The sequence below is a fragment of the Ruditapes philippinarum genome, unplaced genomic scaffold (genome assembly GCF_026571515.1).
Source record: "Ruditapes philippinarum isolate M1 unplaced genomic scaffold, ASM2657151v2 ctg3226_1_1_1_1, whole genome shotgun sequence".
NCBI lineage: Eukaryota > Metazoa > Mollusca > Bivalvia > Venerida > Veneridae > Ruditapes > Ruditapes philippinarum.
Window position 1 is genome coordinate 3,600 of NW_026864279.1, and position 72,089 is coordinate 75,688.

The 72,089-nt window shown below is 31.9% G+C and overlaps 3 protein-coding genes across 4 annotated transcripts; all 3 read left to right on the top strand.

Annotated features, from left to right (window-relative positions):
- Nucleotides 1-1,723: 1,723 nt before the first annotated feature.
- On the top strand, nucleotides 1,724-4,075 carry LOC132725042 (uncharacterized). The gene is made up of 2 exons (XM_060710027.1): nucleotides 1,724-2,437; nucleotides 2,608-4,075. The coding sequence occupies exons 1-2, from the start codon at nucleotides 2,103-2,105 to the stop codon at nucleotides 3,953-3,955; spliced, it is 1,683 nt and encodes a 560-aa protein (XP_060566010.1). The 5' UTR covers nucleotides 1,724-2,102; the 3' UTR covers nucleotides 3,956-4,075.
- Nucleotides 4,076-20,081: 16,006 nt separating this feature from the next.
- On the top strand, nucleotides 20,082-35,862 carry LOC132725043 (uncharacterized). 2 transcript variants are annotated; one of them, XM_060710029.1, is made up of 2 exons: nucleotides 20,082-20,627; nucleotides 34,191-35,862. In XM_060710029.1, exons 1-2 carry the CDS (start codon nucleotides 20,287-20,289, stop codon nucleotides 35,539-35,541), a joined length of 1,692 nt encoding a protein of 563 aa, XP_060566012.1. In that variant the 5' UTR covers nucleotides 20,082-20,286; the 3' UTR covers nucleotides 35,542-35,862. The 2 variants fall into 2 exon arrangements, with proteins under 2 accessions (XP_060566012.1, XP_060566011.1); XM_060710028.1 differs by lacking the exon at nucleotides 20,082-20,627 and adding an exon at nucleotides 33,470-34,068 and having other exon boundaries at nucleotides 34,191-35,856.
- Nucleotides 35,863-55,032: 19,170 nt separating this feature from the next.
- LOC132725044 (uncharacterized) lies at nucleotides 55,033-58,918 on the top strand. The gene is made up of 2 exons (XM_060710030.1): nucleotides 55,033-55,888; nucleotides 58,734-58,918. Exons 1-2 carry the CDS (start codon nucleotides 55,088-55,090, stop codon nucleotides 58,773-58,775), a joined length of 843 nt encoding a protein of 280 aa, XP_060566013.1. The 5' UTR covers nucleotides 55,033-55,087; the 3' UTR covers nucleotides 58,776-58,918.
- Nucleotides 58,919-72,089: the final 13,171 nt, after the last annotated feature.

The following is a 72,089-nucleotide window of genomic DNA, read 5'->3' on the forward strand; positions in this document are numbered from 1 at the left end:
TAAATTTTAGATTTTTGTCATCACCGGCACTCCTTATGCATTGTGCAAAAGTATTATCTCATAAGGTTGAGACTTTAGAAAATCAAGTGCAAAATCTTGATCACTGAAAAATCTGCGGGCATATCCGTCTTAGAAATCTAACGAAATTCCTCGATCCTGTGTATGAGTTTTCAGCAGTTTTTATCTCTGAAGATAAGTCCATACAGGTAGTTAATTTTTAAACTATTTAAGATGAAGTTATGATTCTTTTGCCGTGCACTCCCACCTTTTGTTATTAAGTTATATTTTAAGTTTCACTGGAATTTCAAAATACAGGTAAACACAGAAAATCATAACCTTTAACTTTTAAGTATGACTTTTGAGGTTATATCTGGTTGTTGAGCATGATACACCTTCTTATTATGGTAATTTAAATGATATGTTGTCTAAGAAGGGTGAACATTTGTGCCAAATAAATTTAAAATCTCTTGATTGATAACAAAGTTATGCAACAGACACGAAAAATTAACTCCATCAAACAATGTTGACAATTTAGGAGCATATTCCATTTTACCCCGTAATATGCTCCATTTTGCCCCTAAAACAGGGCTAAATTGAACATTTCACAAGAGACGGTTTATTTGGTGATAGCTTCTACACCAGAACAGAAGAGGGTTATCTTTAAACATTATATCAAATTGTAGTAATATCGTGATACATTATGATTGTAGATTCATTGATAAACGTATAAGTTAAGTATAAATGGGAATAAATCATGGCATTGAACTAGTTTAGTTTAATTATTTGCGTTGGACAAATTCACGCTTTAGATCGTAATTATTTTACATATATTTAACGATTTAAAAAAATCGTATTGAATGAGATAATGAAAACACAATATCGTGACAGTATGATAATAATAATACGACAGCACTCGTTTACACAGAACGGTTAGGAATATATTTCGAATTTCTGAAATGAAGCGAAGTAACCTTTGTAGCTATTTAAGTAGCAAATAATTAGATTATTTCCCTTACATATTTCATGCGTTTTTGTGTGTTTTGTTTTTTAAACATCTAAATAGGATATTCTATAGTTAAATATATTTTTTTTGTTATACAATGAAAGAAATATTAATCGAGATACATGCTTTAATAGATATAGTATCAGATTAAGATTGTGTTTCTAGGGAAATCTGAAGTACAGTTTTGTTATACGTCAGCTGATCAATTCTTGTTTGTTTGTTTTTTCATTGAACAGAACAGAACAGAATTAGAAACATTGACAGCCTTATACATGTATATAGCTATAACCCTCAATTCAGAACTTTGTTCATTCCTTAAAATCAACAATTGTCTGCTTTGTGACACAAACGTGTATAAATAAATAAATAAACAAACAAATAAATAAATGAAAATATAAATAAATAGATAAATAAATATGATGATCAGTAACCTATAAACGTACTCCGAATCTGTTATAAAACATTGCATTTGGTTGGACAGGGCTGAATTTCAAAATTGCTTGTATCTATATACCTTATAAATCAACATAAAATAATAAAAATAAAAACAATTTTGCATTTATGCCAAAAGCTCCGCTTATAATAAAAGTGTTTTCTTACATGAAGAGATAATTGATATAATCATGGTTATTGATTACTTCATGGAAAAACATTTTTTCTTAAAATTGTTCAGGCTATTTTTTTCTGTTTTTATTGCTTTACAAATAGTAAAATGTTAAACCAGGACGATATAAACACTATGTCTTAACATTTTGTATTTTAATAAGGTTTATTGATTTAAAAGTTAGATTTGGACTTTGGATCAATATTTTAACAGATAAACAGACAAATGTGCATTGAAAAGGGACGATTTTGTTATTGGCAACCGTAGTACACTTAACTTAGCAATAATTGGAGACGATTATCATACATAGAAAGAAAAAATGAAGAGTTAAATATCATAACAGGAGTAAAAAGAGAAATTGGAAAACTTGGGAACTGTATTAAACTTTTGCTATATTGTAAATTAATCTGTTTAGTTGACAGTGAAACGGAATTGGGACATCTTTATCGGTGAATAGATCAGTTCAGATAACATATTGAACAAATTTTCTTTAAAATGGCTACTGGTAGTCAAATAGATACAGATATTCTTTCAGATGAAATGTTTGACGTATTATGTTCAATGTGTAAAAATAAAGGAAAGAATACTGAAGGCGAAAAATTCTGTGTAGACTGTCACGATTACTTTTGTATTACTTGTGTTCAAGTTCACAATGAAGTACCTGTATTAGTTGGTCACAAGGTGTTGGATAAGTCTCAAATAAAGACCAGCAAAGGTCTGCCGAGGGCATCAACAGAGAGATGTGACAGACACAGTCATAAACACATTGATATGTACTGTCAGGACCATGATAATGTTGGCTGTTCTACATGTATGGCAGTTGATCACAGGTAAAATTTACTATATAAACATAGATTATTTTCTCAATTAATATATGGAATGTTTAATAGGTACTTAAAAGACTTTACACAATATTCTATCTTAGATCCTGATTTGATACAGAAAATATAATATCATCTCATAGATTCATATGTTTAAACTGTGTGAACTTATTTTTCAGATTATGTAAGGACACATTCTACATACCAGAATTTATCCAAAGAAATAATTACCAAGATACATTCGGAGAAATACAAACAAAACTCAAGGAAATAGCTAAGAACCTTGCAAAACAAACTGACAGATTTAAACAGAATAAAGAAAGGCTGTTAAGGAGGAAAGCAGAAATACTCGCTGATATCAGAAAATTCCGTCACGAAATCAATGACCATCTTGACAATTTGGAGAAAAGTTCTATTGATGAGATAGAAGATGAAGTCAAATGTCTTGAAGACAAAATTGAAGATGGCCTCAAACAGCTACAAGCAAACAGGTCCATGGTTATCTCAGCTAATGATAAGTTAGCATCTAAAAACGCAAATCCATCTGAAGTGTTTGTTTATGTGAAGATGGGAGAAGATGCTGCAAATGTTGCCAACAACTATATAGAAGATGCAAAATTACTATGCACAGTAGAAGACATCAAGTTTCAACCTGATAGAACATTTCTTACACAGCTAGAAGAAAAGAAGACGCTAGGCATATTGAAAAAGAAACATACAAAAACGTCTGTCAATTTATTTCAGATTAAAGGAAATCAATCATATAATGTAAAAGTTGAGTCTGATATAAACGATTGTTATATCACGAGTGCCTGCTGTATGGAAGATGGTACAATAATTCTAGCTGATCACAATAACAAAAAGCTTAAAAGGTTACACAGTTACAACTATAGTGTCACAGACTACTGTGATCTATCTGGAAAGCCATGGCAAGTGTGTATGATCAATAACACACAAGTAGCAGTAACTGTTCCATCACAAAACGAAGTTCGTCTCATTTCTGTAGAAAGACACATGAAAACAACAAAAAAGATAAACACTAAATTTGAATGTTATAGTCTTGCATATGCAAACAATAACTTTTATATTTCAGACAATCGTACATCAATATATCTGTGTACATTGTCTGGCACGAAACTGAAACAATTCAGTCAGGATCAATCAGGACATAAGCTATTCTCCAACAATCACAGTCTAGCTGTCAGTCAGGATGCTACAAGGATTTATGTTCTTGACTGTAATAGTGGACTGATGGTACTGGACAACAATAGTCAAGTTATTTCATCATTTAATGTTAATCAATTAAATGACCCTAGGTATTGTTATCTCACAGAAGCAGGCAGTGTGCTGGTATCTGGATTTCGCTCCAAAAATGTTTTACAGTTTACATCTGATGGTGTGCTGATAGGGGAGGTTATAAAAGCTGATAGTAGCAAACAGCACATAACATCAGTCTGTTGTAATCATCAAATGACTAAGATGTGCATAATCAGAGTTGATGACAACATTGAAGTTTATGACATCTAATCTGTTAAAAAGAAGAAGAAGAAGAATCTTTAATTTGCAAATTGACTCATAAAGAGTCATATACAATTTTTCATGATAAATACAATTACATGTACATGTATGTTATATGTAAATTCTTAATTAAATAGCAAGATAGCGTAACTGCAAGTATTGCTTTTCTTTCATTATTAATGGTAATCATTCATTAAAGTTTCAATTTACAATTTATTATTTCTAGAGGTGCTGCATTAATAGTTATAATAGTAATAGTAATTATAATAGTAAGACATACTTAATGTATGAATGATACTTGTAATCTGGGAGAGACAGTGTCAGATATCTATGAAGTTCGAGATAAATTTATACTATTAAAAATGATACTTGATTTTGATTTATTACAATATAATATGACATTAAACATTTTAAACTATACTTTTGAACGTATTTTGTTCAAATTTGATACAGGTAGGACCAGTGTATGATTTGAAATTTTCAAATTTATAGCTTTTATATTTGTTTTCATTTTTTTATAATCATCGTGTTACTTTAACAATTAAACGTATAACACACAAAGAAATACAATGTATCAATTATACATTTATGTACATTTACACAACAACTTATATAAGAGGCGTTCAACAAAGACACGAACAGTGCTGTCATATTTTTAATACTGATTGGAAATTCGCGTTCTCTTTGCATGTTGTAAATAAACAGAGTTCAATAAAATCGGATAAAAATCTGGAAACAAAGTGATCCCTCGGAAGCATTAATCACAACATAATTACAAGAGAATTGCAGAGGTGATTGGATTGAGTCTGTACATAATTAAAACTTAATTAAGACTTAATTACAAAATAACATGTATCTCTAAGATCATTCCAGTTAAGCCGGTCAAACGCCGTAGCGACATCACGTTCAACGCATGGGCGAGTTTCACAAAAAAACAACAACAAGAAACCACACATCTAGCATTTCTCGAAATATTCCCTGTGAAAGGAAACGCACTTTTTACAACGGTAGACCCATGGCAGGAAACTGTTAAAGTAAGGATCGCCATCTATCGCCGAAATTACACATTGCACGGTAGCTCGTCCACGTCATTGAAGTGTTCTCCCAGCATAACGTTCTTCAGTGTCGGGAACAGAAAGAAATCGCACGGTGCCAGGTCGGGGCTGTAGGCCGGTTGATCGAGTACTTCGAAGCCGAGTTTCCTGATTGTGTCCCTTGTTTTCGCTACACGATGACAGGGTGCGTTGTGGTGATGGACTATTATGTCGGCGATTTTCGTTCCCCTCTTCTTTCATAAAAATGCGTCTCGGAACCTGAAAGCATAAAGGAATGCAATCATAAGTAAATTGTTGTAATGATTTGTTTTCATAATTACTTACACAAATATTAATTATTATTAAGGAATGTATTGACTTTAGAATGAATACTGTTTTATAGATCGTTAGAATAATACTTCGCCGCCACCGTCTTACCCAGGGGTTCCGCATGATTTTTAAACTCGAGAACGGGACCGCAGATTGCGGCGCATTTTTTCGATCGTGTAACGGTTTTTAAAAACGATTCTGCTACGTCTAAATATCTTTTAGTATTATCCGAGTATATGGCCTAAAAAAATATATTATCAATTGAACCCAATCTATCTCTTTTAAAAATGTTATGGTATTATAATTGTTTTTTTCAATATACCGTAAATTTGACTGATTTTTAAATAAGCAGATTATATTAAATTGAGATTAGATAATTAAAGACCACCCGCTCGCATAATATGAAAAGATATTCAAAGGTCGGACAAACAATATGTAAAGCCGGTACGGATTCGGATTTATGCGCCGCAATATGCGGTCCCTATGCGCGTATCGTCACAGTGCATGTTATTTACAACGTGGGGTAACCAAAGGGGAAATTTAATGTGTATATTACCTGTCTGCCAGGGGTGAGTAACCAGAAGCTTTCGTTAAAATCATGCTAACGAAAGCGTTAGCGATCGCGTAACGAACACGTTGGTTATTTTTACGATTGTTTTTGTTGCATAACCAGAAGGTATCGTTACCATATCGCTAATCAGTCGTTAGTAAAATTCATTAACGGAATCGTTGTGTAATCGTTAAGGGTACACACAACATTTTGGCACCACCTGTTATTAGCTTTTCCTGCATAGATTACATTGCACGTACAAATAATTTAAAAATGTTTGTACAAATGTACAACCATATATCTGTGAACGCACAACTGCTTCAAAGAAACAGTTGACACTCTTTATAAATCTTTTTGTTTGTTTGTATGTTTTTTTTGTATGTATATATGTATATCATACATTCGCCGTAAAACGCATCTAACGGAATCAATCCTAAGTCGTCGGATATACAATACAATACAATACAATACAGTACAGAATAGAACAGAACAGATCAATTTTTTATTTCGATATGTACATAGTACATAATCATACTAAGTGTGATAATACATTGATAGAAATGAATAAACAATACAATTTAAATACAAATTTTCAATGAATTAAAATAAACTTTGAAGACAATGTCGCGTTACATTTTAATGACGTCATTTATAGTACGAGCACGGGTAATTATACTAGAACGTTATTTCAAATAAAAAAAATGATATTATAATGTTGATGATAAACTGTTTTAAACGTAATTAAATATACATGTTTATATCACAGATATATCATCAGAAAATATCTGCAATATACATAAAAATGTTTAATGGAATTTGTATGTTCTTTAATACAGATGTATAGATTAATTAAATTTATCAATACAATACAATACAATACAATACAATAAAATACAATACAATAAAGTTTATTTGCTCTTAACATTATACAACGTTCTAGCAAAATATATAGACAGGAAACAACTGAACATTTTGGATTTGCACAAAATAGAAAAGGAGAGATTAGATATAAGTTCATTGCCTCATCTTTAAGATACAGAATATTTCGGTCTTGACAGGTTTGTTATATGTGTGTGATGAAAAAGAGGAATACACTATTTAAGAGTAAATGTTAAAGTGCAAAGTAAATAAAAAAACAATAACACTTGGATACTTTTCGAGATAAATATACAATGATAGAAAAAAGTGAAATAATCTCTTACCGGTATATGCTAAATATATAATATAAATATATGATTTGATATTTCTTTGTGATGAAATGCACATAAATAAGGATTTATACACAATTTAAGAGAAATTGTTAATTATATTTCCTTTTAAAGGCAAAGTATCATTTTTTTAATAAATGTGAAATATTTTTTTAAGAATAATGTAATAAAAATGTTTCAAACTTTATGATTATTGGCCAATGGCAATAATATCTTCGCTAATATCTTAATCGATGCTTGCGAAGAACACTTTCAAAAATATTGACGCTAAATAGTAACGTAGTTTTTGTTTTTATTTTAATGAATGAACTGCTTTTTCTGTAAAACGTTTTTTACATAACCTTTGTTACACACTGGTGAAAATTTGAAAATTACACTGGGAAACAAAGCAAGTTTCGATTAATTATCTTTACATTTTTAATGAAAATAGAGGTAACCATTAATTTAAATCATATGAAACGTATATAATGGTTTTATTAATATACTCAGATGAATTTCATTATAACCCAAAACGTCAAAATTTATCCATAAACTGTCTTACGCTCTTTCATTGTACATGAATGTGTTTATGCTGAATTCCTTAATTTCACTTTGTACATATAACTAGTATAAGGTATAAGTCTTTTAAGTATTAAAAACCTGAAACTTTTATGTAATATTATATCTATTTGATTCCATACATGAAAGAATGTAATGTGTTGTTAAACATGCAATACAAATAGTGTTAGCTTGTTTCTAGAAATAAGGAAATATGAGGAAATGACACAGATAAGAAAGAATACTAGCACATAAGATATCTATAGGGCGATCTACAAGTCGTGTATTCTCTATGTCAGTTGATGACATAAATCAACCTCCTTAGAAGCATTCATGTAAATATATAAGAGTCCAAAGTATGCCAGTTATCTAAATTTTCTAGCAGCATGGCGGCCATTGTCTGCGGAATGAAAAAACAACATCATTTGTATAAAGATATTTGGAATTATTCTAAAAATCATTTACGAACGAAATGCTCACTCAAGTTTAATGAGTACGGTATGTGCCATTAATTAATTTTATTATTATTGTTAAACTTAGCGTTAAAGGTAAATTCTAATGGATATTTACAGAAATTTCGTTTGGATCTGTGAGTTATTTATTGTTTATGTGAACTAAATTATAAAATTAAAAGGAATTATGACAAAATGAAAACTTATTTTGATCTTCACCCGTTCACTCACTACATACCATTGGATGGGCATAATGTCACTTTAACGTATTATTTTGAAAATGAATGCAGTAGATGCAAAGATAACAACAGGAAATAATTTTTTTAAATGGTCAATATGCAGATATTTGCCGCTGCTGTGTCAGCAAAAAGCAAAGTCACACTGGAAGTTCCAATTTTTTGACCGCATAATAAATTCTATACTTCTTAAAGGACTAGTTCAATTTTGAGCTCAAATGTTCACTTTCAAAATAATGGACTTACATGGAGTGTCATAATTGGTTGGGATATTTGTCACTCCAAGCTCAATTTGATTATGAAAATTGACAAAATGAATGTTCAATGATAAACATTGACAAATGCATACAACATGTTTATGTGATAAAGTAATAGATTTTGTTCACAAATGCGTGTTCAATTTAATATTTTTCATATTGAAATTTCCTTTGCTTGTAAAAGTATGAATGTGCAAAAATATCTGGAAAAGGTGATCCCTCGGAAGCATTAAAATCAGCAAAATAACATGGGAATTGCAGACCCGGTTTGATTGAGTCTTTATATGAGTGATATTGAAAAAGTGCAATATCCCTTACGCCCCCTAGCACCAGCTTAAGCGGTACTCAAAAGTTCAGTTCTAGCACTTTGTATGTACAGTATAATTTGTATTGATTTTGCTAAACAACATTCCAGCGTACTTTTCTGTCATGATATCAGTTGATACATCTTGCTAGAGGTTATCTCTTTTATCAGTCCCCTACCGGTCTCTCTGTCAGTCAGTCCGTCCAAAAGAAAAATACTAAAGACTGGATCTCTTAATAACGAAATATCTGAAATAACTGAAAAAAAAATTAAATTAGAAATATGTGTACATTGCAGCGATTATGCGCGTCTTCTTTTTCTTCCTATGTTGAAAGAATTGTTTGCTATGACAACAAATACGCGTAGACTTAAAATATGGCAAATATAATACAAAAAACTTGATCCCGTGATAAGTTCTAAAAATAACGTATTCTATGCTTAATGAGGGTCCATCCGCCTTTTCAGGCATTGAGAGTACCGACCCTACACTGAAAATTGCAGTATGGATAGATGGCAGTCGTCTGCAGATTATGCACGTCTTCTTTTTCTTCCTATGTTGAAAATTGTGGTTGCTAGAACAACATATATCAAATATAATAATATTTGTGTTTAGTTAAAAAGAACTGCAAATCTATTTATGGAACAACTTGAAATATGGATATTTGGCAGGGTTTATCAGAAATAGTACAAACTTTTGATGGAAATTCTAAATTTGTTAATGACTGGATAAAATCTATAGAAAAATATGCTGTTTTAAAAGGTTTGGATGATAATAAAATAAAATTAGTCGCATTCATACTTTTAATATACAAATACATAAGTGTACACGTCAAGAACCAAATTCGAACTATCTAACTTGACATTGAGAATAGTATATATCATGACAGCTTGCAATAATGACAACTATAATGTAAATACATGCACGCGTTTTAGAGTTACATGCAGAAATCACATTAATCATTTTGACATATTATTACCATCCAGCCCAGCCTGCATGTATTTTGTAGTATAATATATATAAATCAATGTCATGTTTTACAGTTCACATTATAAAATAAACATATGCACTTGTAAGATTTTTTTGTTGTCATTCTTTTTGAATATAACATGTATGAATAATTAACCTGTGCAATCAACTATACGTACGACATTTGGTTCCATGCAACATTTATGTATATGTTTATACAAAGGGCAGGTAATCCGGACTTTGCAACAATTTGCCATCATAAGCGCCTGTACCACGATGTGGGTACTAATCAATGAGTATAATGTTGCTTGCTCAAAGACGGGACTTGAACCCTCACAGCTTTCAATCTTAGATGTTTGATCAAAGTAATTATAACTGTTAACAACACTGCACCTTTACCTAGCTCGAACCGAAATGAATTCATCAGTATAGCGCCAAGCAAACCTGGACATCTGTACAGTCTTATCAGGTTCTGTTCTAATAGCTGACTAACTTTTTAGATATCTAATATTTCCATAATGATATTGGACAGTTAAGAAATTGAAAGTTTGGAAAGTTCATTTCATATATTAGCAGGTTAAGGATAAGGCTTGCAAATCTATACAGTCTTACCACAATCTTATCTGCCATCTCGACTTATATCAATAATAACGCTCTTATACGAAGTTTGACGGAAAGGGCCGAGAAGATGAGATTGAGTAGCACTGTCGCATTCTCCAATCTTTTTTCTCTGACAGCCCATCAGAAAACCTTGTCTATAACAAGAAGATTAGTAATGTTTTCTTCAAAAGTGTTTTCTTACAGACGTCAGAAGACAGTTTGCTAGGATAAACAACAAATTGTCCGAGGATAAATTATTGTTTGTCCTATCGAACAATTCTCTTTACGTCTGTAAGAAGACACTTTGGAAGAAAATACGCGTAGCTGTACCTGACATACACTTAAAAAAAGTTCTAACCGATCACTTTTTAAATTTTAATTATTTTATAACGGGTCAATAGATCCTTATAAACTTTTGCAGAGGTGATTTTTATGTCATTTTCTATCGATTTGTGGAAAGACAAATACTTTAATACGGTTCCATGCACGCACGCGGGAGACAGGGTGCGGTTTACACATTTTGGCACGAAATGTTCATGCAGAGCGTGGTGAGTATTAAATTTTACATTGCATAAATCCTTGTTTACTTTATAAGTGAAAAAACATAAAACATGGCACGAATGTCGATGCAGGATCGTACCGTAGCAGTTGGAATGTTGAATGCTGGAGCCTCTATCAGACAGGTGAGTGGCTGTTCATGAAAATATTTGTTTTAAATATCGATAAAGTATTATTTAAATAGTAAATGTTATAATTTTATTATTCTCAATGTGTTCATTCTCTTCGAAATAAAATAAAAGTCGGATCTATTGGTATTATTCTTTTTCATATATAAGCGAAAACTCAGGGTGATCGGTTAGAACTTTTGTTCAGTGTATTCGACGTTTAAGTGTAAAGAACAGATAATTAACACATTTAATTATAGAAAGATCTAATTGAAATTGAATTTTAATTTATGTTCACGTTGAAAATATCAAACTTTAGAAAATATTTGCATAGCCTTTAAGGTTTGAGCAGTGAAAGGTGTAGGTAAATTGTATTCGCACGGAATTTTCGTGCACTTATTTCAATCGGACAGAAATCACTTCCATTTATGATAGACAATGTATAAATTGCCACCTTCTTTAGAGAGACCAATTATGTCATTTAACATTGAAACCGTCTCTGACAATGTTATGTGGATAACGTTTTGAATGTTTAAGTATTCAAATGCTAAGCGTCATGCAATGTGTAGCTGTATATGGCCAATGATTTTTTGACGGTGGGGGTTGGGACAAAAAATGTCATTTTAATGTTGTTTTTATAAAGTGTCAGACGGTATATAAAAAGATATAGCTTAAGCATCATTCAACGAACAACTGCTAGTTTCGTCAATGCTAAAATCAACACTAACTATATTCCTGGAAATGGCCATCCAATTTATTTGATTAATTTCTCGATGAACTGAATTTACTCATGAGTTGCGCTATCAAGTTCGCTACAACTTTCCGTCGGTTTCTACGGTGTCCTGTTTGAAGCAGCTAAAATATCGCCAGTTACGATTTAAGATTAAAAATCTCTTGTTTTCGCTCGACTATTCGAAATTTAGGAAGGGCTATTGTAATTGTGAATTTTGACAGAACTATGGCCCTTTTAAACTTAGAAAATTCTCCTTTATACCGGGTATTGGTACGCTATTAATCTTTGAGGCATGGAGGACCAAGTGACCTGTTTTCAATACATAGAGGAGCACTTGATCTGTAAACTGTACATGATTGGTTTGTTGAGATTTGCGAAAACCTAGCTAAACGCCGTTTTCCGCTGCGTTACGCATTTAGCTCTATGGAATAACACCTTATTATAAATACATATTACTATGCGTGATATTTCTATTTTTCTATCATCATTTTACCGCTAGAGGTGGAAAAAACTTGATGTGTTTGTAAATTATTAATGTTGCTTTAATATCTATCCTAAATTTCGCAAAAACTAAATTGTTTATGTAATGAAAATGTAAAATATTAAAACATTCGTAGTGGCATCTGCCATTATAATAGTATATATATTCTGCGTAGTCTTGTGTGTTTATCTTATTTTATTTTTTTAATCTTTGCACGGAATTATTCATACAATGGTACTTAATGGTACTTAATATTTTTCTTAAAAAGAAATAATTGTTTTTATTTCACAGCAATCCAAATACCAAAAACATTCAGATCGTTATTACACGCCATTATGAATGAAACAGACAGTCGAACTACTCATCACCCTCTCCGGTCTTCGACGGTCACCGGTCTCCAAAACCTTTTTCTATTGACTCTATTCTCGATACAAACGGTTATTTTTTTTTTAAAAAACAGTTTTGAAAAGAGTAAAATGAAATATCTCTAAATTATTAAATTATTAAAACTTTCCCCTGCAGGAAACCATTTTAACTTGTTCAGGCTCTTGTTTTACTATCAATCACTGAGAATATTCGAGCGCACTGGCTCTAGTTAATAGATAAGTAGCGAGATTTAACATTCATGTTTGTGGTCACATGGTCGAAAATCTCTAACAAATTGACAATGTTTTCAGTATTGTATTGGTACAGCAAATCTTATAAAAAAGGAGTTTTAAACTTCTAAGTAGAAGTTTGTCACTCTCAGATACAAACAATTAGGGGTTTTGAATCCTTAATAGGAGAAATTAGCATAACTACAACTTAAGGAGCATGCTTAATAATCAAAGTTTTATTTTCAAATTATCTTTAAAGATGTAAATTACCATTTTTGAGGTGTTTCTTCGGTATGTACAATTTTTTTTCGACGAAATCCGAGACATCCGTGACAGTTATCAAAAGAACTCCTGATATTCTCCGTGTAACACTTTCTCTCCCAATGAAATGTACTGTTTTTCTAGTCAATGGCCAATGGAATATAACTTATTTTCGTAATGTAAATATACCATATAAGTGTAACGTGCACGGGCTAGCTGTTATATATAATTTTTCTTATGGCTACTTTGCCGGTTGATAAGTTACAACTGATTGTACAATGATTTATTTAAACTTTGGAATCAAGTTTAATTAACTATTGTTTATAACAGAATCGTGCCTTTATAGTTGATGTGCTTTACTTGAACTTTATATAAAATTGGGGTGACACATTTTAGGCTATTTAATATATAGAAAAACCACTTAGATATCGAGTTTTCAATACTTTAGTAGTGACAATTACACCTAACGCAATGTTAAATTGATGCAATTGATATACTTCGTAAATAGTGCAAGAAGCCAAGTAATTAAACTAAAATATAAATGAATTATTACTGTGGTGTTGACACTTCGGCAGCTGGACAGAGACTGACTGTCCACAGCTTTGAGCTCTATTTATACCCAATAATGTAGTTATATTTAATGATCGTTTACTGAAGTTGAGGAAATCAAGCATCCGAAAGATATTGATATTGGGTCGAATATTGGTGCGAATGGTATTGAGTTCGAAATATGTTAGGACGAATTGCTATAATAGTTTACATTATAAGTTTTCATTTAAAAGGAAACACAAGAGAAATTTTGATCTTGATATAATATTATTAGGTAATCCAAGATCACATGTTTCACATTCATATAAATGATTCTATTATCCAGTACAAATAAGAAAATTTGTTTCATCAAGAAACTCAATTCTATTATCCAGTACAAATAAGAAAATTTGTTTCATCAAGAAAATCAATTCTATTATCCAGTACAAATAAGAAAATTTGTTTCATTAAGAAACTCAATAAAAATGTCTTTGTCTATCCATATGACAATCCAATAATCATTACCGTAGTAATATTCATAATCCAGCAAATATTCAAACATGACTTCTACAAAATACAATATTGTACAATAAGATATACAAATAACACACACTTTTGGTGGGCGTGGAGGGTAAATTAGAATCTCAACATGTGATCTACTTGTCAAACAAATACGGAATGAACAAAAATTGTAGAAGCGCAAAAGACAAAAATGTTTACCGCCAATAATATAAGCGACCAACAGAAAGTTGTTTAATGCCTACGTAATGTATAAACTAAAATCCACCAATGAAAAAGAGTTTCTTAAAAGTCAAATTCATTCAACCTTATAATTAAGTTATTTTAGTTCAAAATTAACAAAATTATAAGTTTTCATTTAAAAGAAAACACAAGAGAAATTCGAAAACTTAACCTTGAAATATTAATACCAGGAAAGGCTGTAATTTGAGTATCCGAAATACCTGATACGTTTATGGCAAAGGAGTCTGAGACAATTGTACACTTTCGAAGTGGTGGATGAGCTACATGTTCTGAAAACATACAAAGAACAGTTTATTAAAGACTATATTTACATCAAACATAAAAAACATGAGAAATATCCTTCATAATTTTACACTTATCTTCAACGGATAGTGAAATGTAACTTATATAAATGTCAGAATGCCAATCTCCAAGAATCTGAATTTCATCTGAACTGATATTATTCTTAAAAGCAAGCGTAGCAAAACCACGCCTGAATGAAAGAGAGGAATATAATGATGAATCAAACCCAAGATCATTTAAAACCTGACGCAACTTATTTTGAAATAAGTAATAAGTTACCGGCTTACCATTAGGTTAAAGAAATAAAGCATCTGAAGATTTCCAAGGAATGACCTTTAACATGTTATCATAGGCAGTAACTGTACACAAACAGGAGCCTGGTAACCTTAATAGAGGACTCTGTAAAAGACGTTCTCCAAACTGAATTGTTTTGGTCCAATTCATAGTAACTATTAAGTTACCATGAAAACGAGTAACATCAGACCTAATCAAACATTTATGATTGATTAAATCTTTAAGTGTAGTTGGAACCAAATTTGATTTTCGTGCTAACAGAAAAAAGGCGAATAAAAATAAACACCAAAAAACTAAGTTTTCTGGATCTTTAAAATTCAAAGTCAAGTAAATCTTGGAAAGAATAAAAGGAGTTATAGGTCGAGCTTGTTTAACACAATGACATTTCAATCGGTAAATAAGCAATCAGATATCCGATTGTCCATACTAGATAAATGAACAGCTCTTATCTCGCATTCAGCTTTGGCCGTCAAAAACAAATTTCTCTTAAACCATCTTGTAAAATAGAACATCTAGCTTTGCCAGAATTTAAAACTGAACAAACAACCTCATTATCACAATTAACAATTATCTTCTTATCCTTGAATTCAGAAGATCAAAGTTTTAAAGCAAGAATAAAACTAAGTAACTCAAGAACAGCTATTGAGTAATTTTTACCTAGTATATTATCAGGAAAATTTGAGTGAAAATACTTCCCTTTGAAAAAACCACCACAGCCTGTAAGACAGGAATCCGTCGAAAAAATTGCATCAGGTCTTGACCAATTTTCATATATCAAAAATTTGTGCCGCCATAAAATATCTTTTTTAACTCCTGATGGAATTAAAACATAAACATGAGGGAGATAATTATACAATTCTTTAAGCCAATTAATAAGTCTTCTTATAAAAATCCTGCTTGACCGCACACAAGAAGCCACACAATTTAATTTACCAATAAGAGACTGTATTTCTCTTAGTGTTGCCTCTGTTTTGATTTACCATATTTTAATTAATTTTTTGATTTCAATTAAACGCTCCGGTGTAACCTCCATTGTCATAGAATTTGTATCAAAAAGAACACCCAAGAAAGTCATTACTTCTGAAGGTGTACAAGCTTTATCCACAGATTCAATAAAACCACATTTATTAAGAATTTGTCCTAAACAATCATAAGCAAAAGGAGCATTATATTTCGTTTCAGCCCCTGCTAAATCATCAAGATAATTAAGAATACAAAAACCAATCTTATACATAATAAAAGCTATTGCATTCGTAACCCTTTGACATATCTGAGCAGCTGATCTAAGCCCCATGCTTAGAACAGTGTCACAAAATATATGTTTTTTCCAACAAAAAGCCACCAAATTATAGTTGCTAGGACAAATACTGATTTGTCTATAAGCTTTTCTCAAATCCTTTTTAAATGAACAAAATCATCAATTCGAGGAAACACGAAATCAACATGTTCACCCAAATAACAATCTTTATCAATAAAATCATTCACAGCTTGCCCTTTGGGCATACTTAAATAATCCTTCTTTCTTCAGTATCTTTTTTTTGGAACTGAATTCAATGGAGAAATTTTGACTCAGAAGTAAAAGGATTTTTTTAAAAGGGCCTATAATACATGAATCAGCACTTTCTTTACCTAAATATTTATTAATCTCATTTGGATAATCATTAGCGCCAGAATGATTCTTGTATTTCCAAGAATCCAGGTGATCAAAATGGAAACCTTTATCAATAAAACCAATCGGAAAACCATATTTCAAAAGATCACAAACTAACAAATCCCAATAATCCGTACCTTACATACGTCTCATAAATTCAGTATTGATTTTATCATTTACCTGGATTCTGCAACCTTCATAATTATAAAGACCAGATTGACATACCTTCTCATGAATAAAAAAACTTTATCATGAATAGACATAAAATCTTTTTTGGTGACATTACAAATGTTACATTTTACTGAATGTTTACAAATAGTATTTTCAATAACTGAAGAATCAACAGAATTATAACACTGTTTTTTACAAAATTTTGGACAAAATAGATCTACAACATTTTCATTAATTGTCACATTTTTTTAAGATGATCATATCTATCCACAAGTCAATTTGTGGAATACGGGCATGAACTTGAACATTGTGGATGTTCAAACTTGACCTTATCTTTTATCCAACAAGATGCACAGATATGTTGTGACAATCTTGCAATGCCCTTAATAACAGTAATATGAGGGGCTTTTTGCTGACATTTATTTCTTTGAAATTGACTACAGAACCAAACTCTCTCTGTAGTAATACTAGTATCTGATCTACTTTTTTCAGTCTTATGCCTAACATTCATTGTTTTTTTGTTAACATTACTAACATGACTAGATAAAATTGCAGATTCAACATATTGATACGAATCTCCCCATTTAAGATGGCTTAGTTCACTTTCCCATAATACAGCTGCATACAACTCTTAACAACTACACAATCATAGGAAGAACACAGATACATAAGTTTCTTTAATAACTCAAGGCTAGCCTTACCTTCAGAAGCATGAATGGACGGGGATGAAATGATTTCTAATTCCCCTGCAACAAATAAATTCCATTCTAATTTGTTAAATGTACCATGTGCCATATTCTAATCTTAGGCTGGATTAAGGATATTGTTGTCTACTGACTACTTTATCCCCAGCCTTAGCCAAAATACCAGACCTAATTTTATTCTTTGAACAATGAAAAGTATCAAGATCAGAATCTTCTGATGAACTTAAACAATCAGACACCTTTTTAAACATTCTTAAATACATTATTCAAACTTTCATAACTGCAAGAGTCTGAATCTGATTGAGAAAAAATATCCAAACCAATTTAACTTAATTTTGACTTGGCTTTCCTTCGTAGATCTTTGTTTTTTTCTCAAGACATTAAGCGTAATATGCTCAATTTCCACATTTTTACTTGAATCTTCAATAACTGCCTTTTTATTAGAATACAAATATTTATACCTCGTACGATCTCACCTCTTAATTTTTTAACCTCCCGTTTCTTCTGGTCAATTTGTTTTCTCAATACATCTGCTTCGGATAACTGTTCCTTAAGAACCTGTTCTTCTTGTTGTAAGGCGCTCAGCTCCTTCCTCATCTGAATGATACCAGAATCATTCTTACCACTTTCTCTATTCAACTCTTTTTCCCCAGAAAATTCATCATCCTCGTGAAAACTGACATTTTTAGCGGAAGTTGGCAACAGGGTCGCTTGTGTAGTTCCCTCAGAAAACAATTTAAGGGACACCACTGAGGTTTACAAGCCTAAAAACATAACATTTGAATTTCTTACATAAATGAGCCGGGGCACTTTAAACAGAAATATATTCAAAGACAGTTAAGAAAAATACTTTGAAAAAAATTGGAAATCGTATTTTTATGCTTTTCTTAGCCCGATTTGAGTGAAAAGCGTTTAAACGCTTTTCACTTTGGGTCATTTTTTACGCTTTGAATAATTATTCTGGAAAACGAAGTGCGCGAATGATCTGAAATTTTGCACAGAGATTAGTGGTCTAAACCTACATCAATTGGTACATTTATCTGGAAAAAATATTTTCAGTCCAATCATGTCAAAAAACCTCTGTGCAGTCCCTTTAAGTTTTTAAATACATCTGCCCCGACAGAAGAAAATATAATTTTAAACATTGCCATTTTGGAATGGTTTTATTTCATTTAGGAGCATATTCCATTTTACCCCGTAATGTGCTCCATTTTCCCCCCAAAACAGGTCTAAATTGAACATTTCACAAGAGACGGTTTATTTGGCGATAGGTTCTACACCAGAACAGAAGAGGGTTATCTTTAAACATTATATCAAATTTTAGTAATATCGTGATACCTTATGATTGTAGATTCATTAAAAAACTAGGGTAGGGCTTGAAGTTAGTATAAATGGGAATAAATCATGGCATTGAATTAGTTTAGTTTAATTATTTGCGTTGGAAAAATTCACGCTTTAGATCGTCATTATTTTACATAATATTTAACGATTTAAAAAGATCGTATTGAATGAGATAATGAAAACACAATATCGTGACAGACTGATAATAATAATACGACAGCACTCGTTTACACAGAACGGTTAGGAATATATTTCGAATTTCTGATACGATTGTAGCTATTTTAGTTTTAGAAGCAATTAATTAGATTATTTCCCCTACATATTTCATGCGTTTTTTTGTGTGTTTTTTAAACATCTAAATAGGATAATCTATAGTTAAATATATTTGTTTTGTTATACAATGAAAGAAATATTAATCTAGATACATGCTTTAATAGATATAGTATCAGATTAAGATTGTGTTTCTAGGAAAATCTGAAGTACAGTTCTGTTATACGTCAGCTGATCAATTCTTGTTGGTTTTTTTCATTGAACAAAACAGAACAGAATTAGAAAAAATGACAGCTTTATACATGAATTTAGCCATAACCCTCAATTCAGAACTTTATGCAAACCTTAAAATCAGCAAGTTTCTGCTTTGTGACACAAACGTGTCATTTACCAAAAATAAATGACATGTAAATAAATAAATAAATAAATAAATAATAATTAAATAAATAAATAAATAAAAATGATGACAAGTTACCTATAAACATACTCCGGATCTGTGTTAAAACATTGCATTTGGTTGGACAGGGTTGAATTTCAAAATCAATTGTATCTATATACCTTATAAATCAACATTCAATAATATAAATAAATAATGTTTTGCATGTATGCCATAAGCTCCGCTTTAACTAATAGCGTTTTTAAGATGAAGAGATAATTGATATTATCATGGTTTTCGTTACATGCTAAATGATTATTTCATGGAAAAACATTTTTGTTCTTAAATTTATTCAGGTTATTTACTTCCTTTTTTTTTTGCTTTATGAATCGCATAATGTTAAACCAAACCTATGTAAACACTTTGTATTTCAATAAGTTTTATCGATTTAGAAGTTAGAATCAATATTTCAACAGATAAAGATACAACTGTGCAATGAAAAGGATTTTTTGGTCATTATCATTATCAACCTTAGCAGGTTAACTGAGCAATAATTTGAGATGACAATTATTCATAGAAAGAAAAAAAAGGAATAAGTTAAATATCATAACAGTTTGAAAACATTAGCATTGCAATTAACTTTCTGTTATGTAAATTATTATTTTTAAAATGACCGTGAAACGAAATTGGGACATCTTTATCGGTGAATAAATCAGTTTAGATAACACATTTGAATAAAAATTCTACAAAATGGCGACTGGTAGTAAAAAAAATACAGATATTCTTTCAGATGAAATATTTGACATATTATGTTCAATGTGTAAAAATAAAGGAAAAAATACTGAAAGCGAAAAATTCTGTGTAGATTGTCACGATTATTTTTGTAGATCTTGTGTTCAAGTTCACAATAAAGTACCGGTATTAGTTGGTCACAAGGTGCTAGATAAATCTCAAGTTAAGTCAAGAACCAGCAAAGGTCTACCGAGGGCACCAACAGAGAGATGTGACAGACACAGTCATAACCACATTGATATGTACTGTCAGAACCATGATAATGTTGGCTGTTCTACATGTATGGCAGTTGATCACAGGTAAAATTAACTACATAATTTTTTTTTCTCAGATAATATATGTAATAATTAGGAGGTACTTAGAGGTTTTTACATAATATTCTATCTAGATTAACCGATTATATGATACAGAAAATAACATATTATCTCCTCACCTATCTCATAGTCGCATATACGTAAACTGTGTTTTTCAGATTATGTAAGGATACATTCTACATACCAGAATTTATCCAAAACAATACTTACCAAGTAACATCCAGAGAAATTCAAACAAAACTCAAGGAAATAGCCAATACCCTTGCTAAACAAGCTTATAGATTTAAACAGGATAAACAGAAGCTGTTAAAGAGGAAAGCAGAAATATTGGCTAATATCAGAAAATTCCGTCAAGAAATTAATGACCATCTGGACAAAATGGAGAAATGTTCTATAGATGAGATAGAAGATAGAGTCAAAAGTCTTGAAGACAAGATTGAAGATGGTATAAAACAACTACAAGCAAACTAGTCTAAGATTACATCAGCTTATAATAAATTAACATCTTCAAACACAAATCAAGCTGAAGTATTTGTTTATGTTAAGATAGCAGAGGATGCTGCAAATGTTGCCGACAAATATATGGAGTATACAAAAATGAAATATGCAGTAGAAGACATCGGGTTTCAACCTGATAAAACAATTCTTACACAGTTAGAACACATGAACACCCTGGTCACATTAACAGAGAAACCTACAAAGATAGCTGTCAGTTTATTTCAGATTAAAGGAAATCAATCATATCATGTAAAAGTAAAGTCTGATACATATAATTGTAATATCACCAGTGCTTGTTGTATGGGAGATGGTACAATAATTCTAGCTGACAACATCAACAACAAGCTTAAACGGTTACACAGTTATAACTATACTGTCACTGACTACTGTGATCTATCTGCAGGGCCATGGCAAGTGTGTATGATCAATAACACACAAGTAGCAGTAACTGTTCCATTTTCAAATGAAGTTCATTTCATTTCTCTAGAAAGACAAATAAAAACAACAAACAAGATTAAAACTGATTTTAAATGTTATGGTCTTGCATATGCAAACAATAATTTATATATTTCAGACCATGACACATCAGTATATTTTTATACACTGTGTGGTAGGAAGCTGAAACAGTTCAGTAAGGATCAGTCAGGTCAAAAACTGTTCTCTGATATACGCAGTATAGCTGTCAGTCAGGATGCTTCTAGGATTTATATTGCTGACTATGATAATAGACTGATAGTACTTGACAACAATGGTCAGGTTATTACATCATTTAAGATAAACAATTAAAGAGGGCTACCTGTTGTAACCTCACTGAAACAGGCAGTGTGCTTGTATCTGGAAATGGTTCCAATAATGTTTTTCTGTTTACATGTGATGGTGAGCTGATAGGAGAGGTTATAAAAGCTGATAGAAAAAAATTCGGGGTTGAGTCAGTCTGTTGTAATGAACAAATGACAAAGATGTGTATAGGCAGACACGATGACAACATTGAAGTCTTTGATATCTAACCTGTTAAGTAAATGAATGCAAAATCAACTTTTAATCAATTAAGATAATTGAAGAATACCTTGATACAATATTCAAACATAAAAAACATAGTCAATAACTTGATAGTAACCAGTATTCACGCTTACAATATGTAATTCATTTTTTAATATGCATGTACATGAATTATGTTGTGAAAAAATTATTCGATTTATCATGTACAATAAATTTTTGTATTATAATTTCATACAAAATTGATATATTCTTTAAATTGTATGTTGTGTAAATGAGAGAGTGTTAATGAGTGAAATAAATGTATAATTCAAACAAATTTTTCTGTCTTTATCGAGAATTATTCATTTTTAAGCCTCAGTTGCGTAATTTAATGTGCTATCTTATTTTTCCCTTCTTTAAAGGCCCATTATGCCTAAATAAAACAAATATTTAGAAAAGGACAAAAATGTGTTTTAAACCGTTTATATAAATGTTTAAATGCTCCTGGAATGCCTATAACTTTAAGATACTTGAACCGAACAAATTACATGTCAATAAAGTAGTGTTTTGACTCCCAATCCCATACAAAATATTTATCACTATAACCGTTAAAGTACTAATTTGCAAAAAAAAATCAACAGAAGCAAAGCATTGTTCTGATCTTAGGCCAGTGAGTAATTTTGTTTTAGAAAATAAATATAACTGGACAAAAATCTCTTGAATAATGAAAATAAATTTTAAATCATATCTGGTGCATTATGGGTCTTTAAAACATTATGTCAATAACAAACAGGATGGTATTCATATTCTTTTTTGCTATACGAAAAACAGAACAAGAAAGAGATATATATCTTACTGAAGCAGGTAGTGTGCTGGTATCTGGAGGAAGCTCCTATAATGTTTTACAGCTTACATGTGATTGTCAATCAGAAAACAACTACATGTATATTGAAATATATAAAAGTTTTACTGGACACAAAGACCTTGAATAAAATTATAAACCCGTTACATCTAAAAACTGACAAAGGCATATAAGAGGTTTTTTGAAAAGAAACAAAATAATTAAAGTTTTGCAAGCAATACACAAGTCCACTACCGGTTAGGTCCCCAGCATCATACTGAAGGCGATGGCCATTCAATTATAATATTGTTGAAGACATGATTGAACTTAAATCGTTTCAGTTCATATTCTGTATGATAGTAATGTGTTAAGTTTCCATGCAATTATGTTTACACAAATATAATAATTTTTAAATAAAAACCAAGTTCAAAATGAAAATAATCACGGAAACCAAGGCGCTGGGCTTATAAATCTAATCACATGATATAGGTCTTGATAACGAACATGTATTTGAATTTTTTGTTAAGTTTATTACTGAGTATGAAATAGTTCAAAGTTTAAGGGAGGAATAATTCTGCAAAATGGACACTAGGTCATAAAATTATAGTTGAGAGTTTGTGGTTATTTCTTAAAGAAATAACGATTTTTGAGTAAAATATAATAATTTCTAGATGGATATAACTCTGAAAGGGCCAAGCTAAAGTAAGGAATCTTCTCATGTATAATTTGAGTGATAATAACGGACATATACTTGAAGTGTGAAGTAGATACCTTAGAAAGAAAAAGCTTAAGGAAAACAAACAACATTTTTTCATGAACATTCTTAAGTTAAAGGATGCTTATTCTGAAAACATAGACTTATGAACCTTACCACATATGATATGGGTTATAATAAGAAACATACAATTGAAATTTGAAGTATAAAGAAAAGAATAAAGTTTATAAAAACATTTTTTTCAAAGTAAAGGGGGTAATTCTGGTGCTAGTGTTACGAACCTTGTCACATATGATCTGATTGATTATCAGAAACAAACACACGTATTTGAAGTTTGGAGTAAATACCTTAAGAAATAAAGAAGTTATAGAGGAAAAGATTTGATTTTACTGCGTAAAGACTTTAAGTAAAAATCTGAACGCCGTCAACGACGCTGGGTGAGTAGGTCAGTTCTCAATGTTCTCCTTAATGTTGGGGCTAAACATGATGCTCATAATTTAAAAACGGCCAATTATCCATATTTCAAGTTCCATAAAATGATTTGAGGTTCTTTTTGAATCACAATTAAATTACATTTGCCAAATGTTGTCGTAGCAACCACAATTTTCAACATAGGAAGAACAAGAGCACCGCTAGGCGGAGCATTATATGCCCGAAAGTGTTTTTTTTAGTAAGGATGAAGCATTTGTAGGACATTACATAAATTAAATAAAGTATTAACTGCTTCAAATAGCAATCCTCCTATTAAGTTTGATTATTGTGGGCCAAATGGAACTTACATGTAAGTTATGCTCTGGAAACTGTTTTCAGTTAATAGTGACCTGGAACTTTGACCTTGTAACCCCAAAATCAATAGGGGTGTTCTACCCAATATGGACAATCATCCTGTGAAGTTTGAACACTATGGGCCAAATAGAAATTAAGTTATGTTCTGGAAACTGTTTTCAGTTTTAAAGTAATAATGACCTTGAACTTTGACTTTGTGACCCAAAATCAATAGGGGTCTTTTTCCTTATATGGACAATCATCCTATGTAGTTTGAAAATTGTGGGCCAAATAGACCTTAAGTTATGCTCCGGAAACTGTTTTCCGTTTTAAAGTAATAGTGACCCTGAGCTTTGACTTTGTGACCCCATAATCAATAGGGGTCTTCTACCTAATATGGACAATCATCCTAAGAAGTTTGAAAACTGTGGGCCAAATAAAACTTAAGTTATGCTCCGGAAACCGTTTTCAGTATTAAGCTAATAGTGACCTTGACCTTTGACCTTGTGACCCCAAAATCAATAGGGGGCTTCAACCAAATATGGACAATCATCCTATGAAGTTTGAATACTGTGGGCCAAATGAAATTTAAGTTATGCTCCGGAAACGATTTTCAGTATTTAGCTAATAGTGATTTTGACCTTCTGACCCTAAAATGAATAGGGGTCTTCTACCCAATATGGGCAATCATCCTATGTAGTTTGAATAATGTTGGCCAAATGGCACTTAAGTTATGCTCCGGAAACCATTTTCAGTTTTACGGTAATAATGACCTTGACCTTTGACTTTGTGACTCCAAAATCAATAGGGGTCTTCTACCCAATATGGGCACTCATCCTATGAAGTTTGAATACTGTGGGCCAAGTGGAACTTAAGTAAAGCTCCGGAAACCAAATTGCTAACGGACGAAAAGACGGACGGATGGACGGACACCAGGGGGTATGCAGACGACTGCATTTTTTCCATACTGCAATATTCAGTGCGGGGTCTGTACTCTCAATGTCTGAAAAGGCGGATGAACCCTCATTAAGCATAGAATACATTATTTTCAGTACTTATCACCGCTTTTGAGTACCGCTCAAGCTGGTGCTAGGGGCGTGAGGGATGTTGCACTTTTTCAATATCACTCATATACAGACTCAATCAAACCGGGTCTGCAATTTCCATGTTATTTTGCTGATTTTAATGCTTCCGAGGGATCACCTTTTCCAGATATTTTTGCACATGCATACTTTTACAAGCAAAGGAAATTTTAATATGAAAAATATTAAATTGAACATGCATTTGTGAACAAAATCTATTACTTTGTCACATAAACATGTTGTATACATTTGTCATTGTTTATCATTGAACATCCATTTTGTCAATTTTCATAATCAAAATTGAGCTTGGAGTGACAAATATCCCGACCAATTCTGACACTCCATGTCACATGATTTTATGTAAGTCCATTACTTTGAAAGTGAAGATTTGAGCTTAAAATTGAACTAGTCCTTTAAGAAGTATAGAATTTATTGTGCTGACAAATAAATGGAACTTCCAGTGTGACTTTGCTTTTTTGCTGGCACAGCAGCGGCAAATAACTGCATATTGACCATTTAAACAAATTATTTCCTGTTGATATCTTTGCATAACATGTCTTACCAAATCCTATGGTTATATAAAACATCTTGTCACGATGTTATCAACTAAATATAATGTCAATGAATCATGACATTTAAAATCCATGCTACGAAAAAATGTCAATGTATTTCCTTATATTGTATACCTTAGATATAAAACATCCTGATGCCATCAACACTTTATGAAGTCAAAAAAGAGATGTCATTTTAAATCTGGAGACCGAAAGACTAACAATGAAGCATAAAAGTATGTACATGAAAAGGTATTCTATATAAGTTGTAAATGTTGTTTAATCTGTAGTTTGGCAAACCCAATTGTTGACCTTAATCAGAGGAATTAAAATCTGTACTTAAAACATCATCTCATTATGTCTGATATTCATGACATTCAAAAATGCAGAGCAGACCTTTAGTTGATGATGGACTGAAAGAGGAACATCAAGCGTCAAGCAGATCATTATATATCTGATATCTTTTAGTACGTCTAAAATTGATTAAGATTGTCAGGTATATTTTTTAATCATAAAATTATTCCCGATACTAACCCAAGTTAATGTAAGTAAATATATAGGGATAAAATTGACCTTTGTTGATTAATGTAATTAAACTAACTGAATTTATGTGTAGTATCTGTATCACTGTATCACTGCATCACAGCAACAATTAGTATGGTTCCATGCAAAAATTCTAAACATATATGTATATGTTTATACAAAGGGCAGGTAATCCGGACTTTGCAACAGTTTGTCATCACAAGCGCCTGTACCACGATGTGGGTACTAATCAATGAGTATAAAGATGCTTGCTCAAAGACGGGACTTGAACCCTCACAGCCGTCAATCCTAGATTACTAGTCTGACTCGTTTGATCAAAAGTAATTATGTAACTATCATAACTGTAAAGAACACTGCACCTCTACCTAGCTCAAATCGAAATGAAATCACTAGTATAGCACCAAGCCAACCTGGACATCTGTACAGTCTGTATTAATGGCTGATTAGATATCTCATATTTCCAGAATGATATCAGACAGTTAAGAAATTGAAAGTTTGGAAAGTTCATTTCATATATTAGCAGGTTAAGGATAAGGCTTGCAAATCTATAAGTCTTACCACAATCTTATCTGCCATCTCGGCTTATATCAATAATAACGCTCTTATCCGAAGTTTGACGGAAAGGGCCGAGAAGATGCGATTGAGTCTTACCAGAGTTAGCTAGCACTGTCGCATTCTCAAATCTTTTTTTCCCTGACAGCCCATTAGATAACCTTGTCTATAACCAGAAGATTAGTAATGGGTACAGTACGAGGTTTTCTTAAAAAGTGTTTTCTTACAGACGTCAGATGGCAGTTTGCTAGGAAAAACAACAAATTGTCCGAGGATAAATTATTGATTGTCCTAGCGAACAGTTCTCTTCGCGTCTGTAAGACACTTTGGAAGAAAATACGAGTAACTGTATCTGACATATATGACGTTTAAGTATAAAGAACAAATAATTAAGACATTTAATTGTAGAAAGATTTAATTTAAATTTAATTTTAAAATATTTGCATGGCCTTTAAGGTTTTAGCAGCGAAAGGTGTAGATAAATTGTATTCGCACGGAATTTTCGTGCACTTATTTCAATCGGACAGAATATACTTTCATTTAAATATGATAAACAATGTATAAATAGCTACCTTCTTTAGAGAGACCAATTATGTCATTCAACATTGAAACCGTCTCTGACAATGTTATGTGGATAACGTTTTGAATCCGGAATTTGGTAAGTTAAAGTATTCAAATGCTTAGCTTCATGCAATGTGTAGCTGTATATGGCCAATGATTTTTGACGGTCGGGGCTGGGACAAAAAAAATGTCATTTTAATGTTGTTTTTATAGAATGTCAGACGATATATAAAAAAGATATAGCTTAAGCATCATCCAACGAACAACTGTAAGTTTCGTCAACGCTAAAATCAACAGTAACTATGTTTCTGGAAATGGCCATCCAATTAATTTGATTCATTCCTCGATCATGTCGATGAACTAAATATTTACTCATGAGTTGCGCTATCAAGTTCGCTACAACTTTCCGTCGGTTTCTATGGTGCCCTGTTTGAAGCAGTTAAAACATCGCCTGTTACGATTTTAGATTAAAAATCTCTTGTTTACGCTCGACTATTTGAAAAAGGAAGAGCTTTTGTCAATGTGAATTTTGACAGAACTATGGCCCCTTTGAACTTAAAAATTCTACTTTATACCCTGCGGGTTGGAGCCCGCGGGGTATTGGTACGCGATTAATCTATGAGGCATGGAGGAGCAAGTGACCTGTTTTCGATACATAAAATTGTAATACATGTAAATTATCAATGTTGCTTTAATATCTATCTCAAATTTTACAAAAAATATTTTTTATGTAATGAAAATACAATGTATGAAATATTAAAACATTCGTGGTGGCATCTGCCATAATAATAGTATATATATTCTGCGTAATATTATGTGTTTACCTTATTTTATTTCTTTCTTTTTTCTTTTTTAATCTTTGCACGGCATTATTCAAACAATGGCATTTAATCGTTTTCTTAAAAAGAAATAATTGTTTTATTTCACATCAATCCAGAAATACAAAAAGCATACAGATCATTTTTTGACGAAATCCGAGAACTCCGTGACAGTTATCAAAGGAACTTCTGATATTCTCCGTAAAACACTTTCTCTCCCAATGATATTTACAGTTTTTCTAGTCAATCAATCTATACTGATGGAATTGACCTGATTTTCGTAATGTAAATATACCATATAAGTAAATAACCTACCTGTTTTAATCTGTAAATTTTAGATTTTTGTCATCATCGGCACTCCTTATGCAGTGTGCAAAAGTATTATTTCATACGTTTGAGACTTTAAAAAATCAAGTGCAAAATCTTGATAACTGCAAGATCTGCGGGCATATCCATCTTAGAAATATAACGAAATTCCTCGATCCTGTGTATGAGATTTTCTGAAAATAAGTCCATACAGGTAGTTAATTTTTAAACTATTTAAGATGAAGTTATGATTCTTTTGCCGTGCACTCCCATCTTCTGTTATCAAGTTATATTTTAAGTTTCACTGGAATTTCAAAATACAGGTAAACACAGAAAATCATAACCTTTGACCTTTAAGTATGACTTTGACTTTTGAGGTAGTATCTGGTTGTTGAGCATGATACATCTTCTTATTATGGTAATTTAAATGATATGTTTTCTACTAGGGTGAACTTTTGTGCCAAATAAAGTTAAAATCTCTTGATTGATAACAAAGTTATGCAACAGACACGAAAAATTAACTCCATCAGACAATGTTGACCTTTGATTGAAGTGTGTGTGCCCTTACCTTTGAAGTAGGGCAATAGGTGTTATGCAACACATCGTCTTATTACAGTGAACATTTTGCCAAGTTATTTCAAAATCCTTTGATTGATGAACAAGTTATGAACCGATCACAAAATTTACAATTCATCAGACAATATTGCCCTTTGATCTCCAAGTATGACCGTATTTTTTGAGCTCTGGTTGTTTCGTATGACACGTCGTCTTATTGTGCCTTGGTTTTAAAAAAATCCTTAAGGATTGAAAAGTTAAGCACCGGACATGGAATATATCCTCCATTAGAAAATGTTCACCCCTCATTTCCAAGTGATACCTTGACCTTGGAGGTATTGTCAAACTGAAGAACATTATATTTCATGTTTTATCCTAATATATACTAACACAGTTCTTCTTGTTATCCTACACTAATCGCTATTTAGACATGTACATTTGCTACCTGGTAGAAATTCTTAAGTTTATGAATACTTTTCTGCCCCGACAGAAGAAAATTTAATTCTAAACATTGCCATTTTGGAATGGTTTTACTTCATTTAGGAGCATATTCCATTTTACCCCGTAATGTGCTCCATTTTGCCCCAAAGACGGGGCTAAATTGAAGATTTCACAAGACGGTTTATTTGGTGATAGCTTCTACACCAGAACAGAAGCGGGTATCTTTAAACATAATATCAAATTGTAGTAATATCGTGATACAGTATTATTCTACATTCATAGATAAACTAGAGTAGGGCTTGAAGTTGGTATATAAATGGGAATAAATCATGGCATTGAATTAGTTTAGGTTGTTTAATTATTTGCGTTGGAAAAATCACGCTTTAGATCGTCATTATTTTACATATTATTTAACGATTTAAAAAGATCGTATTGAATGAGATAATGAAAACACAATATCGTGACAGTATGATGATAATAATAACACGACAGCACTCGTTTACACAGAACGGTCGAATTTCTGAAACGAAGCGAGGTAACCCTTGTAGTTATTTTAGTAGCAAATAATTAGATTATTTCCCTTACATATTTAGGATATTCTATAGTTAAGAAGGAAATTTTAATTGAGATACATGCTTTAATGGATATAGTATCAGATTAAGATCGTGTTTCTAGGGAAATCTGAAGTACAGTTTTGTTATACGTCGGCGGATGAATTCTTGTTTGTTTGTTTTTTTCATTGGACAGAACAGAACAGAATTAGAAACATTGACAGCTTTATACATGTATTTAGCTATAACCCTCAATTCAGAACTTTGTTCATTCTTTAAAATCAACAATTTTCTTTTTTGTGACAGAAACGTGTATAAATGAATAAATAAATAAATGAATAAATAAATAAATAAATAAATAAGAAGACAAGTTACCTATAAACATTCTCCTGATCTGTGATAAAACATTGCATTTGGTTGGATAGGGCTGAATTTCAAAATCGATTGTATCTTTCTACCTTTTAAATCAACATAAAATGATATAAATAAATAAAGTTTTGCATGTATGCCATAAGCTCTGCTTTAACTAATAGCGTTTTTTACATGAAGAGATAATTGATATTATCATGGTTTTCGTTTCATGCTAAATCATTATTTCATGGAAAAAACATTTTTGTTCTTAAATTTATTCAGGTTATTTACTTTATTTTGCTTTATGAATCGCATACTGTTAAACCAAGCCTTTTTTTTTTTTCATTTATTTGATATTTGAAGTATAACAATACAAACATACATATTAACATACAATTCACAGACTCATACCTATAATTTCAATAACAAAAAACTACATAAGTATGAAAAAAAAACATCCATTTACTCCATATTTCTACTATATATTTATTCATTTCAAAATCATGCAGTCCCACTAAAATTCATTATTTTTTTTTTTTCATTTATTTGATATTTGAATTATAACAATACAAACATACATATTAACATACAATTCACAGACTCATACCTATAATTTCAATTAACAAAAACTACATAAGTATGAAACAAAAAAAAACATCCATTAACTCCATATTTCTACTATATATTTATTCATTTCGAATAAAAGAAAGAGTATTTCAGATAAAGAGAACTGAAAATTTTAAAGTACATGTATATTCAAAGATATTTTAACATTATTTGGAGAAAGGGAGAATGAAAAAAAGAAGGATTTTTGAAGTATATTCAAAAATATTTAACATTATTTGGTGTAAAAATAAGGAAAGAGAGAGAAAAAAAAAACAACAAAGAAAAATGTCAGAGAAAATATACATACACAAACATACCACACATACATTCAAAAGGATACTTTTTTCCTACATACATACAAAACATACATACAATCGCAAAAAAGAGACCAAAAAAAAAAAGGAACAAGCGAGCTAATTTCAATTAATTTTCTTACGTTTTATGGTTTTTGAAATTATTTTAACTTACTGTTGGTTTTGTTAGGTTAGAGCGTTAAACAAGTTACCCATTTTTGTTTGTGTGATTCAACGTTATCATTTAAAAAAGCATTTCCTCTTCAATTTGTATTCTCAATAGCAAAAAGTTTTTTGAAAATATCAAAAGTTGGTTCATGCTTTTGGTATTTCATTTTAAGGATAAAATATTTCATAAGTATGATGATATAAATTTACTAAAATACTATTAATATTGTTTTTCAGTTCTCCAAAAACACTGTTTCTAAATTATATGAGAAAACAATATTGATTGATAAAAGAAAAGAATGTAAGTTTGACCATAAATTTTGTACAATAGTACATTCCCAAAAAAGATGGTAAAGCGTTTCTAAATTGCTACCACAAAAATCACATAGATTTGAATTACAAAGGCTATACTTAAATAACATTGTATTAGTTGGAATAAGTCTATGAATAAATTTGTATTGAAAATTTCTCAATGACACGTCTGTAGTACTTTTAAATGGAACCATATATATTTTTTGCCAATCCAACTCAGTTTCTATTTCTTTTCCCCATTTCTCTTCATTTGTATTTTTGAACCTTTCATCATTTTCAAGTTGAATATTATATAAAAGCTTATTTGTAGATTTGATTTTTTAACTTTATTTAGGAGTGTATCTTGTACTTCGTTTATAATTTCTTGTAGATTTCAGACTATTAAGATATCCTTTTGGTATATTATTCACAAGCGTGTAATATTTTAAAAAACTCAGCATTTTCCATACCATAGATATTTTTAAGGTCTTCAAATTTGTAGAGTTCATTTTTCCTATAATCATATAGATGTTTACTAAATATAGAATACCTTTTTGATGCCATGTTTTATAGTACACCAATTTATTATCAATTTTAATATTCGAATTATTCCATATTATATGTTTAAGGTTATCTTTTTTATTATTGTGTTCTTGTTGAATATGAAACCATGACGAAAGCACATTGTTTACAAATGAATTATGAGGAAAAAGCTTATTGATATCTGATTTCGAAAGATTACAGTCAAATATAAGGTCATTTCCATACTGTTTTATCTTTTGATTTATAAAAAGTTTCCATAATCCTTTATTGTCCTCATTTATATATCGTTTGACCCAATTTGCCTTTACTGCATTTAAAAATTATTAATATCGATCATTTTTAAACCACCATTTTTAACATTAAGTTTTAATGTTTTACGTTTGATTTTTCTGGCTTGCCATCCCAAAAGAAACAAAAAACATTGCTTTAATTATTTCTTTTATCTTATTACTTGATGGGTTTCTAAAACTGAAAATGGATACAACAGTTTAGGTAAGGCAAATGTTTTTATTACCATCACTTTACCCATAAGTGTCAGTTTTCTGTGTTGCCATTGTTTTAAGCAAATAAAAAAGTTTCTTAGTTTTGGTTCTAAATTTATATCTGTATTTATTTTGTAATTAGACGAGAAAAGAATGCCTAGAGTTTTTGCTGAATCAGATGTCCAATTGAATTTTTTATATTTACAATGTTCTATATCACTTTTCTGTTAAACCAAGCCTATGTAAACACTTTACCCTGTGTATGTAAATAGGTTTTATCGATTTAGAAGTTAGAATCAATATTTCAACAGATAAAGATAAAAATGTGCAATGAAAAGGATTTTTTTGTCATTGGCAACCTTAGTAGGTTGAACCTTCGCACTAAACTAAGCAATAATTGGAGATGATAATTATACATAGAAAGAAAAAGGAATAAGTTAAATATCATAACAGATGTAAAAGAGAAATTTGAAAATTTGGGAACTTTTGCTGTAATGTACATTATTATGTTTAAATGACCGTGAAACGACATTTGGACAGCTTTATCGGTGAAAAGATAAATTAAGATAACATATTGAACAAACTTTCTACAAAATGGCTGATAGTGGAAATGTAGATACAGATATTCTTTCAGATGAAATATTTGATGTATTATGTTCAATGTGTAAAAATCAAGGCAAAAACGCCGAAGGTGTAAAATACTGTGTAGACTGTAAAGATTATTTCTGTGTCAATTGTGTCAAAGTTCACAGTCAGGTACCTGTTTTAGTTGGTCACAAGGTGCTAGATAAATCTCAAGTTAAGTCAGGAACCAGCAAAGGTCTGCCGAGGGCACCAACAGAGAGATGTGACAGACACAGTCATAAACACATTGATATGTACTGTCAGAACCATGATAATGTTGGATGTTCTACATGTATGGCAGTTGATCACAGGTAAAATTTTCTATATAAACATTCTATCTTAAATACCGATTGTATGCTACAGAAAATAACATATCATCTCCTGAGTCATGTCAAAGTTTCATATACATAAATTGTGTGAACTTATTTTTCAGATTATGCAAGGATACATTCTACATACCAGAATTTATCCAAAATAATACTTACCAAGTTATATCCAGGGGACTACAAACAAAACTCAATGAAATAGCCAAGACCCTTGCTAAACAAGCTGATATATTTAAGCAGGATAAACAAAGGCTGTTAAAGAGGAAAGCAGAGTTACTGGCTGATATCAGAAAATTCCGCCAAGAAATCAATGACAAACTTGACAAGCTGGAGAAAAGTTCCATAGAAGAGATGGAAAGTAAAGTCAAAAGTCTTGAAGACAAGATTGAAGATGGTCACAAACAACTACAAGCATACAAGTCCAGGGTTACATCAGCTAATGATAAATTAGCATCTAAAAACACAAATCAAGCTGAAGTGTTTGTTTATGTTAAGATGGCAGAGGATGCTGCAAATGTTGCCAACAATTATATGAAGCATGCCAAAATGAAAAGTACAGTGGAAGACATAGAATTTCTACCAGATAGTACAATACTTACACAGTTAGACCAAATGAAAACCCTGTGCACATTAACAGAAAAACATACAAAAAAATCTGTCAATTTATTTCACAGTAAAGGAAATAAATCATATAATGTAAAAGTTGAGTCTGATAATCGCATTTGTAATATCACTAGTGTCTGCTGTATGGAAGATGGTACAATAATTCTAGGTGATGGCAACAACAGGAAGCTTATACGGTTACACAGTTACAACTATACTGTCACTGACTTCTGTGATCTACCTGGATTTACACATCAAGTATGTATGATTAATAACACACAAGTAGCAATAACCGTTCCATCAAATAAGGAAGTTCATTTCATTTCTCTTAGTGGTAAAATGAAAACAACAAACAAGATTAAAACTGATTTTGAATGTTATTGTTTTGCATATGCAAACAATAATTTATATATTTCAGACTTTGCCACATTATTATATATGTATACATTGTCTGGTAGGAAACTTAAACAGTACAATTATGAAAAATCAGAAGATAATCTATTCTATGACATACACAGTATAGCTGTCAGTCAGGATGCTACAAGAATTTATGTTGCTGACTTTTATAAAGGACTGATAGTACTGGATCACAATGGTCATGTTATTACATCATTTAATGGTGAACAATTAAAGGGGGCTAGCTGTTGTTATCTCACAGAAGCAGGCAGTGTGTTGGTATCTGGACAAAACTCTAATAATGTTTTACAGTTTACATGTGATGGTGAGCTGATAGGAGAGGTTATAAAAGCTAAAAGTGGAAAACAAAACATTACATCAGTCTCTTGTAATCAACGTATGACTAAGATGTGTATAAGCAGACAGGGAAGTGACAATATTGAAGTGTATGATATCTAATCTGTTAAGTAAATATATTTTCAATTTAAACAGTTCAAATAAAAAAAGGAACACTTTGATTCATATGCAAAATACATAGTTCAAACATAAAAGGAAAAACACAGTCATTTAAATAACTTTATTGTGACTAGTATATACATGTACAACATGTAATGATTCTTGTTTAATTCATTGTTAATATACCTGTTAAGTGTTGTGAAAAAAATTATTTGAATTATCATGTATATTATATTGTTGCACTATGATTTAATACAAAATTGATATATTTTTGAAATTGTGTGTTGTGAAAATGACTTGTTGTTCATGTGAAATAAATGTATAGTTTAAACACATTTTGTATCTATAGTGAGAATCATTCATTTTAATGACTAAAATACTTAAAGGCCCATTATGCCTAAAATTACGAATATTTAGAACGGACAAAAATTGGATTCTTAACGTTTATATAAATGTCTCAGTGTTCATTAAATGCTTACTACTTGTAGAAATTTGAACTGAATAAAAATTACATGTAAGCAAAATAGAAAAATGTAAACAAAGTAGTATTTTGCCATCTATACAAAATACTTCATAACTACATCTGTACTTCTTTGCAAACATTCAAAAGAAGCAAAATATTGTTTTCGTCAAAACATTACCCATAGGCCAGTGGACATTTTTTTAAGAAATAGTATTCTATAGAATATAATATTTTAAAAGGACAAAAACCTTAAAAATCTATAGAGAAATAAAAATAATTTTGATAGCATTTTTTGGCGCATAATGGGCCTTTAAAATATTCAGTCATTAACAAACAGGATGGCATTTATTCCTTTTTCTTGCTAGAGGACAAACAGAACAAGAAACCTATGCAACAAAATTATTAGAAATTGCAAGCAAAACAAAAGTCCACAACCGGTAAGAACTACAGCAACAAACTGGACTGCCAAACCATTCAATTATGCCATTGTGGAAAACATGAATGAACTAAAATCTTCTGAGTTCCATAATTTGTCCGTATAATATTAATGTGTTAAGTTTCGTTGCCTAATAAAAAAAATACGTTTACAAATATAACAATTTTCAAATAAATTCCTTAGTCAAAATGAAAATAATCATGGACACAAATGTTAGTGGTTAACAAAGGCGCTGGGCGGCTTATGAATCTTATCTCATATTATGTATGTGTTGATAATGAACATATTAAGGTAAATCAATGGAAACATATGAAAGTTATAGAATAAACAAGAGCTGTCACAGAACGTGACAAAAGCCCCCGAAGGATTCTAGTTATAAACCACCTGTTACCTGTTAGTGTGGTGGTAAAAATTGACAAAGTTCGAACCTCAGCAGTGATATTTAAGTTAGAAAAAGAAACCTGGGTACATTTCAAAAGCACATTGTCCATCTATGTGACTTTATATTTTTAAATGAAAATTGAAAACTTTTATTGTATATGGAAGTTTACAGAGTGGACACAACAACCACCATTTATATGTATTATAAACAAAAATATTGAAAAAGTTTAAACCCCAGCCAGTGACCTTGACTAAGGCGTAGGAACACGGGTCCTAAGGGCAACACATCATACATTTATGATAATTTCGAGTGTGAAATAAAGAAATAATAATCCTTTCATGCATATTATTTTCAGAGCAGACACGACCCCTCGTGCCTATATTTAACATCAAAAATTGACAAGTTTGAACCCACAATACCTTTGACCTAAGTCATAGAAACCAGAGTCTTGTTCGCGACACACCCATACATCTATGGTCTTTTCATATATAAAGAAAAATTAAAATCCTTCAGACATGCATACTGAAGTTTCAGAGCGGACACGACCACCACCATCTATATCTATATAACATAACAAATGACAAAGTGTGGACCTCCACAGTGACCCTGCCCTTAGATGTAGAAACCAGAGTATTGTTTGCGACACACCATATATCTATGGTTATTTCAAATGTGAAAAAAAAATCCTTTCATGCATATTGAAGTTTCAGAGCGGACACGACCACCGCCTTCTATATCTATATAACATAACAAATGACAAAAGTTGGACCTCCACTGTGACCTTGCCCTTAGATGTAGAAACCAGAGTATTTTTTTCGACACACCATACATCTATGGTTATTTCATATGTGAAAGAAAAATTAAAATCCTTTCATGCATACTGAAGTTTCAGAGCGGACAGTACCACCACCTGCTATATTTATATAACATAAAAAATGGCAAAGTTTGAACCCCCACAGTGACCTTGACCTTAGTTGTAGAAACCCGAGTGTTGTTCATGACACACCATACATCTATGGTTAATTCATATGTGAAAGAAAAATTTAAATCCTTTCATGCATACCGAAGTTTCAGAGCCAACATTACCACCACCTTCTATATTTATATAATACAAAAATTTAAAATGACAAAGTTTGAACCCCCAGAATGACCTTAACCTTAGTCGTAGGAACATCATACATCTATGGTTATTTCATATATGAAAGAAATATAAAAATTATTTTAGCATACTGAAGTTTCAGAACGGACACGACCACCACTCTCTATATATAAAGCGGGACGGACGGACGGACGGACTGAAAGACAGACGGACGGTTCGATTTTAATATGCCACCCTTCCAGGGCATAAAAAGGATAATTCAAAGTTTAAGGGGTGATGATTCATGAAATATATATAGAAGCTATAGTTATAAAAATTGTCAAAGTGTTATGAGATGTATGTTTGAAGGAAATCCTTAAAGTAATGAAGTAGTTTGAGTAAAAGATCTAAGTTTAAAGGGGACATAATTCTGGAAAGAGTCATGGTAGAATATTGAATCTTATCACATATGACTTAAGTGATAATATAGAACATTATCATACTTGACTTTTGAAAAGGATACCTTAAAAAAGTTATATAAAAACCAAACAATATTTTTTCATGAAAATTCTTAAATAAAAGTATGTTTATTCTGATAATATTAGGTGCAGGTACTATAATTATGAACCTTTGCACATATGATGTGGGTGATGACAAGAAACGTATATTTGAAGTTTAAAGTCAATACATTAAAAATTAAAGAAGTTATAAAAACGACATTTTTTCATAAAAATTCTCAGTTCAAGGGCGATAATTCTGATGCTAGAGCAGTGTACCTTGTTAAAAATGATGTTGTTAATGATAAGAAACATATATTTGAAGTTAATATCTTTAGAAATAAAGAAGTTATAGTAAAAAAGCATTGCTGCGTAAAATCATTTATCAGAAATCTGGACGCGGCCGCCGAGTAAGACTGCTCTTAATTTACTTTCTATAGTTGAATATAGTTTTGCATAAACTCCTTAGTGCCATCGTTCCATATTTCCACTTAAAAATATTTTCAAGTCTTTAAAGTTATCACAAATATTGTTATATTTTCCATATAATCTGGTGGCTGCCATCTACAGTTTGGAAAAGTTTCAGTTTGGGGTCCGTACTCTCAGTGCCTGAAAGGGCGGATGGACCTTCATAAAGCAGAGAATACAAATTTCGGTACTCTTTGTGTTATCACGGGATTTTTTGTAGATTTGCTATATTTTAATTCTTTTTGGTGGCATACAAAGGAATAAAAATCCATAATGCAAACTTGACCTTGATCTTTGAGGAAGACCTGATTCATCCGCTCTGCACTTCGTCATTACTTACAACACATTTATGCACAATTATTATTAAATCTATCCATTCATAACAACATTGTTGATGAGACACCAACATGAGTGTAATTTTATAATTTTTATTATGACCTTTGATCTACAAATGTGACCTTTGAGGTAGGGATCCAATTCTTACACTCTGCACATTGTCTTTATGTCCAATACATTTATGCATAATAATTCTTAAACTCATCCATCAATAACATACTTGTTGATCGGACACAAACATCAGTGCATTTGTATCACAATTTTCCCTATGATGTCAGAGTGTGGTCAGAGTGTGACCTTGACCTTTGAGCTTGATACCTAGATGTTGCCCCCAATGCGCTTCATATTTATACACAATTATTTAAAAAGCAATCCAAAAATGGCAAAGCTATGGACTGGAAAAAGTTTGGACGGACAACGAAACGGACGGATGGACAGATGGAAGGACGCTTCAAAAACTTAATGTCTCCCTATATTTTATTTGTTTGGGGGCATAAAAAGACAAAGGGGATAAATGACAAATATACAACATTGGCATAAAATAAGTAAACATTTGTTACAGACTCTCCGAAAAAATACCAATAGACGTCTAAATGGAACAGTTTTCATATATTGACAATATATGATAAATGATGGCAATCCGATTGTCAGCCTCTCAAACATTTTTGAGTTTGAATGTCAAAATATGTAATTGGAAGTGACAATAATCATTGTGAGTAAATCTTCAGTTTCGAATTGTGATTCAAACAATCCGAGTTTCCACATAAATTCGCTTCAATAATAATTCAACCAGGGTTCTCCTAGTAAACACCTTGCAGATTCGTACTACCGTCTTAAATGTTAGTAATGTAGTCTCAGTAAATAGTAAATTAAATAGAAAGCATTTTAAATGGGGGTTCCTATAGGGATTTGTTCTCAAAAGGAATAGTTCATACAGAAAACTAAGAATAAGATATGTAGTACTAGTTGAGAAATGTGTATGAAATTTGAAAGCACAAATGTGGATGGTGATTTAATTTTCGTAACATCCATTATTCAGATGAGATTCGGATGTTTATTGCAAGGAAAACATTTATTTTTGAAAATATCTTAAGATTTAGTTACAATCTCGAAACAAAATTAATAAATCAACCTTTCTTGATATCTAGACATGTTTGAATGTTTGAAAACATCACAACCAATAAAATGAAGACACAAGAAAAGCAAGTATAACAAAATATAATCAAAGTGCTGAAGGCACTGCAGTTGGGACGTATGAAGGATCAAATAACTATTTTTTCTATTTCGGGGCAGATAATTCAATGAGTGAAGGGTGTTGCCGGTTGATAAATATAAAGTGCACAATTCCCAAGTAAATAAACCCAGAAAGTTTTTAACCAATTTATTCTATGACACCCCATGTTCAAATATAATATTTAGGTTACATTTACGTTGGGGTCGATCATAAAACCTTTAAATTGGTTTTTTTTTGACAAGAAACAACAAGTAAATTAGGGGCTCCCAAAGGGGAAAAACTTTGGCAGCTTGACTTTTTTTAACACATGACTTTAAAAAGGGGGGAACAAAGCTATGAAAAAAAAAAAAAATAAATTGTGATAAAAATAAAAATTTTTCCTGTACCCAGTTTTCAAGTAAACACTAAAAGGGTCAATTTTTTTTGCATCACATTTTTATTAAATTGTGCCCATGTCATTAGAATTTTAAAATGGCCTTTTTTTTACGGGAAATTCCCCATGCTAATTCTTTCACTGTATAAGTTTATAAATTTTAAAATAAATTTTCCTTCAATTTTTTAATCCTCTCTCAGAACAGTATCATGAAATATATACGGAGAATAATTCAAAAAACTAAGTAATGTAGAATTTTGTTATTTGACACAAGACTTTCTGCTCACTAGTCTCTACAACTGTTTTTAGTTTGAGTGTGATATCATTGAAAAGATTTACTCCAGACAACCATTATTTTAAAAAGTTGTTGTACATGTATTTTAAGAGAATGATAATTGTAAAATTAAGCTAGAAACTAGAACTCCGCGAGTCGGATGTGTCGCCTTGTGAACAATGTAGTTTAGGAGAAATGGCCAGGACAAAAATGAAATATGAAAAATAAACAAAGGGCAATAACTAAAAAAATAATAAGTTCAGAGCAGCAGGTTTCTACACTGCACTTCTTATCAATAAGATCTATCATACTATGATGTGTTCAAGTCCATAGCTTTCATACTTGAGGAGAAATGACCCAGGACAAAAAATAAAGAAAGAAAATCAACAAAGGGCAATAACTCAAAAAATAAAATGCAGAGTACCAGTTTTTTTTGCACTGCACTTCTTCTTAATGAGATCTATCATCCTATGAAGCTTTTCAAGTCCATAGCTTTTATACTTAAGGAGAAATGGCCCGGACAAAATTTAAAGTATGAAAATAAACAAAGGGCAATAACTCAAAAAATAAGAAATGCAGAGTTCTTGTGCACTGCACTTCTTCTTAATGAGACCTATCATCCTATGAAGTTTCAAGTCCATGGCTTTTATTCATTAGGAGAAATGGCCCGGACAAAAATAAAGTATGAAAATTAAAACAAAGGGCAATAACTCAAAAAATTAGGAAATACAGAGTACTGGTTCTTGTGCACTGCACTTCTTCTTAATGAGATCTATCATCCTATGAAGTATCAAGTCCATAGCTTTTTTAGTTGAAGAGAAATGGCCCGGACAAAATTAAAGTATGAAAAATTAACAAAGGGCAATAACTCAAAAAATAAGATCTGCATAGTACGGTCCTTGTGCTTTGCACTTCGGGTTATTAAAAGAAGCATGCATACCAAGTTTGAAGTCAATCAGACTTATAGTGACTGAGTTATGCTCCGGACAAGCTTTAGGGGACGCCGACAACGACACAGACGCCGCCGACAAAAGTAACCCCTATTATGTCACCTTTTCAAGGCGACACAAAAATTAGGGTTCTTTGAAAAAAACACTTTCTTTCACTTGATTATTTTCGCTGTGTAAAAAGTTTAATCAAAATTTCATTCAACTCTTTTTCCAGTATTTCTCTGGGCAAGCATAATTAAGTACATGTATAATGAAGGTAGAATAATTAAATAAGAGGGCCATGAGGGGCTCTGAGGTTCTCACCTGTATATACCCCCCCCCACCCTGCAGGGCCAGTTTTTAACCCAAGGGCTTTTATTGAACAAACTTGGAAAAGACACCATAAAAGATGAATTCATGCTAAACATTCGTAAGAAAGCTCTAAGTTTATTGGGTTTTTTTAAAGAAGATTTTTTAAGTTTTACTAAACACATACTGTTAAAACAATGAAAAACCCTGAGCAGGCCAGGTTTGACCCCAGGGCTTTTATTTGGGAAACCCAAACTTTGCTATAGACACTTCACTTAAAGATGTTTCAACTTATAATATAAACTCTAAGCTATTTTGGGTTTTTAAAAAAAGATTTTTGAAGTCTCTTTTACTATATGGCCATATAGGGAAAATCAATACTCCCCCTTGGGGCAGGGCCAACCTTTTTGACCCCGGGGTCTTTTTAATTTGGGGAACAACTTGGGTAGCGACACTCATTAGAAGATTGTTTCATAGCTAAATATTTTAGCCTTCTTAGCCTCTTTTGGGTTCTTTAAAAGGGATGATTTTTAATGTTTTTTTCTATTTGCATTTAAACGGAAACAAACTGAATATAATGACCCCCCTGGGGCAGGAAACCAATTTTGGACCCCAGGGCTTTTATTTTAACAATCTTTGTAAACACTCACTAGAAGATATTTCATGGGCTAAATATCCTTAGCTCCTAGCTCCTTTTAGTTCCTTAAAGAAGTTTTAATTTTTTTAAGTTTTTTACTATAATGCATTTAAAAAGAAAATTAAAATGAACCCCCTGGGCAGACCCAATTTTGACCCTGCGGCCTCCTTTATTTTGGGGAACAAACTTTGCTAACGAACACTCATTAATCTAGAAGCTTGGGTTTCAATTGCTTAATATTTAGCTCTAGCTCTTTGGTTCTTTAAAAGAAGAAATCCTTATAAAGTTTTACTACTTATTGACATAGGGATAAAACTCAATGCCCCCTGGGGCGGCCGGGGCAAATCCTTTGACCCCCACGGAGCTTTCTATTTAAAAAAACTTGGTAGAACACTTCACTTAAAGGATTGTTTTCAAGGGCCAAAATCTAAGCTTAGCTCTTACAGGGTTTTTTCAAGACGATATTTAAAGTTTTTTTCTTTTCGGTTCCCATGGGCAACCAAGTTGGCCTTTCTTTCATGGAATTAAAATTTCTTTTGCACCCAATTTTTAAAGGGACAGCCCGCAAGTAGGAACATCTTGTTGTGAAGTTTGGGATGGAAATTTAATAGTGGATTTTACCAGGAGATGATTTAAAGTTCCCTTTCGGCGTAACCCCGGACCTAAAAGGGAACGCCCAAAAGGTTCCACCCTTCTCGAAAGTTTGTACAGGTGAGCTAAAAACTAAGGGAACTGGATTATTCTTCTTGACACATTGGAAAAAAAATTCCAGTCAGTTCAAGTTGATGTAGACCCCAGTTGATATTTTTGGAAAATAAGGGCTTTTTTAAATTTAAAAGGGGATATAATTAAAACATAAACCCAAGGTGGGTTATTTTCCTTGGGAAAAATTTCCCCACTTCCTTTTTTAAAAATTTCTCTAATCACTTTGGGAATTTTTAAAATTTTTAAAACCCCTTCAAACAATTGGGTTAAATTTTCATATTTCGGCCCCAAAAGGGGGTGGTTTTAAGGAAACCAAATGCCCCTCCTAAAGAAACCCCCCAGGCCCCTTAATTTTTTTTTCCCCCTTTACCCAACTAAAATCTCACAAACCCCCATTAAAAAAAAAAAATTATTTTCCCCCCCTCCTTTTGGAAAGAAAAACCCCCTTTTACCCCAAAAGTACAGGTGTATGGAAATTAAAACCCCGGATTTTATCCAGAAATTTATTTGAGCCCCATACCGAAGATGGTTAAGACCGCAACTTTTATTCTCTCCCTTTCAGGAGCAATAAATTTTAGTTAAAACATGCTAAATCTCTGTATAGTTCTATAATCAGTTACCCAGTATGATGACCATTTTTTAAGTTATAGCAAAATTCAGCTTCATTACATACAGAAATGGGTCAGCCTTTTAGTCCCCCTCTTAATAAAATAGAAGGGGACTAATAACAACAATTTATTTCTCATAGTTTCAATTCTCAGGTTTATTACTTATCATTTACACCAGGCAAGCTAAGATACATGTTTAAAACCACAGGGCACCATATACCCACACTTTACCCATAATACGCTCATAATACTATAGTATTAAAGAATAAAGGTCCCTAATGACAGAAAAATCAATCCATCTGCAAAACAAACAATCTGTTCGGTACTAAAAACTGTGCCAGATCGACAGCCACCAGCCTACCCCTTCATGCCATAATTCGACGCTCCAGAGTCACTCATTTTATCTATTTATCCTTGGTTGTCTCTAGGAATAATGTATTCCTCTCCATAAACCCACTTTTTTACTTCATCGAAATCCTACAAAAAATGCCTCCAAAATATCGAAGCAAGTTTCCAAAAATTCACTGAAATGTCCATTGGGCATGTCGTTTTCGACGTCCAAGCAATGCGTGTTAAACAAAAGTGAATTCTGGTCAATTCTACAAAAATCAACGAATAACTGTTAAGATTTCGACATACTTTCTTTAAGGCAACTTGTATACAGTCAAGACTGCGATGTCTTTACTTCACAACTGTTCCCGACGATAACACAACAAGACTAAAAAATTAAAAAAATGACAGCTCCCGTTCCAGAAAAGGTAACATTCCTACATTACCGGCACTGAAATTATAAGGGGGTAAAGCAATTTGATTGGTTAAGCGGAAAATTTCCGAGTTTTAACCCATTTTCCCCTTCAAACCACAATGTTCATGACTCAGGCCTTTACTATTAAACAGGGGATTCCCAATTCAGACATAGCCCTCTTAAAATACCCAAAACTAGTCCAAAGTGTTAATGGTGCCTATACAGTTAATGATCACTAAAATCTGGAAACTGGAGATTCCCACCGAGTGTGATGCTTATCTTCAATTTCGCTTTGACAGTGACACATTCCACCCTTAAAAAAAAACAAAAAAAATTATATGAAGTGCCATTGATTTTGCAAAAAAATGCTTATCTTATTTGTCTCTTCTTACATTAATAATGCAGGAGCACTAGAATTTGGGTGTGTCTGTCATACAAAATGACTTTCAATAATACTATTTTAAATATATTTGAAATACCAATTTCTTTAATAAATACTACATAGTAATAACTAAATTCCTTTTTGTGATATTTTTTCTGACACATATGTGCAGACATTTACATTGGTGTACACCGGTCTTAAACTGACCTGTGTGTGAAACCATTCTAAGCATGATGCCCAAGACCCCAATTTTGGACTTGTGAGAGGCTGTTAAATGACCCCCAGATTGATTCATAAGGGGGTAACGTGTAAACCAACGCTGAAAAAGCATTTGAACTATATCTCAATCCATTGAGAAAGTGGCATCACTTTGAAATCAATTTTGAATTGAAAAAATCGAGGCAAATAGTGATTTTGGGCAAAATTTTGAGATGTCCCCCCCTCGTTGCCATGGTAACAGAAAAAATTTAAGCCTGAGCATTGTTGTTGCAAAGGGCAATGGTCCAGTTCAACATTCGTGCCAAGTTTGATTAGTGTTGAAGCAGTTTTTTTATAGTATTATTAGCAATTTTGACTTGTAACGGGAGACTTTTCATGAAAAAAAGCCCATTTTTTCACAAAATGCTCATGAAGTAATGGGTTAAGAAATTTTGCATCTTGATTGGGAAAAATATTTAGTACCATGTACAAAGTTGTTAAATCCAACAAATTGTATATCATTCAAAGCATTAAAAAATACATATAAAATTGACAATGGAATGTGTTTTTTTGAACATCATCTGTCTGCGTACCATATTGGATTGAAATGAATGAAGAAAAATTGTCAGCTTTGATAACGGGAATTTTGACTTATGATTTTTTTCTAAACTTGGAAAAGAAAAAAAGCATATTTGGCATTATTTGCCACTGGGAATAAGTCTGTTAATCTGACCCGTGGTGACACTGGTAAAAATGCATGTTTTCATTATTTATTTTTTTGAAAACAGTTTGGTTTGTGAAATATACATTAAATATTATATAAGTACCTGTTGTCTGTAATAATCTTCTAGTCTTTCTTTAATCTTATACTGTACTTTTTTCTAGCTACATGTACCAGCCTTTCCAAGTGAATATTAAAGTAAATAATCTTTTATTTCCCTGAAAAAATAAATTTACAGATTTCATTTTCAAAATCATCCAATACTACTCTCTTAGTGTGTGTATATACAGAGACATATAAATACAATTTATGTATTTTAACGTCTCTGGTATATACAATGTATATATGTGTCTATACAATGTATATATATGTTTACACTATAATATGATTGTGTACAGCATGTAATGACATAATTAAAAATTTGAAAAAATTTATGATAATAAAATATTAATAATATTTCTTCATATTACTCCACAGTATTACCACTAAAATAGAAAATGTTCTATCATTTTATTATGATATCTATTTTTTACATGTAGATTTGTGAAAAAAAATGTGAATATCAGTAAGTGTCAAAAATTGTTAAATCATATAAAATGTCTAATTAACACTGATAAATTACTTCAACCATGTATTGAGAACAGGTATAGATCATTTCCAACAGACATGCTGTTGTGTTGACATTTTCGCGACATGGTTGTGTGTCTGCCTTGTAATCAAGAGGTCTGGGGTTCAAATCCCTTTTAAGTGCCTGAAGATTTTTCAGGTTAACAATTATCAAGGTGGCAGTGATTTTTTTTTTCAACTTTCAAAACAACCTGTGGCTTTATAAATGGGAAACTATAGCTTGATTAATCAGAAAAGAGGAAAAATTTCAACCACTGAAAATGGAATTTACCCATACATTTAAAAAAAGTGTAATTCAATTTAAAGGGGTTCCATTGCGGTATTTTGTAATGATGGGACTGAAATATTTTTTCCAGATAAATGTACCATTTGATGAATGTTTAGAACACTAATCTTTGTACAAACCTTTAGATCATTTGCGCACTTCGTTTTCCCAGAATAATTATTCAAATTGTAAAAAGATGACCCAAAATGAAATGGCTAGACTTTAAATAGATATATATAATAATTTATAACGGTCAAAATAAAATTATTCTGAAATATTCAAGAATGTGCCCCATTTGGTAGAGACGTAACGGCCGTGACAAGACCAAAAAATTGTAGGCGTATATGCCGGTTTTCCTGTAAAGGCAGACATCTGTGTAATATCAATTTGTAAAATCTGTCGGTTTTGCAGTCCAAGTGTCTGGTAATAGGACATTTCGGACCATGGACGTTTCGGACCAGACATTTCGGACCAGATTTTGGGACACTTCGGACCATATTTAGGGACATTTCGAACCAGATTTTTGGACATTTCGGACCATGTGTTGGACATTTCGGATCATGCGTTAGACACTTCGGACCATTGTTTTGGACATTTTGGACCATGTGTTGGACATTTGGGATCATGTGTTAGACACTTCGGACCATTATTTTGGACGTTTCGGACCAGAATAAATATTTTTTATATGTTATGCATCAATTATTCTATAAACTAAAGTGTAACTTTAGAATATATGAGACACCATGGAACGATTTTACACCTATCCCGATTTAGATTTAATATATTTTGCACTATAAATGAAGAAAATTAAAAAAAACAAAAACAAACAACGTTTTAATGACACGTTTGCAAAAAAAATATTATAAAGTATATACAAAAAGACATTTTTATATTGCAGTCTGGACATCAATTCTTTTTACAATTATAATCAGTTTGTTTATTGTTAATTAAAACTGTACTTTAATCGCATTCCAATCAAATCCAAACAAATTAAATATTTGTTGTCAAATTAGGTGAAAATTGCATACATATGCTTCTTTAACTCAGTGAAACGTCACTTAAACGAGTTCTATTCAGCAATTAAAACAATGCTGGACATTGTAGAAAAATGGTTTCCTTTATAAATATGTCCCCATCAATAAAATTATGGGCTCATAAAATAAGGTATTCGCGAAGGAAATTTTTCATATTTTCTTCTATGGTATTTTCCAACAACCAATGAAATCGAAGTATTCTCAAATTAACAGAAATTAACAGAAATACAACAATATGATTGGTCACAACTATTGTGTACAATAAAAGGTTTATTCTTTTCTATTTTCGTAAACTTAAAGTACTTTTCGTCTCGTTTAACATCATTATATGTGGTGGTTGGTCCATCTATCCGATTCTGATAAAGGTTTGAGGGATTTATTAGTGCGTGGTCCGCGAGCTCACATTTTCTCCAGCAAAAAGATGAATGTACTAAGATATAATCAATGCCGTAAAATGAAACTTTACAAGATAAATACAAGGTAGTCTAACTAGACAAAACTTTTTGATGTATTAGGTTAAGACGCGAACACATTAACATTACGCGAGAGGTAGTTGCCTAAGTTATATACTACAGTATAGGATACTGTATGTAAGTTTCGACCATATATTTTTACGTTTTAAATTTTTGAGTCAGTGCACAGCCATTGTATAAAGTGTACAAAACCTATTTTAAGTGTTTATTTTTAAAAGTGGCCCTAATAAGTGGCCGTGAAACGGTGCTATGGAGAAGTTTATTTATTTATTTATTTTGTAATTTTATTGCTATGAAATTTTAATTGAATAATTTCTTAATTAGGCTGTGCACTAGACTATTTTTACCATAAAGTCTCATGGTTATTATCAAAATTGGGAGGTGCTGGCTACAGTTTACCCATAATGTCAAAAAAGACTCCATATTGTATATATCCCTTTGCCCCCCGCCCCGTGTTATTTATTATCTATCTTTTTTATTCCTGTATATATAAACTAGTATCCTTAATACTAGTAAACGTGAACCCGTGCCCCCATATGGAGCAATACGTTTATCACGGTTCACTCAAGCATGAGATTTTCTTAAATATGTTACATAAAGACTATCTCATCACATTATGGGTAACCAAGTTATTATTATTAGCCATATTTGGGACTTAGATTTTTTCTTATTCTTCTATGAATTGTTTAAGTAATAGAAGATTAATTATTATGTGTGATATCTAGATGCATAATAATTTATAGACCATGAGACAGTGATAAATAGATAAGGCCGTTTCCACCACATTTTAACTATCATATTTGTTTTAATTTTGAAATAAAGTTGGTAAAAACACGTATACATTGGATGCAACGGGCACCTGCTAAATCTCTATCCCGTTCGCGCGACAAACTTGTCGAAATAGGTCAATCCAAAAATTAAGAAAATTTGCAAATTATCACAAAATCGGATTGACCTCCTTATTTTGTAAACAGAGAATTTTCGGCCAATGAGAACAAAGGAGGCAATCCTCTCTAAACCAATCAAAATTAACTTTATAAAGCGGGTGTTCGGTAAAACTTACAAAATTTACAAAATTTTAAAACAAACTCTGCTAATTACAAACATGTAATTAATAATATGCATCCCAATGTATACGGTTTATAACATGTAAATAGAAACCAACATAAATAATAGACAGCCCACATTGAATTGGTCAGAAAACGTTCCTGACATGCCTTCTTCGCAAGTATGCGAACTCTACAATTATAGGTAATATTTTAATTTTTCTTAAGTTATACTAAATATTAGATTGACCTGTTATAAAAGACGGTAACTACTATAAACGTCTTGGCCAATTTTAAAATAAGTGCTTTTTAATAATTTAATTTTAGAATTCTTAATCTTAGTATGGGATTGCCCCATCTTCCTCCCATGGCAGAGGTTGTACGTAGAGACTACCCTGTCATGGGGGATATGGTATGCACATAAACACATGTACGGATATAACAATAAGTAATTAAACATCAGCTCCCCCTTTTTAAAAGGTTATAAATGAAGTATATGCTCGCCCATATGGTCTCTTTCCGGTGGCGAGGGTAAACAAACCCAAACACACACACAATTAAAACGTGTGAAAAACTGCATTGACAAGGATGTCGTTGTTCTTTAATACCTGCTAGAACACGATTTAATTTGGTTAAAATTGACTTTAAATAGGTATATTCTCGTGTGTATGTGTGTGTACTTATTGTACATATTATCAAATAGTTGATGAAACAGGTAAGTATATCAATTTCAATTATTTTAGATAAATTAAACATAGCGTATCATTATCTCTATATTTTGTATGAAGGACATTCGCATAAATATATCCTACGCTTACCAATATAGTTCTAAAGGTATTCTATTATTGTTTTTTTTTTAAAAATTCAATATTAAAAAATTGTCAATTGGTAATATAAGCTTGTCAGAAAATGTGAAAATCTCGTCGGACAGGTCATTATATATACTGCATGCATTTTGAATATTATAAAATATAACAATGTCAAATATTTGTTGCATTTATTATTAGAATATATTAAATACATCCTGAAATAACAAATAATTACATATAAAAAGGAATATATGTGCTGGTCCGAAGTGTCTCTATCATGGTCCGAAATGACCATCACATGGTCCGATATGTCCAAAAATCTGGTCCGAAATGACCAAAAAATCTGGTCCGAAGTGTCTGGTCCGAAACGTCCGTGGTCCGAAATGTCCGTAATTCAAATGTCTTGGGTACGAAAGACTCGAGATCTCCAAATTACTTCGAAATTATTTACGAAAGTTTTAGTCCTCGGAAACAAATTGGCATCAATAAATAAACTTAATACGGGGAAGTCAAAGTCCGGGCCCGCGAAGCGGGCCCGGGCTTTGGCTTGCCCGGCTATAGACTACACGTGTATATTTAAATGAAAATTCAAATAAAAAACAATTCAAAAATATATAGAATTCTATACCTATCAATGAAATTTTCAGTGTCATTTCTAGTTAGGCGCCGCCATTTACAATGTAACTCAATGATAAAAGGCGGTGTATTCCGATAACGTAACAAATCTCAACTTTTCGGATTAATAATAATCGTCGAGTGTTCCGAGTGAAAACGGAAGTGGGTACATATAATACCGAATGACACCTTTAAAACGGAAAAATGAAAGGATTTTTTACCGACTTCCCCGTTCATAGGCTTTGCCTAATTTCATATTATTATTAGTCATCAAATTCATAACATATTATGCTTTATAACATACCTTATGAGCTTAACAGGCTGATAATTATGCTCGTGAAGTAGGTCGAAAAATATACCGGAAGTTGTCGGATTCATTTAACCTAATTATCGGCTAATTCAGAGACGAATAGATTATCTACATCTCTGGCTAATTCTATTTCAATATCCACTTTGCAATTATAAACTACAAAATTTATCCGATAAATAATGTCTTTTTCAAAAATTCTGGAATATAATACAAAAAAATGTGATGATAAGGCGGATGAGTAAGTTAAATATTGCAAGCCGTCAAGCACTATGACCCAATTAATTTACTATCCCATTCATAGAATTATGTGACCTTTCAAATTATATCCGCTACGTTTCTAATACCGTAATTCAAGCTCAATTGCACATTATTTTCAAAAAATAAATTTCTTGTCTCCACTTCTGTTCGCAATAAATCGAAGTTTTCAGAAATTCAGAGCACTATTTTTCACTCGCGGCGGTTATGCGTCGGTCATGGTCGGGTGATCACTATGAATTCAGCTTACCTTGATATGTTAGAATACAATATAGCATATAGAGTGGCGATGAAACGTCACAGCAGTGGGCGTTACCCTGTATGGTTGGAAATTTCGGGTTTGTAAGTGCACTAGTTGGGACTACGTCCAAACTAAAAACCAGTATATGAAATGTTTTTTAACAAAGTAAGAAATACTGTTACAGTAGTCTATTTTAACAGCAATCTTTCGTTTTATGACGACTGTACACATCTACTTTATTAAAAAAAGTAAACATCAACTAAAGTGGGAAAAAATATACAACAACTCTATTTAAAAAAGTACACATCTATTTTTGAAAAAATACGGAAGCGTCCTGGTGCCAATTTAACATGTTCTATAAAAATGATAGCTCAGACTTAGGAGAAAAAAAGCCTAATTAGGAGTTTATAACTCCTACGTAGGACTTATAAGTCATACATAGGTCTTTATTACTTACTCCTACGACTTTAAAAGTCGGTATAAACTCCTAATTAGGCTTTCTTTTATCTCCTGCGCAGAATTTATAAAGTCCTATGTAGGTCTCATAAACTCCTTATTAGGAGGGATCATTTTTTATAGAACATATTAACCCTTTCGCTGCCAGAGGGTTATTTATTTATTTATCACCTATTTGCCAGAAAGTTTTCTAAGAAATTACTATATTATTAATTAATATAATTATTATTATTTGTTATTAGTATTATAATAATTGTATATGTTTCCAAATCTGCTAGTATTAAATAATTATTGTCGATTGTCTATGTATTTATTTTTATTATTATTATTATTATTATTATTATTATTATTATTATTATTATTATTGAACACTTTCAACCGCTTGTACTGCCTGGATAATTTATAAATTTTCATGACGCATATCCATAGACATTTTTCTGTTATGAAAATGTGATATCGATATTAAAGGAACTATAATTGTAATTCCCGTCAAACTATTTATCTTCCGATAAGTAGCAAATCGATTATAGTAGTTAAGATGGTATTTTGTTGTTCTTTGCAATCACGTGACACACTTTATTCAATAACTACTTGTATGACACTTGACATCCGTAACGTATCAGTGGTAAGAAAGAGTGTTTATACCCTTTCGTAAGGAGATATATTCAACATTCCTAGAATTATCTTCCTTTTTTCACAAACAAAGACAAGATGCGCTATTATTTCCCGCAATATATTTTCCTCTCAACGGTTTGGTTCACCACATTTTAGTTTGTACAAATTTATTTTAGTTCGATTGTGTTGGAAGCTATATAAGTTCACCACACTTTAGTACATATTTTATACCATTTCAAAATATATATGCCAAAAGCATTATTAAGACAATAACGGTGTCCTATTTGTTATGAGAACAAAAGTAAAATAAAAACATTTTTAGATAGATGATTCCACGTAACATTAGACAAAAATCTACTCAAAGATTCCAAGTATGTCGCGCATTGAGCTGAAAATTGTATGAGGTTATACGAATAGATAAAAAAATACTCGTTTGAATATCTTTTTTCATCATAGATTGAAAATTGGAATTGATCTACATTAAACAGCTGCTGTACTCGACCATGAAGAAAATTTTGAACAGAAATGAAAAGTTGTTCGGAAATAATTTAGTTTCAGTTTCATACATACTTTTGTTTAAATTGAGGAACAATAGTTGTTCTGACTTCATCTCCTTGTGCCATAAGTGTTAAAGTTTTTAGATTATCAATGTCATTCTATCATTCTAATGTAAATTAAATTAAAGTGAATTAAATTATAGTTCATTCAATAATGTTTAAAAGCGTAGAACTAATTCTTATAACTATATGATTTTTTTGTCATTTACAATTAGTATAAATGAAAATCATTTTCAAAAGAAAGGAGATGAAAGCTCATGATCAGTGAAATCTGTTGAGTGTGATATTATACATATACTACCTTGTAGTCTCGCAATGCAGACAAGTCTTGGTAAGTCATATTTGCTTCTAAACACTGGGTGTAATTATTACTACTAAGTAGAAAATGCTTACCTTGACAGCTTACTAATATTTATGTGAGTTGTTCTTACAAAGTTATTGTGTATATGTTTAAGCCACTGTCGAAAAGAACGTATGTACTCTGTAAAATATGCGAATAAATGTAAAATTAATGAATATAGTAAGAATGTAAATGAATTCAAATGAAAATGATGATCTCCGTATATTCATCATATTTTTTATTCAAATTATTTAACGCGCTGAACTTGATATATCTGCATGATTTTAGGTACGGCGCACATATGATTATCATTATTGTTGATTAGAATATTTTCTTATAACATATTTTGATCATTTGTAAACAGTTGTAACAAGTCATATATATATTCTATACTTATAAGGTATTTTAAAATTTTGCAATTCTGTAGAGGAATCGAAAAAATAACAACAACAAACAAAAAGTATCTAATATTCTATATCAAATTGAAAGAAACAAAAGAGCGGATACTGCTTCTAAGACATTATATTTTCATTCTTGTATAAAATTTGCACACGAAGCTTAACATTAATGGAGATGAAAAAAAAATGCGGTAATGCCTAAAAATTTAAAATATGTAAGAGTGCAATGTAAAAATATCTGACTGCCCTTATGGTCTAAGCTTCTGCAAAACCATCGGACTCGGGTTGAATGCTTCCTCCTGCATCTGCAGATGTAAATGTACGAGAAACGCATTAACCCCTTGCCAGTATAACACTATACAATTCCTTTAATTGAAGGAAAATAATAATTATTTCCGTATCTTAAGTTCTATAATTATTATAAATATATAGAAATGCGCTTTGGTCTCATGTTTTGTTCATAATTACTTTATACGGACGGTAAGCTTCATTATCTCAGATGTATGATATGAATTAATACGTTTGACAGCGCATTACCTAGCAATGCTTTATCTGAATAACACATTCGGCAATCAATTTTATTTACCAATCACCTTAACGTTTTTACCTTTTCCTACCAATACAAAATCTTTTTTTTTGTGAATTATCAATATTTCTTTTTGTGTTTTATTCAGGTTTAAAAGCGACAGAATTCTAAACATTTCGAAGACTTGACAACAGTTACATTCGTTTTATGTCGCAACAAACTATGTCGAAACAAAAAGATATGGAGCTATCTCTTATTACAAATTCTGTTTTGGATAATTTGGGGTTTAGCAAGAAACAAATTATGTTGAGATCATTATGTATTGGTGAACGTTTCAAATTTATTCCGTCCTTTTCCGGTTTTACTGCGTTAATAGCTGGTAGCTCAGGTGAAGGAGTTCCGCTAGCGGACAGTGATATTGACATAATGAATATATTGAGAGATGTCATTTGTGTTGATACAGGGTTTGATAATCATGGTGAGTTAATCATTCTTGGGACTGATTATTCTGAAACGGCACCAGGTTACACTAGAGTAGTGTCAATATCAATACCAGATAATCTGCTTTTTTCACCTCTTTTTCATGCAATCTCTGTGTATGATACCGTAAGTAGAGAAAACTTCTTATCGAGTGAAAAAATGAGGTTTTTCACTGGACACAATCGTATATTACTTAATGTTCATCAAAGAAATGACATTAAAACTGATATAAATGGACCTTCGGTGACACTTACGTATTCTCCTTCTTTGCATAGTGACTTTGTAGATTCAATATACTTTTACGGAGGTAACTACCTACAGAAGTGGGAAAACAGGATTAAGATTAACGCATGGCCCTCCAGCGAGATTGTGAATGAGGTCTCTGAAATGGAGGGATATATTGTTCCTATTGGGGACAAACAAAGCGATATGCAATCATTGGAATGGAGAATATGTTACACAACAGCGGAAAAGAAATTAGTGTCAAGTCTTTCTGACATTCAAATCAAGGCATATGTTCTACTGAAGGTAATGGGTAAATCACTTTTAAAACCTAACTGTAAATTTCTTACTTCGTACATTCTAAAGAACGTCATTTTCTGGGTAATGGAAACAACAAATGTTTGTGAATTAACACCAAGTCACTTAGTATTTCTAATTCAGAAATGTCTCATTTTCATAAAACATTGTATAGTAAACAATCATCTACCAAACTACATGATACCTGAGAGGAATCTGCTTAAAGGTGTTGTCGTTGGTAAAGAAAGAGACAGCGTAGTGAATTTTCTTTCAGATTGTCTGGAAGATGGTAGCAGTATTATTCTCAAAATTCCTAAATTATATAATTGTATTTCATTAAAAATAGCAAATCCAGACATTTTGCTAACGTTTGAAAGATGGAGGAATCAAGTTGAACATTATTGCCTTATTTGTGACATCATCTTAGCATCTTCTATTACTAGTAATACTGATTTGATATTACAAATAGGTGTTGGCGGTCATGCTAGAGATTATGCAAAACGAATTTTTAAGAATTCTAGCGTACAGATGAACATTCTTCTTCTTGCAATGCCAGATATTATTTCCTTATTGTTAGCCGGAAAATCCCCTAAAGACATAGATGAGCTTTTCCGCAAAAGAATGAAACTCCTGAACATTTTATAAATTAGAAACAAATAATCTACAACATGTACAAAAAGTCATGTAACACATGCCAAATGATTATAAAATTTATCCAGTCAACGTCATACCAATGCCGACTGAGTGAGACTAAAAAAAGGATTGGAGCACCACACTAAATACCGTATTCCGGTATATACCGGACAAGGCGCTTAAATGATAAAATGATAAAATCTTGCTTTTTTACCCAACGGAATGAACTTTAAAACGTCTAATTCATCTTTTCACTGCGATTTATGTCTGATAATGAATGAAAAATGTAAAAATCGGCGAAAAAACGACATTTGAACGTTACCAATTTCCATGATATTCATTTTATCAAGTTTGCTGTCAAGAGGATGTTAACGATTATTCGCTCAAGTCGACATGTCTCTCTATTCCTTAAAGTTTGATAAAAGATATTGCTAAATGTATACATGTAAATACATATGAATAAATTGTATTAAAGGCATTAATTTATCAATTTATGACCATTAATATGACAATTTCATACAGAGTTATAATTGTTTTAACCTTTTCATTCGTTGCATATCTTATTCTTATTGTTGTATAAAACGTGTTTTTCCTTAACCTAGTATGCTCTGTTTACATGTATTATGGTAGTTTTTTGATTAAAACGATAAAAACCGTCAACTGTTTATAGTTTATTTATACTTTAACAGGAGTATTTTCGTTACAAAATAGTGTCATTCATAAAGTTCATGCTGCATGCTAAACTACTCAATTCAGGATGCTAGGCTTGTCTGCAAACTTCAGGATTATACAAAAAAAAGGCGGATACCTTAAGTAGAGAGTAGACAGGAACGAGTTTTTTGTAACCTTTAAATACTGACGTGAATTCGGAGACACACAGGTTTCAAAAATACATCAAATGTAGCTAAAACATTGTTTGATCGCTTATAAGTGACAAATTAGACATAACTATCAAGGTCCTGTCAGACACCAGTTTGATCAGTTACATTTGTTATCATAATTGAGGTAAACTCACAACTTAAGACTGCTTTACTCATGCAAAGGTCAAGGTCATACTGAAAGGTCAAGTGCTTAAAAGCCTAAATTTTGTGTCCGCTCCATAATTTTTAAACCGCTGAAAAGTTTTTGAAATAACTTGGCACAATTAATCGCCACTATGAGACGATGTGCAGAGCGCAATAATTGGGTTGCTACATCCAAGGTCGAGGTAACAATTAAAGGTCAAGTGTATTAAGTCTATAAATTGTGTCCGCCCCATAACTTTAAAATTACTTGGCAAAAATATTCACCACCATGACACAATTTGCAGAGCACAACATCCAGGTTGCTACCCCTAAGGTGAAGGTTCTCCATACCGTTTTGACGTTTAAAAGATTTTAAATTTTCTTGTCACAAATAATTACCATCGTGAGATTGTGCTTATGATAAGCATGGCACATCAAGGTCATGGTTTGATAAAGTCAAGAAGTACACATTCATGTTCACTGCGGAAGGGGATAATGTTGTCCTTCAGACTGCCTTGTTTCTGTAGGGACAGGTATTACTTGAATTTTTCTAGAGATAAGAAAGTATGCAAATAAATGTTATTCCATGACTAAGGATTAATTATAGTATAGCACTAAGGAATTATCCAGTTGTATTATATAAGATTTTCTTAGACCAAATATATTTTATGAATGCTCAAAATGTAAGTAAAAAAGAGATTCGACTAGAAATCTACATGTATTTTAAAACATTTGCTATTACATGCTTATTTTTCCTGATGTCAATTTTAGTAAATATAACAATTTTTATACGAGAAAGCTTCTTTTCTGATATTTTTTCTTGATGGCAGAAATGAATATAAATTGTGCAAAAAACTCGTTTTTAATTTTTGGTAATTTTAATTTATGTCAAAAAATCGATTTATGACACCTGTTACATATTCGGTCGAATGCGACACGTACTTCATACGAAAATGGGGCATAAAATGTGCCATATTCGGTTTGATTGAAAAATATTGACCATTAATTTTCAAAAATACATCTGGAATTTGAACTCGCTGCTGAATATTAATTTTGGTGAAAGCGAAAATTAAAAACAAAATCAGCTGATTATTTCCGCATATTTCTGTCAGTTTCTTACTGTAAACACGAGATTATCCATTCATGTTTAGATGTTTAGCAAAAAATGCAGAAAATCGTGGTGCTCTTACATTTCATTATTTTTTTTCTTTTTTAAGATGTGTGAAGCTGGCGGCCGCCGCGTGAAGTTGGCGGCCTGACAGCCTAGCGGCAGAAAGTTGGCGTAAAGTTTGCGGTCTAGCCACCTGGCGGCCTGAAGTTGCCGGTCTAGTGACCTAAACATTTAATGAAGTTAAAGTTTGTCAAAGAAATTTAAACGACTCTTAATTAGATTTAAAGAAATATATTGTCATTTGAAAGTTATACAAAAAGAAGACAAATTTTATTAAGAAAGTTTTTGATATTATAATTTATGTTAAGATTTAAAGACATATTTTGTCATTCAAAAGTAAAATAAAAAGTATAAATGACATTTAGAAACGTTTTGATTTGATCATTTTTGTGAGGTAAGCATATATTTCTGGAATGTTCACAACACATTGAGTATAAAGCGCCGGTTTGCAAATGGTGATTTCACATATTTACTTTGTCAATGTTATTTGCCATTGATAGAATCAATATGATAATTTGGCTCCTTGGTTTAGAAATAATGTTTTAAATCAGTATATGGTATCAGTAAATTTGTTTCGCAAAAGTCCTTTAATTGGTAACATGGACAGTGTGATATTTGAAAACTGGCTAGTTGCAAACCTTGTGTTTATTATAGAGATATATCATATAGAGGGGACATAGCATTTGGACAATTACCTGTGGTGGTGGTGGGGGGCAGGGGGAGGGGGGGGGTTCACATCCTAATGATGGGCAAGTGATAGGCACTACACAGAGTAACCTAGAAGTTTACAGAATTACTGGGAGTTTCAGAATTTACCAGAAAAGATTGGCTGTAGCGAAACATAAAAAACAATTACAAACATGCACAGTTGTCCGAATTCTCTTAAACGTCCGAAATAGTGGCGTGCTTTGATCGTTGATAAATTGGTCGGATTTTCTAAATCCATGAATGTTTATCATTATTTAACGCATGTTTGGAAATGATAATAGTCGTTTCTACTTTTTAAACTGACATAATATACGTACTCTGTGCAATTTTGCTCTATATATTGAACAAACGCTTACCCACGAGTCCCTGGATTTCGTGGATTTTGGCAGCACACCACACTAATTGAAGCCACAGCTTCGAATGGCCAGGGAGGATTTCATGGATATAGTGACTATTGTGGATTTAAACGACTGGTTGTCTGTAAAGTGAATTTTCAGCCTGACATTTGTTCTTGTGACATGTAATATGATCATTGGCAAATTCGAAAACATGGTTAGAAAAACATGCTGTTAATTTTAGATGTCAAGGCCGCCATTGTTTTTAAACAGCATGCTCGGTGAAAACAAGTAATTTTACAGGGGGGTACAAACTTTCAGCAATAGCAAAAAATCTACAAGGCCAAGCACCTATTTCTTTGTGATATATATGTTGTTTTGGGTCTCGGACAACTGTAGATTTTGGGCTTTTACGGAATGAATTGGATTTTTTTAACTGCCTGACTGTTGCACATGGGATGATTTTATTATAGATTTGCAATGTTATGACATATATGATCTTCACAAAATGTGTTTTCATTTTCCAGGTTGTGTAGTTTGACTCAGATTTATCAGACATATTGCTTATAGGCAGAAACCTGAAATTTAGTGTGGAGTGCTGCCTTTTTGAAGAGAATATTTCAACGTTTACACCATCAGAAATAACGGACTTGTACGGAAATGTTGGTTCCTGGCCAGATGTATAAATTTAAATTTCAAATGTAATTTCGTATTCGTGTTATTGCAGTTGGTATTCGTCTAGGTGCATTCGTATAGATTTTTATTTCAATGTTATGCAACCCACTTTATATTCTTAAAAGAAAGGAAGTTCAAGATCATAAGTTAAAACTAAATTATTCAAATTGAAAAGGAAGAATTATGCAACATAATATCTAATCACGTAGGTTAAACAAGAAGTAGAAAAAATTGATCCTTACATTCTGCAGTATCAAAATACAATATTTAACTGTCAATTAAAAAGTAGCAATTAAACTTGTTTAAATCAATTTAAATTTTTATGATTATAGATAAGAATTTAATGAATACGAATATCAATTAGATAAATGGAAATTGAAAGAGAAACAGCGAATAAATACCCAAATTCTGCTCCATAGGTTATCTAAAACTCAAATTTATACATTGAAAATTTTTGAATCAACAATAATAGACTTAATGTAGAATGAAATCATATTGCATGAACAATATCAAGTTCAGAAAGAAACAAGATTATCTCCCGTCGACCGTTTTCATAGCATTGAACAATAAAAGAGTTATTACGTCCCTTTAGGGCTTTGCTTTCTCAACAATAGCACTTTTACGGTAGAAGTAAGACTTTTGCTGTAATACTTTGTTTGAAATAATGAATGGATACGTTACGTCTAGCGAATCGACGAACAAATTTAACTTTTTAAATGATTACAAACCTAATGCACACGTTAATTAAACGCGAAATACGACCCCTGTTCTGTAATGATCTGCTAACCAACATGAACTTCATATCTCAGACATTTATATTTTAGTAGTAGCAAAGGGCGTAGGAGGTGTATATACCGAATACTTTTCTCAAGTAACTTTTTATTGTTACTGTTACTGGGGCTTTTATTTTATGTAAAAGCACTTGTTAAGTATTTTCTTTAATATAAAAGAGATACGCTCGTCGATTTTCATTTTCTGTCTAATACATCCCATAAAATATATCACGCTTTCTTTTAGATTTCTTTAAACATCTTTCGTTTTGTTTTAAATTCATCGAAAACTGTATTGAAATGGCCCGTGAATTATGCGACATTGGGCATGCCCGATAACAGAATTTTGCATTTGTCCTGAAAGCTGACAATCTTAGTTTTCAGATGATACAATTCATTCAATCATCGATGCGTTACTGTAGTCACAGCGACATTTGCTGCGCAAGTAAAAACAGAGCACGTTTTCGCACAAGAGCGTACACAGGAATTAAGCAAAGATCATTGCGACCCGTGTGCGTTCTAAAATAAATGATGTTTGATGGCAAAAATATAAGGATTCTCTCGTATCTGAATAATAAGTTAACGCCACAAGAGAGAACAGTGAATGGCACTATTACACGTGCAGCAATTTTGCAGACGACACATTTGTGTCACATGTGTTTCGCGAGTTTAAGAAATTCAAATGCTGTGTGAGATCAAGATGTGAATGATACGTCTAATAACAGTAGAGTATAAAAAATCTTGAATAGCACACTTTCATCAGCAATTTGCAGACGACACATTTTAGTCATATGTGTTTCGCGAGTTTAAGTTATTCAGATGTAATTTGAGATCAAGATGTGAAAGATTCGTCTGTTTCTGCGAGATATGTGAGTAACAGCAGAATGAATATTGAATGGCACAATTACAGGAATTTTTGCAGACGACACATTTGTGTCATACATGTTTCGCGAGTTTATGCAGCGAGATAATAAGGAATTCAATTGTTACTGCAGGATATGCATAGTCACAAGAAATGACAATTAGCGGGGTTCATCACCTTCATCATCATAATTATCACCATCCTCATCTCCTTATCATCATCACTATCATCATCACTATAATCATCACTATCATCACCATCATCTTCTTGTCAGCATCACTATCATCATCACTCATCACTATCATCACTATCATCATCATCATCATCATCATCATCACCACCACCACCACCACCATCATCATCCGTCATCATCTTCATCAACATTTTCGGGGTATTTGTGATTATGTTGCGGATGAATACATAGCCTTATTAAATCGTCTTTAGCGTATTTTATTAGTTTTGGTGTCCGGGCAACTTTTATGAATAAAGTCTTGCTCTGAGTGAATGGTTGCTTGTATTTGCATGTACTTCTTCAGGAAGCTAAACGTAATCTTACCATTTAATGAATTAAGTATTGCTTTACTAGATTGTTACAACAATATCAATATTTAGTAAGATTATAGCGCACGAAATCATTGTAAGAAATAATGGTAAAGTTTCGAAAATATTTTACTTTCCTTCAGTTACAACAGTTCAGAAAGAAACAGGATTATCTCCCGTCGACCGTTTTCATAGCATTGAATAATAATAGAGTTATTACGTCCCTTTAGGGCTTTGCTTTCTCAACAATAGCACATTTACGGTAGAAGTAAATCCTTTGCTGTAATACTTTGTTTGAAATAATGAATGGATACGTTACGTCTAGCGAAACGACGAAAAAGTTTAACGTTTTAAATGATTAAAAACATAATGCACACGTTAATTTAACGCGAAATACGACCCCTGTTCTGTAATGATCTGCTAACCAACATGCACATTATATCTCAGACATATATATTTCAGAACTAGGATGGGGCGTAGGGGGTGTGTATACCGAATACCTTTCCCTAGTAACTTTTTGTTGTTACTGATACAGGGGCTTTTATTTTATGTAAAAGCACTTGTTAAGTGTTTTCTTTTATATAAAAGAGATACGCATGTTTATTTTCATTTTCTGTCTATTACATACATCTCAAAAAAATCCATCACGATTTCTTTCACTTTTTTTCTAAATATCTTACGGTTTAATTTAGTCAAAAACTGTATTGAAATGGCCCGTGAATTATGCGACATTGGCCGTGTCCGATTGCAGACTTTTGCATTTGTTCTGAAAGCTGACAATCTTAGTTTTCAGATGATAAAATTCATTCAATCATCGTTGCGTTACTATAGTCACAGTGACATTTGTTGCACAAGTAAAAAAAGAGCCAGTTTTCGCACAAGGGTACATAGAAAATAAGTAAAGATCATCACGACCTGTGTGCATTCCAAGCTTAATGCTGTTTGTGGGCAAAACATATAGGGATTGTGTCGTATCTGAATGATAAGTTAACGGCACTAGAAAGAAAAGTGAATGGCACTATTTCACGTGCAGCAATTTTGCAGACGACACATTTGTGTCATATGTGTTTTGCGAGTTTGAGTCATTCAAATGCTATGTGAGATCAAAATGTTAATGATACGTCTATTTCTGAGAGTTACATGTATGTTAATAACAGTAGAGTGAAAAAACTTGAATAGCACACTTTCAGGAATTTGCAGACGACACATTTGAGTCATATGTGTTTCGCGAGTTTAAGTTATTCAGATGTTATTTGAGATCAAGATGTTAAGATTCGTCTGTTTCTGCGAGACATGTGAGTAACAGCAGAATGAATATTGAATGGTACAATAACAGGATTTTTTGCAGACGACATATTTGTGTCATATATGTTTCGCGAGTTTATGCAGCGAGATAATTAGGACAAGATGTGAGTAATTCAGTTGTTAATGCAAGATATGCATAATCATAAGAAATTACAATTACCGGGGTTTAAATTCATCATCTTCATTATCATAATTATCACCATCATCTTCTTGTCAGCATCACTATCATCATCACTATAATCATCACTATCATCACCATCATCTTCTTGTCAGCATCACTATCATCATCACTATAATCATCACTATCATCACTATCATCATCATCATCATCATCATCATCATCATCATCATCATCATCATCATCATCACCATCACTATCATCATCATAATCATCATCATTATTGTCGTCGTCATCATCTTCATCAACATTTTCGGGGTATTTGTGATTATGTTGCGGATGAATACATAGCCTTATTAAATCGTCTTTAGCGTATTTTATTAGTTTTGGTGTCCGGGCAACTTTTATGAATAAAGTCTTGCTCTGAGTGAATGGTTGCTTGTATTTGCATGTACTTCTTCAGGAAGCTAAACGTAATCTTACCATTTAATGAATTAAGTATTGCTTTACTAGATTGTTACAACAATATCAATATTTAGTAAGATTATAGCGCACGAAATCATTGTAAGAAATAATGGTAAAGTTTCGAAAATATTTTACTTTCCTTCAGTTACAACAGTTCAGAAAGAAACAGGATTATCTGCCGTCGACCGTTTTCATAGCATTGAATAATAATAGAGTTATTACGTCCCTTTAGGGCTTTGCTTTCTCAACAATAGCACATTTACGGTAGAAGTAAATCCTTTGCTGTAATACTTTGTTTGAAATAATGAATGGATACGTTACGTCTAGCGAAACGACGAAAAAGTTTAACGTTTTAAATGATTAAAAACATAATGCACACGTTAATTTAACGCGAAATACGACCCCTGTTCTGTAATGATCTGCTAACCAACATGCACATTATATCTCAGACATATATATTTCAGTAGTAGGATGGGGCGTAGGGGGTGTGTATACCGAATACCTTTCTCAAGTAACTTTTTGTTGTTACTGTGTCAGGGGCTTTTATTTTATGTGAAAGCGCTTGTTAAGTATTTTCTTTTATATAAAAGAGATACGCATGTTTATTTTCATTTTCTGTGCATTACATCTCATAAAATTTATCACGATTTCTTATACTTTTCTCTAAATATCTTACGGTTTAATTTAGTAAAAAACTGTATTGAAATGGCCCGTGAATTATGCGACATTGGTCGTGTCCGATTGCAGACTTTTGCATTTGTTCTGAAAGCTGACAATCTTAGTTTTCAGATGATACAGTTCATTCAATCATCGTTGCGTTACTATAGTCACAGTGACATTTGTTGCACAAGTAAAAAAAGAGCCAGTTTTTGCACAAGGGTACATAGAAAATAAGTAGAGATCATCACGACCTGTGTGCATTCCAAGCTTAATGCTGTTTGTGGGCAAAACATATAGGGATTGTGTCGTATCTGAATGATAAGTTAACGGCACTAGAAAGAAAAGTGAATGGCACTATTTCACGTGCAGCAATTTTGCAGACGACACATTTGTGTCATATGTGTTTTGCGAGTTTGAGTCATTCAAATGCTATGTGAGATCAAAATGTTAATGATACGTCTATTTCTGAGAGTTACATGTATGTTAATAACAGTAGAGTGAAAAAACTTGAATAGCACACTTTCAGGAATTTGCAGACGACACATTTGAGTCCTATATGTTTCGCGAGTTTAAGTAATTCAAATGTTATTTGAGATCAAGATGTGAATGGTACGTCTGTCTGTTTCTGAGATATGTTAATACAGCAGACTGAAAATTAAACGGCACAATAACAGGAATGTTGCAGACGACACATTTGTGTCATATATGTTTCGGAGTTTATGCAGCGAGATAATTAGGAATTCAATTGTTACTGCAGGATATGCATAGTCACAAGAAATGACAATTAGCGGGGTTCATCACCTTCATCATCATAATTATCACCATCCTCATCTCCTTATCATCATCACTATCATCATCATCACTATCATCATCATCATCACTATCATCATCATCATCATCATCATCATCATCATCATCATCATCATCATCATCATCATCATCATCATCATCATCATCATCATCATCATCACTATCATCATCATAATCATCATCATTATTGTCGTCGTCATCATTATATTCATCAACATTTTCAGGGTATTTGCGGATATGTTGCGGATGTATACATAGCATTATTAAATTGTCTTAAGCGTATCTTATTAGTTTTGGTGCCCGGGCCACTTTCAAGAATAAAGTCTAGCTCTGCTTGAATGGTTGCTCGTATTTACATGTACATCTTCAGGAAACTAAACGTAATCTTACCATTTAATGAATTAAGTATTGCTTTACTAGATTGTTACAACAATATCAATATTTAGTCAGATATAGCGCACGAAATCATAGTAAGAAATAATGGTAAAGTTTCGAAAATATTATATACTTTCCTTCAGTTACAACAGTTCAGAAAGGAACAGGATTATCTCCCGTCGACCGTTTTCATAGCATTGAACAATAAAAGGGTTATTACGTCCCTTTAGGGCTTTGCTTTCTCAACAATAGCACATTTACGGTAGACGTAGGTCCTTTGCTGTTATACTTTGTTTGAAATAATGAATGGATACGTTACGTCTAGCGAAACGACGAAAAAGTTTAACGTTTTAAATTATTACAAACATAATGCACACGTTAATTCAACGCGAAATACGGCCCCTGTTCTGTAATGATCTGCTAACCAACATGCACATTATATCTCAGACATATATATTTCAGTACTAGGATGGGGCGTAGGGGGTGTGTATACCGAATACCTTTCCCTAGTAACTTTTTGTTGTTACTGATACAGGGGCTTTTATTTTATGTAAAAGCACTTGTTAAGTATTTTCTTTTATATAAAAGAGATACGCATGTTTATTTTCATTTTCTGTCTATTACATACATCTCAAAAAATCCATCACGATTTCTTTCACTTTTTTTCTAAATATCTTACGGTTTAATTTAGTCAAAAACTGTATTGAAATGGCCCGTGAATTATGCGACATTGGCCGTGTCCGATTGCAGACTTTTGCATTTGTTCTGAAAGCTGACAATCTTAGTTTTCAGATGATAAAATTCATTCAATCATCGTTGCGTTACTATAGTCACAGTGACATTTGTTGCACAAGTAAAAAAAGAGCCAGTTTTCGCACAAGGGTACATAGAAAATAAGTAAAGATCATCACGACCTGTGTGCATTCCAAGCTTAATGCTGTTTGAGGGCAAAACATAAAGAGATCGTGTCGTATCTGAATGATAAGTTCACGGCACTAGAAAGAACAGTGACTGGCACTATTTCACGTGCAGCAATTTTGCAGACGACACATTTGTGTCATATGTGTTTCGCGAGTTTAAGTCATTCAAATGCTATGTGAGATCAAAATGTGAATGATACGTCTATTTCTGAGAGTTACATGTATGTTAACAACAGTAGAGTGACAAAACTTGAATAGCACGCTTTCAGGAATTTGCAGACGACATATTTGAGTCATATGTGTTTCGCGAGTTCAAGTTATTCACATGTTATTTGAGATCAAGATGTGAAAGATTCGTCTGTTTCTGCGAGATATGTGAGTAACAGCAGAACGAATATTGAATGGTACAATTACAGGAATTTTTGCAGACGACACATTTGTGTCATACATGTTTCGCGAGTTTATGCAGCGAGATAATAAGGAATTCAATTGTTACTGCAGGATATGCATAGTCACAAGAAATGACAATTAGCGGGGTTCATCACCTTCATCATCATAATTATCACCATCCTCATCTCCTTATCATCATCACTATCATCATCATCACTATCATCATCATCACCACTATCATCATCATCATCATCATCATCATCATCATCATCATCATCATCATCATCATCATCATCATCATCATCATCATCACTATCATCATCATAATCATCATCATTATTGTCGTCGTCATCATCATCTTCATCAACATTTTCAGGGTATTTGTGAATATGTTGCGGATGAATACATGGCATTATTAAATCGTCTTTAGCGTATTAGTTTTGGTGCCCGGGCAGCTTTTAAGAATAAAGTCTTGCTCTGCTTAAATGGTTGCTTGTATTTACATGTACTTCTTCTGGAAGCTAAACGTAATCTTACCATATAATGAATTAAATATTGCTTTACTAGATTGTTACAACAATATCAATATTTAGTAAGATTATAGCGCACGAAATCATTGTAAGATATAATGGTAAAATTTTGAAAATATTATACTTTCCTTCAGTTTCAACAGTTCAGAAAGAAACAGGATTATCTCCCGTCGACCGTTTTCATAGCATTGAACAATAAAAGAGTTATTACGTCCCTTTAGGGCTTTGCTTTCTCAACAATAGCACTTTTACGGTAGAAGTAAGACTTTTGCTGTAATACTTTGTTTGAAATAATGAATGGATACGTTACGTCTAGCGAATCGACGAAAAAGTTTAACTTTTTAAATGATTACAAACATAATGCACACGGTAATTAAACGCGAAATACGACCCCTGTTCTGTAATGATCTGCTAACCAACATGCACATTATATCTCAGACATATATATTTCAGTAGTAGGATGGGGCGTAGGGGGTGTGTATACCGAATACCTTTCTCAAGTAACTTTTTGTTGTTACTGTTACAGGGGCTTTTATTTTATGTAAAAGCACTTGTTAAGTATTTTCTTTTATATAAAAGAGATACGCATGTTTATTTTCATTTTCTGTCTATTACATCTCATAAAATCAATCACAGTTTCTTTTACTTTTCTCTAAATTTTCTTACGGTTTAATTTAGTAAAAAACTGTATTGAAATGGCCCGTGAATTATGCGACATTGGTCGTGTCCGATTGCAGACTTTTGCATTTGTTCTGAAAGCTGACAATCTTAGTTTTCAGATGATACAATTCATTCAATCATCGTTGCGTTACTATAGTCACAGTGACATTTGTTGCACAAGTAAAAAAGAGCCAGTTTTCGCACAAGGATACATAGAAAATAAGTAAAGATCATCACGACCTGTGTGCATTACAATCTTAATGTTGTTTGAGGGCAAAACATATAGGGATTGTGTCGTATCTGAATGATAAAGTTAACGGCACCAGAAAGAACAGTGAATGGCAATATTTCACGTGCAGCAATTTTGCAGACGACACATTTGTGTCATATGTGTTTCGCGAGTTTAAGTCCTTCAAATGCTATGTGAGATCAAAATGTTAATGATACATCTATTTTGAGAGTAACATGTACGTTAATAACAGTAGAGTAAAAAAAACTTGAATAGCACACTTTCAGGAATTTGCAGACGACACATTTGAGTCGTATGTGTTTCGCGAGTTTAAGTTATTCAGATGTAATTTGAGATCAAGATGTGAAAGATTCGCCTGTTTCTGCGAGATATGTGAGTAACAGCAGAATGAATATTGAATGGCAAAATTACAGGAATTTTTGCAGACGACAAATTTGTGTCATATATGTTTCGCGAGTTTATGCAGCGAGATAATTAGGACAAGATGTGAGTAATTCAGTTGTTACTGCAAGATATGCATAATCACAAGAAATGACAATTAGCGGGGTTTAGATTCATCATCTTCATCATCATAATTATCACCATCCTCATCTTCTTATCAGCATCACTATAATCATCATTATCATCATCACTATCATCACTATCATCATCATTATCATCATTATCATCATCATCATCATCATCATCACCGTTGGCGACCATCATCATCATCTTCATCAACATTTTCAGGGTATTTGTGAATATGTTGCGGATGAATACATGGCATTATTAAATCGTCTTTAGCGTATTAGTTTTGGTGCCCGGGCAGCTTTTAAGAATAAAGTCTTGCTCTGCTTAATATTATACTTTCCTTCAGTTTCAACAGTTCAGAAAGAAACAGGATTATCTCCCGTCGACCGTTTTCATAGCATTGAACAATAAAAGAGTTATTACGTCCCTTTAGGGCTTTGCTTTCTCAACAATAGCACTTTTACGGTAGAAGTAAGACTTTTGCTGTAATACTTTGTTTGAAATAATGAATGGATACGTTACGTCTAGCGAATCGACGAAAAAGTTTAACTTTTTAAATGATTACAAACATAATGCACACGGTAATTAAACGCGAAATACGACCCCTGTTCTGTAATGATCTGCTAACCAACATGCACATTATATCTCAGACATATATATTTCAGTAGTAGGATGGGGCGTAGGGGGTGTGTATACCGAATACCTTTCTCAAGTAACTTTTTGTTGTTACTGTTACAGGGGCTTAAAAAAAACTGACTGTACAGAAATTGTTCAGGCTTGATTTCGCTCTAAACACTTGTAATATAACTTAAGCTTTTATAGGACCTGCATTTATTTATTGTAAAATCTTTTTTTTTTTACATTTTTGTGGATGTCTTTAATCATTTCACACTTCAAAATGCTTTTTATGTATGAGATCTTAAATGGGGATTTTAATAAATATACCAGTTCAGTAGAAAATATGTCGTTTTAAAGATACAAGAATAATGTAAATGTTTCCAAACAGTAACCAATTCAATTTTTCTTTCCACATATATCTTTTGACAACATTTTCTATTTGTCTCTCAATCATCATTTAATCCAAGCTCTTACAGTTATAAAATCTTGTTTTTACACTTTACATACAAATTTAATTAAAAACGTTTTCATTATAATCAGTTTCATAGATAAACCTGATTTATTTATTGTCAATACACTTTCCATACAAATTCAATTTAGATGTTGTTGTTATAGTCTGTTTCATGGACATTTTTATTACATTTTACATACAAATTCAATTCATTCAAATGTTGTCTTTCATCGAATAAACTATACAAGTAAGATTATTAAGATACTGAATGGGAATAACAATACAAGGAAACAATTCTTTAATTAGTTAGTGGATACAATATATGTGTCATTGGATGAAGAATACCATGTAAAATTGCATCGGAACAAAATGAAGTTTTATTGTTAATGTCGAGAGCAAATTTAAATTTACTTAAAATTGCATAAAAATGCCATTAAGCCAAGACGTTTCATATGGCTGATAAAAAGCTTGCTTTTTGTAAAATTGGGTTTTAAAAATAAGAAGAAAAACCATTTATCAAATTTTTGAAATTTTAAAAGGGAAAAAAATTTTTGGGAATATTGTTTTTTTAGAAACCCTTAAAAAAAAAACTTTTTGAAATTTTCCCTTAAAAAATTAAAAACAAACCTCCATTTTAATAAATCTAGGGGGGGTTTTTTTTTTTGCCCTTTTTTTTAAAACAAAGAATCTCGGGGTTTTTGTTCATCATCACTTATAAAAAAAAACATAATTTTTATTTAAATAAAATTTTTTCGGGGAAAAAGTAAGACCCTTCAAAAATTAAAACAAAGTCCTAAATGTAAAAATTAAAATGTTTTTAAAAAAATGAAAATTAAAAATTTCTATATTAACATTATGATTTGTGAAAATAAACAGTTTTTTTTGTGAAGATTTATTGTTTTGGGAAAAAGTTTTTTTTGTTTTGCTTTTTTTTTCTTTTTGGTTCGCCTTTTTTGTTTTTTTGTTGGGTTTTGTTTTTTAAAAAAGGTTTTAATTTTTTTTTCTTTTTTTTTGCTTTTTCATTTTTTTCAAATTTCCTTTTTTTTTTGTTTTTTTTTTGTCTTTGGAAAAATTTAATATTTTTTCTTGTAAATTTTTCCCCTTTTACTAAAAGCTTGTTCTTACCAAAAATTTGGGTTTTTTTGCCAAAGCCCTTTTGTTATTAAATTTTTTTAATTTCCCCTGTCCCGGGTTTCGTTTTCTTATTTTTACCGCCACATCAAACTTGATTTGGGGTTTTCTTGCTAATAACACAAAAATTTTGATTGTATACATATCTTCTTTTTAAAATATCAATTTTTAAAATCAAAATTATTTACAAAAATAAAAAAACGTCCAATAAATGTTTTCTAACAATAATGTTTTCATAAATTCTTTGTTTGCTTCCTGCTTTTAATGCCCCAAAGAAATTTATAGTTCCTTTGAATTGGATATTTTAAAAAGTTTCCCT

Bases quoted from the DNA above. Each gene is read 5' to 3' on its own strand.
- LOC132725042 (XM_060710027.1), top strand. From the start codon at position 2,103: ATGGCTACTGGTAGTCAAATAGATACAGATATTCTTTCAGATGAAATG. The intron at 2,438-2,607 runs GTAAAATTTACT...CTTATTTTTCAG, and splicing joins TGTATGGCAGTTGATCACAG to ATTATGTAAGGACACATTCT.
- LOC132725043 (XM_060710029.1), top strand. From the start codon at position 20,287: ATGGCGACTGGTAGTAAAAAAAATACAGATATTCTTTCAGATGAAATA. The intron at 20,628-34,190 runs GTAAAATTAACT...CTTATTTTTCAG, and splicing joins TGTATGGCAGTTGATCACAG to ATTATGCAAGGATACATTCT.
- LOC132725044 (XM_060710030.1), top strand. From the start codon at position 55,088: ATGTCGCAACAAACTATGTCGAAACAAAAAGATATGGAGCTATCTCTT. The intron at 55,889-58,733 runs GTAATGGGTAAA...TTCTTTTTTAAG, and splicing joins AGGCATATGTTCTACTGAAG to ATGTGTGAAGCTGGCGGCCG.